Source organism: Grus americana, chromosome 2 (genome assembly GCF_028858705.1).
Source record: "Grus americana isolate bGruAme1 chromosome 2, bGruAme1.mat, whole genome shotgun sequence".
NCBI classification, from domain to species: Eukaryota; Metazoa; Chordata; class Aves; order Gruiformes; family Gruidae; genus Grus; species Grus americana.
The window spans coordinates 38,457,104-38,518,051 of NC_072853.1; the positions used below are offsets into that span (position 1 = coordinate 38,457,104).

The window sequence follows — 60,948 nt, forward strand, 5'->3', positions numbered from 1 at the left end:
CCTGGTTCAGCTATATACCAGCAGGGCAAGAAAAGCCTCACCTATGGCAAATGCTCCTGTCAGTGATGCTGGAAGTATCTCTGGTGTTCTTGCTGTCTTACTGCAGGCCCCTGATCTGAAATGTAGTGCGATTCACTACCACTGAAAGAGCTTCTGGTAATTCATCCCCAAAGCAGGACATTTGTCACTGGTGAAAGGCCTGCTGTTTGTTTTAAGCATGATTTGACTCACGCATATTTGGTAGTGTGTTGCTCTAGTGCTCAATTTAGGGACAATGAGATGAGATTAACTCATGAATATTTGAATCTGAGGTAGTTGTTCTCATTATATTGATAATGAGTGCTTCTGGATGTAGCCGAGGAGTGAACAGTTTCAAGAACTCTAGGAAGTGAGCAGGAAGAATGGAGGATGATTGCTTTCCAGAACAGCTAGCCCCTAAAACTACAAAGCAGGTTATACTCTTTCTAAAAGCAGAGACAGCTGAGAGCCACTATACAATGTAGGTTAGAAATATTATAAAGCATAGTGAGCACAGCCATCTTTTACATCTTTTCACCTGAAAACCAGATGGAATAGATGTTTGCTGGGTACAAGATAGCTGAGTTCTAGCACCACCTCTTGGCTCCCACCTGTAGGTATGGGATGATTGAAGCTGAATAAATGAATGATGGGGAATGGGGAATCTTAGCCCTTTTGGATAAAGACAATTCAATTCTTCTTCTCTTCTTGGAGAGATGTTGTTTCCTCAGCTAGAGGCACAAAGCAAGCAATCTACCAGCCTTACAAAGCACTGCTGGTATTTCTGGTATTTCCACTGAAAATCTGAGCTGTGGTTGATCATCTGCATTGTTTATATTGTGGAAGAATCAGGACTTCTACCATGAACTAGAAAAGCAATTTCTTCCTTTTCCAGTGTAATGGCAGCAATGTCAGATGCAAAGATATCTTTCCTAGGAAAAGAAGCATCTCACTGGTTTTACGGGTGGGTTGTACAACTGCAGTTCTCTTTTTCCTATCAGTCACGTTACGTGTTATGCTCTGTTATAGGGCTTGGTTTTTTTAATGCAGCTGTCATTCACAGACAGCACACTTCACAATCAACCTTTGTTCCGACAGATTCACAAAAGAAAATTCTACGTTATTCTATTAAAATTCTATTCTATTAAACACAAAGCCTGTTGCTAGATCACAAAGTCCCTAAGCTGCAGACCTCTTCCCATCAGAGCCCCTGCGCCCAGAGCTGCGTGATCGGTCCCTAGCACGTGGAGCAGGGCACAGAGAGGCAAAGGAACGACAGACCCCTGAAGTATTTGTGAAGTATGGTAAGCACTGTAATAGTTGGTACTTCTTCAGCACTCAGAAGGATAGTACAGTTGAAGGCACAGCCAGTTTATGGCTAGGAAGTGAGACATCTGTTAATTCCCGAGGGAAACTGAACTCGGGGTGAATGCACTTGGGACATACAGTCTGTGACTGGTGTCCTGGATGGTGGCATGATACTGATGCTGTGCCTAGCAAAATGGAGAAGGCCAGGTTATTTAGAATATAAAATCTGTATGTGCCCCATCTGAAACCATGCTATCAAAATACTAAAATATTACTTTATTTCTCCAAACCAACCAGGAGTTATACATGCCGTGAGTTCAAAACAACTCCGTTCATTCACAGTAGGGAGAGAGAAGTCACTGGAAGATTTAGTTCAGTTCAGATTCTTGAAAACATCTTAGTCTGTCTCAAGCTACAGCCTAGCCATAAGTGAATGCTGAAGGATAAGAAGACTATTTGGTTTTGGTAATGAACAGAGACAGGTTATCAGTAAGTGTCAACGAGCATGAAGAGATTCACCAGACTGTTGTCTGTGACTCCTCTGCGGTTGGCATCATTCATGTCCAATTCTTAGAAAACAGAAGTCAAGCTGAATAGGACCTCTGTGATGCTGTGGTAGAAATACACGCAGATGGAAAACTTATTCCTTGTGTCTCCAGTCATAATGACTGATAGCGTGTAAAGATGCTTAAGCTATGGCATTTGTTCTTTGGAGCATGAGATGGCTCTGTCTCAAGTTCCATGTAGTATCTCAAGCAGAATCAGGCAAGTCGGTGCTTCAGGATGGTGTTCAAGATTTGAAATCTGGCCTTGGTCCCAAACTGGAACTTTGTTATCATTCTCTACAAAGGAAGAGTCAAATAACGCCTTGTTTTCCATCAGCAGATTTTGACTCTGCTTGGTGTTGACTTTAATGGATTTTTTAAGGGATTACCACGTAGCTCATTTTTTGAAATGAAGATCTGTTGTGAGGGGGAAAAACTGGGATATTTACCTCTTAGCTAGGTATCTAGGACATGTTCTTTTTTTAGAAGTTTGTCCTCACACGTTGGTAAGCAGCTGAAGGAGGGAGGATAGTCCTGTGCCTGTGGCAAGAGACATAGATCCCAGCTACAACAACAACAACAAAAGTGCCATGATTCCTTCACTCTCAGAGTGTATTAATACCTCTTTTCCTTGCTCCCTGAAGGATCTACTTGAGTGTTTCCTGGGCCTAGATAGAGCTATTCTGGAAATGTTGGTTGGTTGTGAAATGCACAATATTCCTTCTTGCTCCTTTCTTTAATTTGACGTTTGTTTGTTAATAGAAATAGCAAAAACATACAGAGAGAAATTACACCTTTTAGGCACAGTCACTGTAGTAGTGAAATTGGAGGGTATCTTGAGGCACACGTGTGTACCTACTGTCATTGTTCTTGTGGACATGATAAAGACATGACGGTGCAGTTCAATCACCTATAGCCGTGTAGAAGCCACTGCCCTTCTTTTCCACTTCACCAGTTTCCTGTTCTTGGCATCTCCTTTCCATTCCTGTTCTGCAACAGTCAGCCAGCCTCCATCACACGGCTCTGCCAAAAGCTCTGCCAAGACAAATAGGAGGAGAGCGTGTGCTTTTCAGTTTGGGGCCAAAACAAGTTTAATTACAGTCAGTGTCAAACCCCTAGATTTCAGGATGCACAATTTCATCCCCTCTGAGTGGAAACCAGCACCTTTTCCCCCTCAGGATCATTAATACAGGCAGGAGAAGTGAGGGACTGAGATGTACCCCCCACATTACACTCAGGGACCCTCTTCCTTCTCCTACTAGCAGAAGGAGAGACCTTTCTTACTCTCAAGCCTAAGAGCAATTCTGAATAAGCTCTAAGTGCTTTTTTGTCAACCCTTTTACTAGATGTGTTTCCAAGTTTCTCTGAATCCGTCTCTCATGGTAGAGGTGTTGCTGAGCAGACTTCCTGGGGTGGCATCCCTTGGAGGTTCAGATGAGCTGTCTGGTTGAGCCAAGGATTTTTAAAATCCTCCCTGAGCACAAGATACTCGTAGAAAACTGAAGAGAGACAACCTCAGGGAGTTTATTATTATTCACGCTGCTGTCTTACAGCAACACCCAAAGGTCAATGGCACTCACTGTTAACACCTTAAATTTGGCTGCTCTAAAATTATTTTTCACACAGCCTTCACTAAGGGAACTGAAAAAGCCTTATAGGGACATTCCCAACCTTTGTATGCCCATATATGTGGCTGCCTCAAAAGAGACACTATCAAGCATTGCTTAAAATTAGACTTTATTTACTGATTACAGTTCCAATGTTATTTTTTAAGTTTAACAAAAGCTTTGGCCCCTCTGGTAGCAGCTGTCTTCTCCCATTTGAAAGCATCCTAGGAGGATCTGTGAACTTGTAGCTCCTAATGTCTTTGAGGCCACCCTATGGCTGTCTGCTTTAGTTATTCTCTCCTAAAATCTCATCCTTCCTCTGCCATTTAGTAAAAATTTCATCCGGATGAGCCAGGTTACATCAGAGATGGGTGCTGAAGAGCTCTTGGCATTTACCCAGAGGGTTTTAGCCAAGTTTCAGTTTAATTGTCGATCCAAGGGCATGTACAGCAGAGCACGAGTGAGTGCTGAGCTACTGCTGCTCCAAACCCATATGCCTCTCTTGCAAAGCGAGGAGCCACCAGCCCTGAGCAAGACTCTTACATGAGATGTGGCATTGCATTGCCGAAGCAGTATGATGCAAGCTTGGTTAGTCCCAGCATCTTTACGCCCATTACATGAGGTAGGCTTGTCTGTAACACCCCCATCCTGCAGCCTTGCTTGGATACAGTATTCATACACATGTCCTGGTGCTAGTTTTAGCCCAGTCTGTGGGCTTTGATTCTGGGTGGTGTTGGACTATCTCAGTACAGAATGCTTTTCAATGCTAAAAAAAATTAGTTATATATGGCTATTCATTAACTTCATTAACGTCAGTGGTAATATTTGCAAAGCAGTTCGAGATCTCCTTCTTATCAAGTGGCCTGATGTCAGGCCACTGGCACTGCTGTTTCCTGATGAAGGAGAAATCCAACACTTAATGCCTAAGAATACTTGTAGTCCATCTTACTTGATTTTCATATCCACTAGCATGGAATAGAGGGTTTATTAATAACATCCTCAAGCTGAAGATATACCTGTTTCTAAGTTTACTGGAAGCTCCTGGTTGTTCAGAACCAGCTACGATACCTTCATTGCTACTTGCCTTTGCTCTCTCAGCATCAGGAGTTAAGAATAAAGCCAGTTCTTCCAGACTAAAATCTTCCTCTTTTGCTAAAAGAATAATTTATGATGATATATGTGTGGCAGCGCTATCCGTAGCCCCTGTCATTACATCCGTAATGATGACAGAGCAGAAGAGAGATGAAGGAAACCATCCAGTGAGGAAATTCATTAAGTATATGCTTTGCAATAACAGTAACCCACAGTGAGAAAGGGAATGGTTGAAAAATCTGGAGATTTTGTCTGGTGGAGACCGATCATTTCTTCCATTTATTGGCTGTCATGATTTGTTTTTTTATTCTGTACTTTGATTCCTTCACCCAGTCTTTCATCTTGGCTATATCAAAACCTACTCCAGTGCTTCCTGACACTGCAGCCCTGAATTAGAGGAACCAGACAAAAAGTCCTGCCAAATTCCTGAGAGTAAACTGTAGTTTTGTATTAGCATTGTCTTCTCCTCATAAAAATGAAGTGTTTTCAAATAAAACTCCATTGGCCTCTGGCTTAGAGAAATGTTTGTTGATCCTGTACCTCAGAGATGCTGATGAAAACCACCTTCATGTTCCCAGCTAATTTAATACTACTATTTACTATAATGTACTGCTTGAATTGCAGTAGCACTTAGGATTCCTAGTCACAGACTAGGGCGCCGCTGTGCTAGACACCAGGCAGGCATGGAACAAAAAAGAAAGTCCCTTCCCTAAAGAATTTAGAGTCTTTGGCATGAGTATGGTCATTATAAAGACATCAATCTTTTTTTCCAAGAAACGCCTCATCTTGTTCATTATCCCTTGCAATTAGTCTCATGGGGCTCCACTTCCAGCAAGACGCACCTGTTGATAAGTGCAGCCTAGTCGGAGCTTAGAGAGACTTTGATTCTTCCATTTTTTAATGAACAACAAATGGTGCATTAGAGATGTTTGCTCCTTCAAATATGCAGACATCTGAATTTCTAATTGTTTAGCATTAGTCATAACTTAAGTAGGACAGAGCAGATTCTATATATAGCCCGTTGCCCAGCCATTCAAGACACTGTGTTTGTATTTCTTCCCATATTTCCTTACTTGAAAGGAGTGAGAAGGCAGTTATAACATCTCTGGTCTCAAGTATTCCAAAATTGTGCTGCCCCCATCTCCTTGTCCCCCTGATATTTAGATTGTTTTCAGAATGATGAGATTTTAAAAGAAGATTACATTCTCAGCTCTTCTGGTGTTTTTTGGGGGGTTCTCAGCCCTGACAGTATAGCTGGGTGATGTCTTTAAGCTTGAAGGCTAACTTTTTTTTTTTGTTGGGTTTTTTGGGTTTTTTTGTTTTTAAGCAACAGTTGAGGTCGTAACAGGAATCCAGGAGCAGGAGTTGCCCTTGGTATCACAAACCTCCTTTAAATTGCACTGATCATTTTCCCTCTCTACTCAGTTTTCATTTCTCAGTCTCATTCTCACGTCGTATGTGCTCTTACATGTGAGTGTATCATGTGCCTTACATTCCGAAGGAAATCCTGGTTCATAACAAACACACACGGTGGATCTTTTGCAACTGAGCGAGGGTTTCGTTTTCTGCAAATTCAAACTCCAGCATTTTTCCTGTTATCTCCTCCTCCAGTAGGAGAGCAGTGGGTTAGCCACAGAAGAAACATAGCCCCAGAAGTTTGCTCAAATTACTTCTGCCTGGATGCTGGAAAATGCCACACCAGCCCGGCTGAAATGTTTCTCTTGATTTTCATACTGACGCTCAGATCCATCACTCCAGCAGCGTGTTTTCCCCATGCTTGTGACGTGGCTACAACTTTAGAGCTGAATGAACTAAATATTGAAGTTAATGGCTGATGGCAGGCCTGGTGCTGCACGTGATGAGAGCAAGGCAGGGTCCCTGATGTCAGCAGGGTGTTTGATGGCTGAAGCCGTCACTGGCTCAGTGGCCCTTTCCATCGGGATGTCCTAGCTGGACAGACAGGCTCTCATCTGCTCCTGGCCTTTGGTGGACGGTTCCTCACAGAATCCCTGCAAGCAGCCATCCACAATACAGTCACAGCCTTGAGGGGTCCCCTCTGAGCCCCTCTCTCGGTGCTGAGTAAAGGGGCAGCTCTGGGCTCTAACCTCCCAGGGGCAGGGACGTGCCTGGGGGGATGCAATGTGAGTAGTCCACCCGTCCTTCCCTGCAGGCCCACCTTGGTCTCCCCTGCCTCCCCTTGGCTGGTGGCTTGGCCCCTGTGCCAACGCCTGTCCGCCTCTGGTTCAGCATCCCCCCTCCCGCTCACCGGAGCCTGTTCCCTGCTGCCTGGACAGGCTGTGTGTGTCCTCATCGGGGTGAACCTGGCGGTTTCAGCAGGTTGTTCCAGGTGTGTGTGGGATGCAAACCCAAACCCTTGTCCTTGCCCCACTCTGTGCCAAAGACAGACAGACAGATCAGACACTCAGCTAAGCAACAAAATTTCTCTCATGGCCAAATGTACCCAGACACCAAAACAACCAGGAATACCGTTTTCTCGGCGGTCTCAGGGAGCTTGTTTGATGGATTTCCTTGTTGCTACCAATAATTATGAGATTAATACCTGCAGCATTATCATTAACAGCACAGAAGGCTTGCACATGTACCCATCCAGCCTTCCCCAGCCCTTATTCAAGAGCAAGAATAGCAACTGATAAGTCTTGTGAGGTAAATATAAAGGTCAGCTGTTGCCTCCCTGGATGAGGGCTGTCAGGAGGAGAGAGCCACAGCCCTCGCCGCCTGCACGCTTCTCCCAGCCCATGTCTGCAACTTCCCTTGGCTGCGCAGAAGGAGAGAGCAAGGCTGTGAGGCCTCCAAAAGTGCTTTTTGGTGATGTCCAAGAGGATACGGGTGCAGGTCCTCTCCATGTTACATGCGCTGGTGGGAATACCCCCCCAGGCGTGCGGGGCTTTGGGCACAGGGAAGGCTCTTGCTGGGGCAGAAGGTCCATGCCTGAGATTCCTGAGCAGCGTGCACTGGCCTCTGCTCAGCTGGGGGCCAGGCTTTGGGAGGAAAACCATCCCTGCAAATCCACCCGTGTGTGAGCCGCTGTGAGCGGCTGCGTTCTTCCCAGACACAGTGGAACCGAGAGGATATTCCTGAGGAATTTTTCATTCTGCTGGGACCCCCAGCCCATAAAATTGTGTCTTGTGGGCAGCCGTCTGGGATCAAGAGTGCAAACATTAAGTTGTGAATGAAAATAGTACTCCGGTTGAGCTTATGAACTTGGTCTTGGAAAATGCAAGATTCACTCCTGCCTTGTACACAAAGCCTTGAGGGATACTGAATAAATCTCTTCACCATCTGATGTTGTTTCTCCCCACTGGAAAGTCTGGGAAATTAAGGTGCTTTCCTCTCTCTCTCACAGGACTGTAGGAAAACCTGTTATAAGTTACTGGTGGAGCTCTGCTATGACAGTGAGATGTACAACAGAAAATTCCTGTGACAGAAGCATGTGACTCCCTTCCTGGAGTGAGGTCATTGAAAAATTGAAAGAGAAATTAAAACTGAATGAGAGAATTTTGAAGGCTTCTGGAGTCAGAAGAAAAGGCAGATAGCTGAGCTCCTTATCAGCGTTGTTCTTCATCCTGACCTAGAACATACTCTTTTGTATTTCATTGATTTATTTTTATTGATTTTTATAACTCACTTTAATTGAGGTTCTCTATGACTATTCTAGCAAATTCAGTCTACAGAGGAGTAATAGGCAAATGTATTTTGTTCTTAAAATGACTTATCACCTTCAGGCATAGTAAGATACCCTGTATTTTTTTTTCTTTTTCTCTAGATTGCCCTAGAATCCATAACATTTATGACTGTCAGATTTAGATTTCTTAGTATGAGCAGTACCAGCAGGTGAAATGGAAATGTAATGTATGTATGTGTCAGTGTATGATTGCTGGCACCTCGGAGTGGGCGAGATGCACTGAGTTCACCTGAAATAGTTACAGAACAGATCACATGTTGGAGAGCTGATCACAAGGATCAAGTAATGACGGTGATCGCATGAAGTGGTTGTGCGAGATGATGTGGAAATGTCTGCTGAATGCAACAATATCAGAAATCCTTACCGCCTTCTGACAAAGGCTGGAGTGATAATGAAATATTGCACCGTGGCAGAAAGCTGATCTACATCTAGTGTGTTTTCTTCCATGTTTGTAGTTGGACACCTTCAAAAATATCTGAGGTAAGAGCCATGCCCTCAGTTTAACATCATCCCTTCTGTATAGCTATTTTTAGAACTGTGATCTCTCTGCTATGGTCAATCAGTGAGGAGGGGATTCTTCTCGCCTCACATTAGCTATCTAAAAATTCAGTGGCTAGGCTAAGGTAGTTGTCTGCATTCCCTTTATAGACAAGGGAACGAGGTGAGCTTCTCCAGAAGCCTGAAGGTACTATTTTGCGATGGGATGTATCATGCTCTGGGCATGCTTTTGCTTTCCATTAGCTACCTCAGTGTAGCTGTAATTGCCTTCCAGTAGGTGCCTGAGTTTGAGATCACTAAGGCTAAAGGGCAGGTGCACCCAGCCCAGGTCAGCAGAGAGGAGATGGACCTCGCCAGCACTTTTTATTTCTAGACAATGTTGTTTTGTGATTCACTGCAAAAATTCTGTTTGCCACTGATGTTTGCAGAGTGGGTCAAATATGAATACTTTTCTTATGAAGAGTATGTTAATCTCAAACTATAGCACTAAACATAAAACTCTAATGCAGATATACCTGATATCTGCCTTGTATCTCTCTTTCACCCCTCCGGTGACAACCCAGGATTTCTTCTGTTGTGATCTCCTTCAGGAGTAACATCTGAGATTTCACTCAGAAATTGGTGACTGGAGAAAGGACTCGTATGTTTGTAGTCAGTCAGTTCTGCATTTGAAGTGCTGAGGGAAGTACCTTTTGCTTTGTGTATCATCTGTGATATGTATATTCCTGGTTATCAAGGCATCCAAATGTCTCACAGTCTTCCCTGCATTTAAGTTGTTGCGAGCCCTTTTGCACATCACTCAGGATCTCTGGGGAAAGTGGGGTAATACGACCGTGTTGGATCACAAACAAGCATGTGTGAGACACTGCAGATCCTGCTCAGAGCCACAGGCCAGGAAAAAAGGGAGAAGAACCTGGCAGGTTGAACAGTTCTTGTGAAAATTGCGGGAGCTCTCATAGCCCACTCCTATGCTGCATTTGCTATCCCTGGATTTCTTCAAGGGACAAAACTATCTGCCTAAAAGGGATCTAAATAATATTGTAAATAATGAAAAACATAAAATAATCTGAGCCAATTCCCACTGGTATCAATCTTTTGGAAAGATGCACCTCTATGTCTTATTCAGCTCTCACCCACAGCACTAAAAAAATGTATTTGGATCAAAACGCTTCCTTCTTTACATTTATGATCACATTATTTTAAGAGGTTTTGTGTCTTTAAAAGATATATTAAACCTAAAAATGGAGACAGTGGGATAAAACGTACCACAGAACACATCTGGAGGGTTTGAGTTTAGTAAGTGCCACTTATGTTTCCTGTCAACTGATTGAACTTAGCTCCTGTTTCTTTGAACCTCTTGTTGTTCTCACTGAAAGCCGTGCTGACATGCTTTAAAAGCATACAAATAGCTTCTGCTGCAACTATCTACACAATATATTCTGTTCTGTTTTTGTTGTAATACGCATTTCAGTTCATGAATGCCTGAGCTAACAGAGATAATGCAGAGATAAATCTCTGGTATTACTACTTGTTTTTCCATTTGTTTCTTTATGATGCACAAGATCTGATTGTTTGGCACTTCACCAACAGCATCCGAAGCTGGAGGTAGGTATAACAAAAATTAAAGTGTATAGCATCCCTAAGGAGATGCTCAGAATCGGGCTGTGGCCAACCTCATATATTAAGTTGTTTGAACTTTGTTATGTTATTAAGGAAATGGATTTCAGATTAATCACTGATTTAGCATCAATAGCATACGACCACCATCACTATGATGGGAGATGTGCAAGTGCATGACCCCAAGCATTTACAGTCTATAAGGATAAACCCAGTAGCTTTTCTGTACAATTTTCCAATTTAAAGGGAAGGACATGATTGATGTTGCAACCGAGGCAGTGAAGAAGCAGGACTGAGATGCAGTGGCAAAGCTGACGGGATGCAAAAAACTGAAGAACGCACATTAAGCATGGAATGGGTGTTGGGCAGAAGTTATTTCTATAGGCAGTGCTACCTCCTGGAAGAGGAGATCGGAGGGTAAGCAACCCATCTGGAGACATTGGTGACACGTGGTCTGGAGCCTACAGGCATAACAGAGACAGGAGAGCACTTCAAAGGGAGCTCAGCGTGGTTTTAGGACACCCTGGAGGGTAGGGCCTTAGCTGAGGAGGGCAAACAGGGAAGCACATGGCCATGGGGTTGAAGAGCTGGGGAAGATCAGCTGGTGGAGTCGAGGCGGGGGTGGGTGGGAAAGGAACAGAAAAAAGAGTAGTTGCTCCCTCCACGCAAGAAGTGGGAACACAATGGAGAGAAGCAAAGGCCAGAACGCGGGAGTGGAAGCTGGCAGCGCGAAGGCAGGGCCGGGAGGAGCAGGCAGCGGTGCCGGAGGTGGCAGGGGAGGAGGAGCGGGCGGAGCGGTGTCCAGGCTGCGGTCCTTGCTCCGGCAGATGCTCCCGGGGCGGCCCCGGCGGCGGCACCCTCGGCCCTCTCCGCCTCCCCCGGGGGCTTTCCGCCCCTTCTCCCGTTGGCGGGGTCCCGGGCAGCTCGTGCGACGTGACGGTGTCAGCGGTGCCGTGGGTCCCTCCCGGCACCGGCACCTGCCCCGCGGGGCTCGGCTGCGCTCCTGCCCGCTTTGCGGGGGGAAGCGCTGCCCCGGCCGCCGAGCAAAGACGGGATCGATGCAGAGCCCGCGCCCCGCGGAGCCTCCCGGGCCGGCCGTCCGCAGCTGCCCCGTGCGGAAGGGTCCGGAGGCGGCGGGGGGCCGGGGAGCACCGGGGATGGGGGAAGGACACCGCCCCGGATAGCAGCCCTGGTCCCGGGCGGGTCGGGTCCCTCCCCGCGGGCCGGCCCGCGAGTGGAAAGTTTCCCCGGAGTGACCTCTCATAGTACGCGCTCGCTAGGAAATCTCATTCAAGTATTTTTGTCAATGGGGTGGGAGGGGGGGGCACCCTGCTCCCCGGCCCCCGGCCCGGCTGACGTCACCGCAGAGGCGATAAATATCTGTTGATATAATTGGACGTGAGATTTGGGGTTGCGATAGCGAAACTCGGCCCATCGCCGCTCCGACGGGCCCCCATGATTTATTCAGCAGTGGATCGGGGCACGCAATCGGGCTGTCAGGAGAGCGTCAGCTTATTAGGCAAGTTCTGCGTGATTCCAGGAGAGGGTCTAAGCTATAAAAATCCCGCGCCCCGGCTCTGATTAGGACCAAATCTGATCCCAAGTTCGCCAGGAGCCGGCTCCGAGGGAGAGCGAGAGGGAAGGGACGCCGGGCACCGCCGAACCCTGCCGCTGCCTGCCCTGCCCTGCCGCCGCCGCCGCCGCCCCAGGTAGGTGCGGGGCCGCGCCCGGGCGCGGAGCGGGCTGCGCTGCGCTGCGCTGCGGGGGGCTGAGCGCGGCGTCCCGCGGGAGGCGGGAGCTCCCCCGGCCGGGCAGGGAGCGGGGAGGCGCGGGGGAGCCGGGCGCTCGCACCCCGCAGCTCTTGGGGACAGCCGCTCCGCCGCAGGCACCCCACGCTCCCTCTCCCCCGCCCCGGGTGGGTGAAAAGGCGTGGGTCCGCGCACACCCGTGGACTTTCTCCGCTGGGTCTCAGCCTAGCCTGGTCCCCGGGACCCGCTGCCGGCGCAGCCCGGAGCCGCCCCGTGGGGCTGTTCCGCGGGGGGGCGGCCGCCTCGACGGCGGGGGCCGGCCGGGACTGAGCGCGGCCGGACCGCGGTGTGCGGGGCACGGAGGGGCGCGGAAGGGCGCGGAGCGGCGCGTTTCAGCACCGGGACAGCGGCGGCGGCGCCCCCTCCTCGGCCCCGCACTGCCTTCCCCGCCGCCGTGGCTCGGCTGTGTAACACTCCCCCCCCCCCCCCCCCCCGCCCCTCCTCTGCCCCCGCAGGTTTGGGCCCCGACCATGAAGGTCCCGCTGCTGGTCTCCACGGGAATCCTGCTGGTCGCCCTCCTGCCCTGCCAGGAGTGCAGAGCTCTCAGCAAGAGCCCGGTAGCCACCCACGGGGCTCTGCACCAGCCAGATTTCTTCCAGCAGCAGCAGCAGCAAACTCTGCCCGTCCTGCTCCGCATGGGAGAAGAGTATTTCCTGCGCCTGGGCAACCTCAACAAGAGACCCGTTGGCTCTTTCTCCGCCTCTTCCAGCAGCACCAGCCACCTACAGCCCGAAGCCTCCGCCAGCAACTTTTTCCGGGCGGCGGTGCAACAGCTGCAGCAGCTGCCCGAGCGCTCGCTGGGGAGCCCCGAGGAGGGCGAAGCCGAGGGTGAGGCCGTGGAGAGGGAGAAGCGATCCGAGGAGCCCCCTATTTCTCTGGATCTGACTTTCCACCTCCTGCGAGAAGTCTTGGAGATGGCCCGAGCCGAGCAGTTAGCGCAGCAAGCTCACAGCAACAGGAAACTGATGGAGATAATCGGGAAATGAAACGGCCCCTCCCCGCCTTGCCAAAGAGATTCCGCAGTTAGCACAAGAGTAATTACACCGTCCGATGTACCATAGTGCTGCTCTGATGTCATCTCTTTATTTTTATATAGCTTTAAACCTAGAAGGGTGTACTCCGAACAGCCTCTGTCCCTTGACTAGCATGCACAACCGTGTACCAAGTGCAGAAACACGAGTGTCGTTTGTAACCTCCCCTACCTTTATTTATTTCTCCATTTCCCAGTTATTCTAGTGCCATTGCTACGTAGGGATGTGTGAGCATTGGAAGAAATGGTGCCAAGAAGACAGATAACTTTTCTGCTGGGGGGCAGGGAGGTGGGAGGGGGAATCTCTGTAAGCTACTTTAAATCCACTTTTTTCCTGTAAACATTTTCACAATAAAACATCTTTTCAGCGCTCGGTCGATTTTGTTGTGTAAGAGAATGTTTAATATTTATATTTTTAATAAAAGCTGCAAAGTAAAGATGGCTTGATAGACTTTCTTGCCTGGACGCCTGAGGGCTGCTCCGCCTCCCTCAGCGCTTACCGGGGCGGGGGTGTGTGTGTGTGGGGGCACCTACGGCCGCGGATACCCAGAGCCTCAGGGAGCCCTAAATAACCCCCGGGGATGTTTTTCGCCTCCCCGTCCCTGCGGGCTCTCCCAGAGGCTCGCCCCGACGTGCCGCCGGCCCCGGGCGCTCCGCAGGAGCTGCCCCACGCCGCTGCCCTCGGCACAGGCTGCTCCCGGGGACGGTGGGGGGGTGTCGGGGGCCGGTCGGTCGCCCCCAGCCCTGCTGACTCCCACCTCAGCAGCACCCCGAGGGGGCTCCTCGGCTCCTGCCGCTGCGGCCGGGGCCGGGCAGCCTCCTCCTGCCAGAGCGCAGCGATGGGAAACGGGTGAGGCACTCCCGCATCTCTTTTGTGTTTTCTTTCTAGCTCTGCTTATCCTCCCCGCACCCCAAAAGGGCAAGTTCCTCCCTGCTTCGGCTCCCTCTGTCCCGGTGATGGTGCCCAAGCCGAGTCCCTTCCAGGGGCGCTGGGGAGGTGGCGGTGCATGTGGAGAAACTTCCTGGGAGGAACTGGAGGAAATCCTCTAGGACAACGGGGAGAAAATAGGAAATCCCTCACCCCGAACCACATCCCAGGGAAAACCTGCTCCAGCAGCTGCAGAGCAATGCGGTGGCGGTGGTGGTGCGGAGCGGTGGTCACTCTGGGCTGTGCGCACCTCAAAGCTTGGCACGGAGCTCGCCTATGCAGCCCTCCAAAACTTCTCTCACAGTAGCATTTTCCAGGGGAAACAGACACAAATGAGGATTAATGTGACTCAGCCCTGGAGCATGGGATTGCCGGGACTGGGGTTGACCCCTCACAGCCTGCTAACCAGGCGCTGCCTTCCGGCGCTGCCAGCTCACCAGTCCTGCTGGGGTGCAGTGCAGCCCTACGGCCCGACACTGTCCCCTGCCAAAACGGTGTGTTGAGGGCCTGCCTCTGGGCTCTGGAGAGATCCACACTTAAGCCTAGCACAGAGCATGACACCTGGTCCCTTAGGCACCAAGCACTCCCTGCAACCTGATAGCCTCTCTTAAACACTACTGAGTGCTGACACCCTGTCCCCAGTGACAAAACTTGCAGAGTGTCACCTTCAGTACAACTTGTAGAGCTTCTTTTAAGACACAAATTTGGTTTCATTAGATGGCTCAACATCTTCCATGCACATGGAACACGACATTCGACATTTGCCTTTTCTACAGTGCACCTTGGGGCCTCCAAATTAAACCTTTCAACGAATACCTGTGACCACCTCACCCCGTTCTGGTTTCATGCAAGAACATGCCCCTTTTCCTGCACACACAGATGACCGAGAAGACATAGACACAGATTACGGCTGGACAGACATCTGTCCTGGTTTCAGCTGAGAGGGTTGATTTTCTTCATAGTAGCTAGTGTGGGAATATGTTTTGGATTTGTGCTGGAGACAGCATTGATAATATAGAGATGTTTTTGTTCTATGGACCTGTTGTTGAGCAGTGCTTACACAGAGCCAAGGCCTTTTCTGCTTCTTGCACTGCCCTGCCAGCGGGATGGCTGGGGGTACACAAGAAGTTGGGAGGAGACACAGACAGGACAGGTGACCCAAACTGACCAAAGGGATATTCCATACCATATGATGTCATGCTCAGTTTATAAGGAGCTTGGGGGAAGGGGGGGGGGGGGCAGCGACATTCAGAGTGATGGCGTTTGTCTTCCCAAGTAACCGTTACGTGTGATGGAGCCCTGCTTTCCTGGAGATGGCTGAACTCCTGCCTGCCCATGGGAAGTGGTGAATGAATTCCTTGTTTTGCTTTGCTTGTGTGCGTGGCTTTTGCTTTACCTATTAAACTGTCTGTATCTCAACCCACGAGTTTTCTCACTTTAACTTTTCCAATTCTCTCCCCCATCCCGATGGGGGGGATTGAGCGAGCGGCTGCGTGGTCCTCAGCTGCTGGCTGGGGTAAAACCACAACAACATGGGCAGCACTCTAGCGTCTGCCCCACATGGTCAGAGCTGTGTTCCGCATCCATTCATGGGGGCTCGGACAGTGCTTTTGGCGTGTGCATCTTCCCGGGCACCTTCCCTACAAATAACCTGTTTATGTGAGCATCTTCTGTTGTGGCTTAGCAGGAAAAGCAAGTACAAAACAAGAAATGGTAGCTTCCCTCTCCCCTCCTGTGTTCAGCCTCTGCAGCTGGGGAGGCACTGGTACCCTGGGGACCATGAGTGACTGCAGGGAGGTGCTTAGATACAGCCCTGACTTGGGGGTGCCGAGGGCACAATAGTGTTACTGAAGTCACCAGCACCAATGAGCAGGGATGCAGGAGGGTACTGAGGAGAAACACTGTGTTGGCAAAGGATGCTACTAGTGAATATCTTACCAGCATTTTAGCTAACAACATTGGTGAAGCATTTACACCTACACGGGGACATGCCAAAAAGTGAATAACAAAACATTAGCGGTGCTCAGCCTACAGCTGTAGTGATGCTATTTTCCCCTTCAAAACAAGAAATTGTTGGAAAACACTCTAACTACAATACAGTATAGCAATTTTTCCCCATGTCCCATCCCTCTTAGGACTCTGTCATGTCAAAGGCCGGGTCCGATGTGGAGGTCAACTGAGTTTCTGGGAACGAAACCTGCTCGGATGACCCTTTCCAGGCCAGTTTCTTTGTTGACTGCAGCCAGGCTGCCTGCCCTCACGGTCCCTCAGAGGAGAAGCACACCAGAAGCCAGCCGGAGTGAGTCATCATTCATTCAGTGAGTTCAACCAGGAGAAGGAGAAGACATGACGAGCCGGCTCGTCACCTCTCTCATTGCTCACAGGAGTTTCCTCCACTCGTCCTTTAGGGGATGGTTCAGAACCAGTCTGTAAAGGAAGGAAAGGTTGACAAATGGAAGAGGAAAAGATGAATTGCATTAAAATCCTTAAGATTTCACAACAGGCAGAAAACCAGAATGAAGCGGCAAAGAGGGGAAAAGGCAGGGAGCATGAACAGTTGGGGGAGGCCAGCCAGACTTCTAACGCCAGAGAAGTTGGAGGGACTTTTGCCACAGACAACGGCAGAGGAAGGATTACGCTGGGTGAGCGTGTTGCACCTGTGCAAAGGGCTTAGTCCTGATTTGGGCCTCTGGAATATTATGGCATCGAAGGTGATAACTGCCTGTTTAGAAGTGATCCCGAGCCAGCTTGGCTTGTGTAGCTGGGCCTCCAGATTGATGTGGACCAAAGCCAAAAGTTATTGTCAGTGCATTGCCACTCAAAATGATACTTGTTCTGCTGTCACGAAATCTGCCTTGGATGTGTTGTTTGGTTTTTGTTGGGGGTTTTTTTGTGTTGGTTTTTTTTTTTCTTCTTTAAAGTCTTTTAATATTTATTTCATTTCAATTTCACTAAGCCCAAGAGCAGGAAACAAATAATACAGAGATATAAGCTTCTGCTTATATCCCAGACCAAATTCTGCTTTTGTTTGCACAGGTATCCTACGCTTATGGTAAAAAAAGGAATCTGGACATGATATGCTGTAGCTGCTAATCACAGAAATTATTATTATTTTTTAATTAGCTGAATATTTAACAGGCCAGTATGATACACAGAAATATTTTTACTAGTTCCAGTGTTTTCAGATCCCTTTGGCAGAGAATGAAGACCGATTTTGTGGTAGTATCAGAAATCCTATTAAAGATAAAATATACAAAAATGGGTGATGTGGTAGCTAAGGGATGCCTTGTGTCTTCATCATTAAAATCACAGTTTAAAGTGCAATATACAGGATTTTTTCCCCCGTCTATATTCCTAGATATGCACATACATTATTTTACATTCTTAAAATTAAAATAGCCAATACTGCCAGCCTTCCCTATGCAAGGTTTCACCTAACTTTGGGAACTTTAGCATGATCTCAGGAGAACTATTTGATGTCAAGATACTACTTGATAGAGGGAAAATGAGAGAGCAGTGTCCTCTGAATTTTAACACATCTCAATCATTTATAATACTATCCTAAACCGGAAAGTTACCAAAGCAGTGATGCTAACAGACATATCCAGGAACAAACAGTGAAGCAGGGATGCTTGTGAGGAACTGAAGCATGAGATGGATGATTTTCCTAAGCATTTTTGTAAGCACTTAAAGTGTACCACAGAAATTAGTAAGAACTAATAGTATGTTAAGTATAAATTGGTTACTGGGCTTCATTCCAGTTACTACCTATTTGAGTGCCGTGACACCAACAGACAAGACAGCATGGAGGTATGAAAAAAGTAGCTCCTTATTTCTTTATTTATATCTAATGAAGAGTTCATAGCTCCTTTTTTTAGGCCCCGTTGCTCTAGACTGGCATACCCCTACTTTTTCCAATGAAATACTATCTGAGAATCTGCTTTAATATTTGAAATGCGGACTAATCTTTGACTTAGATTCATATTTTCAAAGCAAGGCACTCACTGCTACTCACTGCAAAATACAGGGCTCAGAAAGGGTTTTTATGGACAAGGATCTTGCAGAAAAATATAGCTTTTCCTTGCTAACGTTATCAGGTGCTGTAATGAGAGCACGAGCATGATGAAAAATCTGGGAGAAGCAGCTGCTGGAATACAGAAGTCCATTTTCAGCAATGCTGGTGAGAAGGGTCGTCTCCCAGGCTTATGCAAAAGTATTGTAAAGAATTGGGCCCACGGCCCCAGATCTTCAGCTGAAAAGGCAGGTAGCTAATTGAGTCCCGATTATAGAACTGCCTCTCAGCCCTGGAAAGTGCTGAATGCAAACCTTTCAACCCGATTACAAAAGTCAGGTATCAGCAGTAAATATATGGCTAGACTTTCTGAGTCGTAAGGGATTCTGTGCTCTCTTGAGCTCGGTAGGTGCAGGAGCGTAGGTGGTTTATTAGTCCTCTGCGATGTTGAAAATTTTGCCTTTTATTTTTGGAAGGATAGCCGGAGTGCCTGGACTAGCCAAGAGTCATTTTGAAATTGGTTGGGCAATTTCATGTACCAAGCCCTTAGCAGTGTGTGTAAGCAAGCATGTGGCAGCCCTCCTCACTTCTCACCCTGCAAAGGAATAGAACTGGCAAGAGGTTTAAAAAATTATTTCTGCCATTTTTATTCTTTTTTACTTAAAACCACACTGGTACATTGTCATTTCTCTTCCTGTGCAAGATGGGCTTCCTTTAGCACTTCCACTTGCTATTCTAACCAGCCACTATCCAGAAATACACATGAAACTGTTAACTTTGAAGCAAAGAACTATCTATGAGCTTATAGTTAAGCAGCTTGTTTCATAGGATTTGGACCTTACATGCTAAAAGAAAAAAACCCACAATGTGATGACTTAGACTGGCAAGGTGACTGCATTACCATGTTAACCAACACTGCTGGTACTGCATTTCAAACAAAACAAGCTTTGTCTGCATCACTGCCAAAACTGTATTTCATAATGTGTTAACTCCTTCATATTCTGCTGTGATGACATCTTCCTGTGTCAGCAAAACAGTGTCAGAGCTCCAACATATTCCCACTGGGTTTGACTGGAGGAAGCATTTACTCCCTGCACCTCGCTGGACTCAGCAGGCTGCCAGTCTGCAATACCTCGATGTGCCTTTCCAAGAGCAATCATTTGCCATCACACCCAGCCAGAAGTGAAGCAAGCACAGAACTGACAATAGGGCCATTCCTCAGCTTTTAGACTTGTGTTTTCACACCTGTGACACTTTAGTATTTGTGCTTTGAGTTTTACAGTGACTGAGGTATGCTATCCTCATGTGAGGCCAGAGACCATCAAAAGGTGCCAGGGGCAGCTCTGTCCACCTTATGAAGTCCATCTCCCCCTTCCAATGGCACAAAGATTTCAGCTGTAGACTTTTATAGAAAACAACTTTTTTGAACGAGGAGGTGATTCTGAAAGGTAGAAAGCACAAGTAGGTCCCCTCAGTGTCAACGGGACTTGGGCATCCGGCCGTTCTGTAGGTCCTTGCAATCTCATGCTGCATCACCTCGCTCTCCCTGTTACCGCAGCCCTACTCTGCTGCCAGAGAAAAGCTTTCTGCTGAGCACGGCACAGGCCTTGCCACATGCCTTTCAGACGGTTCAGGTTCAACACTTCATTGTGTCTGTCCATGGCTATTAGGTAACTGTTGTCAAGCTTCTACCCGAGCTTTATCTTAGTCTTGGAGATCTCATGGGTAGGGCTTGTTTTTCACATTACCTAGAATAACAAGTCCCAACCCTTGGTCTGGGTCCCTAACAGTAATCAGGAATAACTAAAGTGTTTACCTCAGATATTACATTAATCACATTAGGCCAATGCTGAGAGAGTGCTGAATACTTACACTTTGATTTATATTTTCTCCTGGGGTGTCGAGTGACATCAGATGATGCTTTCAATAAGCACCAGGAATTTTCACCAGGCCAGCTCATGAAGCAGTGAGGGAAGCACACCCTGCATGACTGATGGTTGGATTTGTTTTTTTCAATAAGCAAAGTCCAGGCTGGAGTTTACGTGCCAATTCTTTGGAGGTGCTGAGCAACCACAACTCCCACTGAGCAGCCATTCAGCACTCCTCAGCATTTGGCACACTAGAATTTGCATGAATAAGCAGTATAGGGATCTCAGAGTTTAACCTGATGAGTCGTACCGAAGTTGCAGGTATTCAGCATCTTTCAGCATTTCCTTCCTTAAGCAGAGCATTACTTAAATCTGTATGAGGTTCTTGTGAAGGGTGTGGAGGGGAGCAAAGAGGTGAGTGGGATGGCTTTGCCATAATGTTTTCATTTATTAGGGCCCAGCAGTTATCCTATTTATGCTGGGGAAAAAAATAGGCATTCTAGGCCTTCTAGATATTTGAAACACAATAAAGTCTATGCACTGTTTTCTGCTTGACCACCACTAATCTTCATAGCCTTTAGGTACAAAGACTGGGATTCATGTTATCAAACTTCAGGCATCCAGAAGTGAGACATCCACTCAAGCAAATTGCATTCATCCCCTCTAATGGGAGTAATGAGAAAGAGGCACCACCAGAGGGTGATTTGTCCCATCCTAAAAGAAGGGTCTAAGGATGGATTGCTCTCTGGAGGTGCTTGTTTCTCCCTACTGAGACACTCTTGGTGACTGGGTTAGACTAGATCTGGCTTTCAAGTAATTACACAAGAAAGATTTCAGCCAAATACTTCAGAATATCAGAAAACTCTTTGATAGAAATTGGGAACTTAGACTGCACTATTACTTTTTACAAGATCAGTAACTCTTAACTTTAGAAAGTGGGGAGGAAAGGTGAAGTGTCTTCATAGTCTTCTTCCTTTTGGTTTTTGTTTTGGCAATTTTTTTATTATTTTTGATGACTTCTGATAAGGTAGGATCTGGAGAAACTGTTGTTATAATGGCCCTCTCAGAGGTTATATCACACCAGCTTGCAAGGAGATGTGAGGAGTAAGAGAAATGAGGGCTGAAATGGTTGTTTCCTCCAGGGCTGTAGATCACCTACCAGTATATTTTATCCAGATTGAGCATGACTAAATGGTCACAATTTTTTGTAATTAATCAGGAGAAAAAAAAGGAAAAAAAAAAAAGGTTGCTAGTTTTATGCTGGCTGCAGGAGAATAGCTTGTGCCTTTGCTGGCAAAACAAAAATGACCTACTCACATTTTTTTGAACAAATATGGTTCTGCCTAGTGAACTGGTAGTAGTTGAGCACTTCGTGTCACCGGAGTATGTTATTTCTGACCTGGAGATGAATTCTCCAAAACTGCATTTACCATCTTGTGGAATCGTGGGCTCAGTTTTGACTGAATTAATGAGAAACGTCTAGGTTTAAGATAAGTGAGAAAAGAATGCATGTGGCTTATTAGAAGTCAGTATGAGCTAGGAAAGGGGGTTATTTCTTTCAACGTGGATGCACTGACTGGTTACAAATAGCCCTCTTGTGCAGCTATATGAACGTTTTCTGGAGCAAAAATGCTAACCAAAGAGGTCCTGCCTCTTGGCACCCCATCCCCCTCTTCCCGCTTTGCCTCCATGGTTCACTGTCCATTTGCATTGCTGCAGCTGTTTGCAGAGCTGTGCTAAGAATGGGAATGTCACTGGAATGGCATAATGTTTTCTGGTTGTTTTTTGAGGTGAAGGAAGAGATTTTTAGACCTGGATCATCTGAATGATTTGATTCCAACACAGCCCAACAAACAGCTGTCTCAGCAGAAAGGCCACATGAGTGGTAGCATCTGGGCAGGAATAAGAAGCAGGGCCATTTGGCAAGAAACTCCTAAATCACCTTTGCTGCCAGAGACAAAAAATGGATCTACAGCCTTAGAGGCATGTGAAGTAACCCATGCCTTTGCTGCCTCCTCTCAATCCAGCAGGAAAGCAAGAGTGTGAATTTGTTAGAAAATGTGGATCTTGGAGAGAGAAGCAGGGAAAATACAAGCTTCTTGCTTCTACAGTTTCTGTAGCCTCAGAAAATGAGTGAGAAATTAAAGTTAATTCCCATATTTTAGCCAGCTTCTTTAGAAACAACCTCCAGTGTTGACAAGAACAGGCATGATTAAAAAATGCTAGCTGGTCGCAAAGCCATCACAGAATCTGTAGGCTATGTTTGTCTGCCTCAAATGTCAAGTGTTACACTTCTGGCGCTCAACACTTCCAGGCAGCGGAAACAAAGGGAGCACAACAGGTTATTTTTAAATAGTTTAAACTTTAGTTCAAGCATTTTGTTTTCATATTTTTATGCAGTCTCGCTCCTTCAGCATAACACCTGGCAGCTGTCACATATATCACAACAATATTGTTTCAAGCTAAGAGGCTGCTTATTCTGTACGGATCTTTTCTTTTTATTAGTGGGAACCAACAGAATATTCTCTGAAATAATTACGTGCCACAGAAATACTTATGGTGGCAGACAAAATAATATGCACAGATAAGCTCCATCGGTCACAGTACTAGATATGTCACTCTGATAATAGTGGTCAATAATGAATTTTAAAAGTCCATTGGGAGGAAATATCTTTTTTCAATAGATTTTCATTATATTAGAATTAACATTGTGTGGTTAATGTCTAATGCAATGTCTTACATAATGACCTTAAAGACACCAAATACAGTTCAGAGGAAAACAGTCCAGCTAGCTTATTTTGGTGTAGGATCTGCACATCTCCCATGGGATAGGAAGGTCCAAACACTTGAACCAGTGGTGGAAACAGTATTAGAGAATGGTGTGAAAGAGCAGCTTTCTTCTAACTGCCACTGGGGACAAAGGAAATACAGTTCCCTTATTTATGTCACCTATCTTTTTCATGACTCAAACAAAAAAGCCAGAAAGAAGATACTTGTTTAATACTTCACCCATTGCTGCCCCTCACTGGCATTACTTTCTGTTGAGAGTGATTAACTACAGACCTGCATAGAACCTAGTCCCACCACTGTCCAGAAAAATGAAGAAAACCCAGGAGGAGAGTCTTATAAACACATTAGTATTAAGGCTGCATGAGCAGAACAGTCTTTCCTGGATCTATCCACACATCATTCTTTATTCCTCTCATAGAGAAGTTTTTGAGGACCTCCTGAACAATCAACCGTCTATCATTTCTGCTCCCTTCCAGCCCTGCTGGAGAACTGCCTAGCAAAGGAAGGATCATCGTGAGAGGCTGTAGGAGTAAGTGGTACACACTGGTCACCAGTGCCAGAAAGCTACTCACGGCTACAGTTCTCCCCTCTTCCTCCTACTTCTTCTTCATCAGACAAGTAGATATGACTTCAGATCACCAAGTTAAACGTGAAGTAAAGACCTTCCAAGAACTTCTCTGTGGCAGTAACCCATCTAGTCCATGTCAGAGAAACTTCGCTATTAGCTTTCAGAGAGAAGTAGCAAACCTAGTAATGGTTTAACGTCATGTTTGTCTCTGTCATGTAGTCTTTCCTTTGAGTAATACGCAGTGTTGTAAATTAAAGCTTTTTCTTCCTCTGCAAATGGTATTTTTGTAAATCCAATGAATGAGACAGAGTGCCAGTTCAGACTGTGACTCACCCTGGAGCTCCATTCACAGGATCAGATAACGGAGCCAGCATAGCTGCGAGGTGTGTAGACACATACCATGCTTTGGAGGTTGGAGCACTGCTCACATTGTGAACGACTGACTTAGTTGGGCTGTTGTAAATATGTGGGGGGGTGGTATATGTGAGCAGTGGACACAGCACAACTTCTCTGAGAGATAAAAACACACTGATAGAGATGCAGGAGAAAAAGCTATAACGTCAGCTAAAGCAACAGATTTCCATTCTTTAAAGCCACTATGTGACAGAAAAAGAAAGTCTTGGCTAGAGTTAAACCATTTTTCCCTCATCACCTGTCACTGCTGCTCCTTTTCCTTAATATGATAATTTTTCCATGTCTTCATTTGCCTGAATCTTCTCTTTACTATGACCACAGAAACTGAAGCTGGTAGCCAAGACATGACTCTACTCCAACAACACATTGCTCAGCAAGCAGCACTGTGACTTCTGGGACAGATGTCTGTCGTATCACCTCTCACATTGTAATCTCTGCTCACCCATTAGCAATGCTGCCTTGCTTGCACAGCATTCAGCCAACTGATGAGCAAGATATTAAATCAAGCTTTCTTCTGCCCGTCTCACACTGTTCCCAGGTGAAGTCCAAGGAAGCTGTGATAAATACTGCTCTTAAAGCCTCAGATTCAATCACACTTATTGACTAGATTATTATGGAGTATAGAACACAGATCACAGGCAACTGTCACCAGAGACAAGCTTGGAGCTGACCTGCATCTGGGCAGGCACCAGTTCCATTTAAAAAAAAAAAAAAAAAAAAAAGAAATTGTGCATAAATATAAAAATTAATGTATTTACAAAAATAAATCTAGTGCCAGATGTGGAAAAGGCTCACCATCACTGATGGGGGAAAAAACAACTACCTTTCCTCAGTAAGGCATTTTGTAATAGAGGGAGTCAAACAGCAAGTGTTTCATCATGAAAAACAGCCTCTTCTTCTGTGTGCAGAAGTGCTGAGCCAGGAGTGCTCTGGGAGACTGGGCCTGTATTTTGATCACCAGTAGTTGAGATAGACAGATTTTATAGGGTGCTCTCTAAATTAAAAACAACAATGAGAAATTCAGATCACTTAGTCTCCAGGACTGTGAGATCCTCATTCTCTGCTCAGTCAAAGGTGTGACGCCTGTGTCGGACATCTGCAGCATGGTTTGAACATTGCAGCACCTGTCTATCTCTGTTGGCCAGTAGCCTGGGATAACAGGTTTTCTGAATTAGTCACTGGTCTCTTACTTAATCAGAGAATCACAGAATCATAGAATGGTTTGGGTTGGAAGGGACTTTAAAGATCATCTAGTTCCAACCCCCCCTTGCTGCGGGCAGGGACACCCTCCACTAGACCACGTTGCCCAAAGCCTCATCCTTTAATGACCTGAAGATTATTGTAAAGATGTCAGGAATATATATCACCTGAGAAGGAATCTAAGACTGAATCAATGCTGTTTGATATATCTCCTTTTTTTGTTTTTTTTAACTGTTTCATTTTGGCTGCACGGGTAGCCACCCAACCTGTAATTCCATTTTAAACACCAGGTAGGTGGGCACCCAGTCCTGCCAGGTGCTGTGGTCCAGCCCCTCACCCGCTCACAAGTCAGAAAAGCTTAGAAATGCCGTGATACAATATCCAAACACAAGGACTCAGTTTACTATTTACTACCAGTGGGATTTTCAGTCAGATGATCCATCTCTAATGGTAACAGGATTACAACCATTGCTTTCCATAGATGAGCATACGGCTGCAATGAAAGCCTGAACTGTCTCAAGGCAGTAGGATGACAAGTAACCAAATATTTTACAAACAGATGGCTTGTGTTGTTGTGACATAAATCTACCATAACCTGATGTAAACCAGCAACAGTTCATTCATGATTAAGAAATATTTTTTGTTTAGACTTTATATTTCTTTCCAAAAGCCTTAACAATGAGCTGAACGAGCGACGCTTGGACAAGGAGGTCGAGTGGAGGTAGATTTCGGTATTTAAATGAGCTAGTCGCAGAAAGACAATGCCTAGGTGAACCTGGCTTTGTATTAATTTGAACAGGAGAAATAATTTTGTCCACGCTGTCATTGTGGAGGTCCTTTTGTTAGTAATGGACTGAAAAAAATGAAATATACATAAATCAGATGGTATCTATGACTCACCAGACAAATCACAGAGCAGACTATTTGAGGTAAAACTTCAGGTGAAGTATTTGCCACTCATATTAATTATGAGAAACTGTTGTCTGAAAGCTGGTCTTAATGCATTGCCCTCACGACTCATCACTGCTGCCTCTGAATCACTCAGATAATTCTCAGAAACAAGGGAGACAGAGGTGTTAAAAGCAGAGCAATCAAGACTTTCCTGATTTTCTCTGCATGTATTTGCTAAACTGAGGAAAAAAAAAATCTCACCTGAAGCACAAAGTCAAGATGCAAAAAGGAAATTTATGGCAGAATTTGCCACCAACTAAACATCAGCCTGAGTGGCCTCAGACCTGGCCGCTATAACCAAGTCCCAGCTCACTAAGTCAAATTACAGAGAAGCAAAGTAGAATTTTTGTACCACTAGCTGAAATTCTTGCATCTACCATTTGCCCTGTATTTCAGGCTGAACACTTTTTTTTTTCCAAGTGAAATTTAAGAGATGTTTAGGAAGAAGCTTCAAACAGAATTTAATTTGAGCTTGAATATTAGCTGATTCATGGGTCTCCTTCAAAAGGCTCAACTTCATGGAGGATAGATGACCCATTTTTCATTCAGTCAAACCTGGTATTTTAACTGTACATAAATAAACCCATGCAGTTTTCTGCCTAAGAAAAGATAGAGTACAAGTATATCCAGACCTAGATGATAAATATCAAGTTGACTTTTGCTCTCTGCATTCCCAGATCTTTCATTAGCACTAAACACGGGTGTTGCAGGGAGCAGAGAGCTTTCTGAGCAGCAGCTGGCTTCCTGGGAGAGAACTGCCTGGGCTGTGTCTGCTGCTGCTGCTAGCAAATATCTTGTCTCGCTCTGGGGGCAAACTGTGGGAAGGCTGTGTCAGGTGGGCCAGAGGGGAGGAAGACCCTCGCTTAGCATCAGTCCCACAAGATCCAGCCTTGCGAGACTGCCTTCTCTTGAGCAAGCAATGTCCTCTCTTGGAGCAGTTGGCTTGAAAAGGGTGACTTAGCTTCCTTACCTGAGCAGATTGGCAAGACTGAGTTTCCAGGTCGGAGAAGAGAAATGAAATTATTATATGCGTATCACCACCACACTAGTGCAATCATTGCAAAGCAGCACTGTGCTAAAACGTGGGACTGTACCTTTTATAGAGTGGTGGAAAATCAGAGCTACATGGGCAACAAGCACAGCATGATCTCTCTCGCGCTTATTTTGGTTTTAAATGATCTTATTTTGTCCGTGTTGTCTGTGTATTGACATGACAACCAATCGGCTAAAACTTAGCTAAGTACTGACCTCTCTGACATGTGATTTAAAGCCGTCTCATGGAAAAATATTTGAAAGATCACCAGCTGAAATTGAAGTATTCAGCAGCAGTGCAAAGAGAACTACAGTACATGAATACAGAGAGGACTGTCCCTATGGTAATTCTGGCAGATGGCATAAGGTTGCGAGCAAGTAATAGAAAATTTTAAAACTAATGAAACAAGATTAACAAAGGCCACTCCATTAGTATTTCTCCTCCCAAACAGCTCAGTCCTGATTATAGCCTCATGGAATTAAAGCACTGTACTTACTGGCAGTAAAGGGAAATTAGATCAGAATACTGTTTGTGGATGATTAACTTGCATTTCCTTTCAAACTTGAGTACTTCGGAGCCACAGCTAGCCACTTCTCTGTCAGGGAACTTGAGCAACAGAATATAGGGTCCAGTACTTGATCTTGGGTGAAATAAACTGGATAATCAGAGACCCAGGTGAATACAAGACTTTCATAAACTCTTATAAATTTATATGGTGTCACCGCATGAGAGATATTGCCTACAAAAATCTGATTAGGGAAAAAAACAAACAAACCTTTCCTTATGCATCCATTGCCCTCTATATTTTAAACAGACTGAAATAATTTGAGCAGATATAGGGTATTTTGGGATCTGCCTTCTTCTAGTGACAACACAACTAAGTTTTGTCACAAAATACCTGTCTCTGCTGATTTTTGGGATTCCTCTCTCACAAGCCAAAGGATAGAGTGGTTCCACATGTGAAGACATTTTTAAGGACTACACATTCCCAAAAAGTGGTTTTACTGTTCTTCATGTGCATGGCTTTCTCTAGCTACCAGAGATCTGCATAAGGGAATTGAAGGGCAGAACTTAGGGCCAGCTTTTCATGTGTGGTTGCTTAAAGCTGGGCAGCAAGAGGGGCTTACGTACCCGGCTTGTTAGCTGGGAGTATTGAGCTTTTGCACTGTTAGAAGTGATAGATGTTCAGCACTCCTGCAAACTAATCTTATTACTAAAGAGGACTCAATGCATATTTAGAAGTTAGATTTCCAAGAGCCTCAAGGGCCATATGCCCCTTCAGGTGCACCAGTCCAACAGTTAGGTGCCACGAGCATTTACAAAACACACACATCATTCTTCATACACCTAAAGCTCCACACCTAGATATCATTGGTAGCATCCTTCAGGTAGAAAGAGCACAAAAACACATGCCCGAGTCCTGAAATGCCAAACAGGTGAATGAGTTTCCGAAGTCTAACACACAAAATATGTATTCTTCTTCCTAGCTCACTTTTTGTCTGTCTTCTGAGACCTAACACAAGAAGACAACTTAAGACCCGGTGAAGGCTTGCTTCACCTCCTTCTGTAACCCATCACACACACTGTCTCTAAGCTCTCTGAGTTTTTGGTTTGGACTCCAAGATCTGTTTCTCCCATGTGCTGGAAAGGGCTGTTTGTTAATGTTTATGTCACCCTCCACTAATACATTATTCACCATGGTGGCAAGGCAGCTAATTGATGCTATTCCTGCTCACTGTGTTTTAATCATTTGCTCTCAGTTGTCACCCACAGAAGCTCAGATTCACTTCAGAAAGCCCACCCCCACCAACTTTAGACATTGAACAGAGGCACCCGGGTTACAAGTGATGTCACCTTACTCACAGCAGGCAGATGTGAAGATGTGCCAAGTGAGAACCAGCAGCAGCTGGTGAACTGTCTCTCACTGAAGATGCCTCTCGTCCTCCGTCAGATGCAGAAGCAGCCTGCAGCGACTATACTTCTGACTTAGGCACTCCCTGAAGCGCGATGCGGCTGTCTACTGCGGAGTTATCTCTTTTGTTCATGCTGAATCATCTCCTTCCATCCCTTCTTAGACCAAGAAATCTGTACACTTATGGGCTGCATCTCCTGTTGCTGTACCCCTGCCGATACACTCTCCTGCACTCTGGAGGAAACTTCTTGATGCATCAATATAATTTCTTAGAGGGCAGCAGCCCTTAAATAAAATAAATTTGGGCAATTAATAGGTGGAACTGACCTCTTTCTGCTGGTGAAAAACAAGGAAATCCCTATCAGTGCATTCTATTAAAATAGCCTGAAAATAAATTATATGCTGCTTTTATGATGACAATCATGCAGATTTATATTATGATTATAAATTATTATTAGAGTTATTTCAAGTAATTTTGTTATTTGGCTTTCAGGGGCTTATCACACAAAAAGAAAAAAGGGCAGTGACCTGATATCTCACATGAAAGATAAAGACACATAAACTGTCTAAAGAGACACCTCAGTACACATGGAGAAGAAAATAATTTTTATGCAAATAGAGCCTGAGACCAAAATGCCTTTCTCTCTCACCTACTTTCTATTTCATGATTAAATAAATCATAAAGCTGTCACTAGAGACCACATAGAAAGAGGTCTCAAATGGTAGAAATGAGAGCTTTCTGCATTTGTCTATTTTTAATTTCAAAAGGTATTTTGAATTAAAAAAGAAAGAGAGGGAAAAAAGAGCATAATGCTATTCGCATGTCTGATTTCCCAGGAGTATAACCAAGCTCTATGTCCTCTTGTAATAATACAACGAATTTTCAAAACCAAACACAAATAAATGAAAATTAAACTATGATCCATAAATTTGAGATTCACAGTGTCCGATGCTTTTCAAATTCAAATTACCACCAGACAGTGCATCTTTTTGCATAACTTATGCAGCTTAAGCATAGGTGATAGCTTCTCCCCTCTCCCTTTTTTAATGGAGAGATATACTTCAGTCATAGTGCTGGAATTTTTGCACATAAAAGCTGAATAATAATCTGTCATTTTTTATAGAGGCACCATATTGTGTTGTACAGTGCTTAGAGTGTAATACAGAAAGTGAGCAGGGAATACCAAGCATTTTTGTCTTGAATAGGCCAAAATTGAATTCTTCTGTTATTAGACCAAAACCCAAAAGTAACTATGGTTGTTTAGCGTCAGAGGTCTTTGGTCTTCAGTAAATAAGATTAAACATCCCAGTGGTAACACAGAATTCTTTGCAGATCAGCCATATTGCTTTGGAAATTGAATATACATGTCTTACCTAAAAGGGGTGTGAATTTGGAGCTGGAAGAACTAAATCATGGACAGTGTCTACCAAAAAGGAACTACTCCAGAAGAGATGTTATGGAATAGTTAAGTTTTAATTGACAGTATCTGCATTCAGGACAACTTCACTGGGTAATGAAGTTCTTAGTCCTTGATCTTGTAGATATTTCAATTTTTAATTAGTGTGGCCTAAGGAAAAAAACCCTTTGCCTATGAGTATTTAAAAGCACACACACAGTCTTGGTGTCTAAAAGGTTGGGATTCCCCCCAGCTACCTGGGGATGCATTTCAGGGTCGTGTTTGGTACTCCACACTCACTGGAATGTGGGAGAGATGGCTTTGGATGCCTTTTGGTGTAAAAAGGACCTGAAGAGGAGTCTCCAACATGTGGGGTGTGCTGCATGGGCTGATGTGTGAGGAGACTCTCCATGGTGGTGCTCCCTTGGGGAGATGGCTGGGGCCCTGCTCCTTGGAGGGCCCCAAGGGACACCCCCAAGGGAGCACCAGTGGTTTGCTTGTGATGGGAGTACCGGCAACAGGATTATTCAGTGGATTTTTCTTCCTGATGTTTACCCCTCTGATGACAACCATTACTCTCCAGATCTTCCTCCCCCATTTGTTGGACTGAACAAGCTTGGGGTTCTTCACATTTCCTGCCAATCCACAGGTTCTCCATCCTGCTGGTTATCTGAACAGCAACTGAAATATAAGCCCATGTATTTGAGGGAGTAGATGTCTCTTCACATTTTGAACCAGGGAGATGCAATTTTTAACCATGCAGGAGTAAGCTCAAGGGTAGCGTTTCGAAGGTGCAAGGAAGAAATGTTTTAGGCAGCTTGTATTGTGAACTAGCATGATGGTTTTGGATGGGAGGAAAGGGAAAAAATCCTTTAAAACCATGTAGGAACATCACTAGAGACACTATTTGAACTGTTAGTTAATGGTAAAATGAAATATTTCCTACCCATGAAAGTACAAATCATGTATTGAATCAGATTCCAAAGATGGTGTAGTATGATAAGAAATGCCAAAAGTGATATGCAGAATGCTAACTCCTGTCAGAAAATAAGAAGACTGCTTCACCAGTGTTGTCATGACATGAACTCATCAATATCACTACATTCAGTGAAAAAGTTCTGTTTTCACAGCACTTTTCCATGATATACTTTAATTGGAGGAAGGGAGCAAAACCAGTGGTGCGAGGAACATCAGCCAGGGTTTTAAAAAATAAACAAATATGGCATTTCAGAGTGGGTCATGTAAAAATCACATGCAGGAAAAAAACCAAAGTTGAAGTTCACATATTTAAAAATGATCACTGCCACATGACAGAGGCCATTTTGCTTGTGACATAGACACATTTCAGCTCAGATCCGTAAAACTGACCACAGCATCATCTCGCGGCATCACCCTTCCTAGCTTAGTCACTCTGGTTTTACTGTTCTTCAGCACACTCTGCACCTTTCTGCTTCCCAAGCTTTCCTATCCCTTCCTCTGTCTCCAGCTCAGGGGCAACCCCATCCTCAGCTGCATCCCCTGTTTCGTCCTCCCCGCATAGAACCATAGAATGGTTTGGGTCAGAAGGGACACTAAAGATCATTTAGTTCCAATGCCCCTGCCATGGGCAGGGACACCCTTCACTAGAACAGGTTGCCATCCCCAGAACCACGTGCTACTCTTCTCAACATCCTCTTCCCAAAATGTCAGTGTCACTTGTGATCCGGGAAAATATCAAAACCCAGCACCCTCAAATTGACATGCCAACTGGAGTTGACATTTTTCCCACACATCTGTCTTTATTCCCAGTACCTGATGCTGAAGAGAGCTGGGTACTAGATTGCTGCTTCAGTGTGACTGAAAACCACTGCCACTGTTTTTTCAGACAGTTGGCCACATCAAACCTTAGTTTTGCTCCTTTGCTTTCTGCTGGTAAATTAGGACTCAGGGAAGCAAACCACAGTCAGGCAAGCTCCCAGGGAATTAGCACAGCAAGGATTTTACCTGCCTATGGTGAGGTTTGGCTGTCCAGTCATTAGTGGAACTCATACAAAGAAAGAGCAGCAATTAATTTCACTTTTTCCAGCTTGTTTGGAATATACTTAAGAAAACAAGGTCATAGCAGATTTGGTAATTTAATTATTTTTTTTTAATGTCACTCAAATATTCTCAAATCAAACCTTGACTTGAAAAATAGCTACTGAAATTTGACGGTCAAATGTTGCTTTTGTTAAGACTGAAGTCAGCGAGAATCCTTCCACCACAAAATTCAAGTGTCCCTGACTAAAGCCTCCAGCTAAAAGTGCTCCTTTTATCATATCTGTATGAACTCCTAACTTTTTGCCCACCACGTAATGGTTTATCATGGTAGGACTGCTTATGTATGCTAAATGGTCGACTCCAACTTTAAAGGAAACAGCATGAAATACTACCCACTTGTGCTTTTTCACACACACACATAATGTCTTCTATCTCACACATTCAGGCAATGGCTTTGTTAAAGCATACGGCTTAAGCCTGTAAATCAGGATGGTTTGATTTAGAGAGTGCTGCTCATGGGCTGGTAGCCAGGCACTAGAGCAGGAGCTGGTGTAGTGTACAAATCCTTCACACACAGCTCCCTCAGCTCTGCTCCTTGGATCTTTGACCCATGTGGAGTTTGTACGCATATGCAGAAGAAGGAATATTAAAATTCAGGTTATACCAACTCTAACATTGTTATTTTAAGGAGAACACCCTCCCATACCCAACACATCAGTCTTGTTACCTCATCATGCTGCTGGTAGTCTAAAACACAACTGGAATATATTATGTTCATGGTCTCCTTTAATCAAATCCCCCAAATATCCTTGGAGGAAACCCTCTGCAACAGATCCAAACCCAGGAAATCACACTGCTTACTGAGAGGCAATCAAACACACAAGAAGGCTCCGGGTATTTCCATACCTCTGTGTTCACATGGGGAAGCCATACACTCCAGGTGCAGCCATAGAGCTGCAGAAGGCAAAGCCAAGCCATAGCTGCTTTACCAGCGGTAGTAGGACAGCATGTGATGTATGCAGGCTTTCAATAAGTGATGAGAATAACCTCATGCACAGGATTTGTCTGCTACTAACACATGCAAATATCTGATTGCGCAGAGACATCGCCAGCCTCTCCAACAGCTCCTGAGCGTCTGCGTGAGCAACTCGGATAACAGCTCGCACAAGTGAGGTGTGCTGGCAGTTAAGCACAAGCAACCATCAGCATGCTACTCTGAAGCTGAAAAGTCAGCCTGTCACGTATTGAAACCATCTGTAAATCCAGTGGATTTGCTGAAAAGATAATTTATGCTGTTTCCATATTTCTGAAATTATTCTTATTCTTTAGCATGCAGAGGAAAATTAAGTCACATTTTCCTTAACAATTGCCGTTCCCGCCTTGCTGTGCGTCACAGCCCTCTGGGGTGACTTCGGTAGCACTGACCTTGGATGTCGCTGCAGTGGCATTACTTTCCTTACCACTCCCTGGTGCACTCTCCTCAATCGCTGCCGCTGCTGGAGCTTCTGCCTTCTTTGCACTTGTTTCCAGAGAAACAGGAGGCCCTACTTTCCCCAACCCACTCACTGGGGTTGAGCTCGGACTGCTTGATTGCCGCGACTGAGCCTTATACCAGCTAGGGTAAAACAAGGGATCGATGGTTTCTGCTGTGGTCGGCACTTGAGTGTCAGACTCTGGGGTCTGTTGAGAACCACTTGGTGTCACAACCTCATCCTTAATCAGGACAGATAAAGAGAAGAACAAGCAGAGTGCACCATGTTACCTTCCTGCCATAGCCACGTTGCTCTGCATGCTGTGTTTGTTATATCTCACTGCGAGGAATAGATTTGTCCTAATATACGGTTCGAAAGAATTACAATCAAAACATGAAGCAAAAGCAACTATTGTTTGAGTAACGAAGATATGGGATAGAAAATAAGTTACCCAAAAAATAGAATAGGAGGGCAGAATTAGCTGGGAAGGGGATGCAGAGAAAGGAGTGAGCAAGCAGTTCCTTAATTCAGATAAACACACAATTTAATCCTAAAAATATGAGAAATTCTGCATAACAGCTGCTTGAACTCATACCAGTCATGAATGACAGGTATAGGTACCTTTGAATGGCTTGTAGGGTTTTGGGTTAAGAACAACATGTTTTCCAGTGAGTCTGTTGATATGAGCAGTCAGAATAAGGGGAATACAAAGACACTGGAGAGAAACATTTGCCCACCAGCTTTGCTATCAATGCTATAAGCCAAGCACAGTTGCCCTTTGCCAGGAAGAGGAGCAGCTGACTGAACTGCACCTCTCTACTTGCATCAAGGTCTTGGGGCTCACCCACATGATACCTGCTATCACCACATCTTTTCTGCTTTGCTTTTCTTACACCAGAAGGCAAAAGCTGAAATACAGGTATCCCACACAGTGCAATGCCCACATGCCATGTCTGACTCCACATCTGACCAACTCCTAATGGCATTTTACAATTGCTAGGGCAGCATGCCCTACCTTTCCCATTTTAACCTTAGAAGTGAGTGACAATATTAGCATGCAGAATTGCTTATGTCTAGTTCTTGTTTGCATTAAAACCTACTTCAGTTAGGCTACATAAATTTAATTGTCAGTGCAAATCCTCAAAAGACAAACTGGTTAAATCAATAAAGCCTGATTTAAGAGCATCTTCACACAACTGGTGCAAACTCACATATGTTTTTAAATCAAAGCAAGAATGAATCTATAGTATTTATTTTCCTTTGTTTTATGTGGGGAGATTGCTATAATCAAAGATTCTTTTTGTACTCACTTGTTTTCACACTCACCTCCTCAAATATCATCACAGCAGCCTTTACCTGCTCATCAGTTTCACTGGGTAAATTGTACAAGAGGAGAATTAGCTAAGCTAATTGTATCTAAAGGCAGTGTATTGGGTTTGCATGGCAAGGTTTTGGTAGCGGGGGGTGGGGGGCTACAGGGGTGGCTTCTGTGAGAAGCTGCTAGAAGCTTCCCCTTTGATAGAGCCAATGCCAGCCGGCTCTAAGACGGACCCGCTGCTGGCCAAGGCCAAGCCAATCAGCACCTCTGTGATCACACATTTAAGAAGGGATAAAAACAAGTTATGGGGAGCTTTTGCAGCCAGAGAGAGGAGTGAGAAGATGTAAGAAACTCTGCAGACACCAAGGTCAGTGCAGGAGAAGGGGGAGGAGGTGCTCCAGGTGCCGGAGCAAAGATTCTCCTGCAGCCCGTGGTGAAGACCGTGGTGAAGACCATGGTGAAGCAGGCTGTCCCCCTGCAGCCCATGGAGGAAGGATGATGGGGTGTAGAGATTCCACCTGCAGCCCGTGGAGGACCCCACACTGGAGCAGGTGGAGGCACCTGAAGGAGGCTGTGGCCCCATGGGAAGCCCATGCTGGAGCAAGCTCCTGGCAGGACCCATGGAGAGAGGAGCCCACGCCAGAGCAGGTTTGCTGGCAGGACTTGTGACCTCGTGGGGGACCCACACTGAAGCAGTCTGCTCCTGAAGGTCTGCACCCCATGGGAGAGACCCACACCGGAGCAGTTCATGAAGGACTGTAGCCCGTGGGAAGGACTCACATTGGAGAAGTTCATGAAGGACTGTCTCCCATGAGAGGGACCCCACGCTGGAGCAGGGGAGTCCTCCCCCGAGGATGAAGAAGCGGCAGAAACAATGTGTGATGAACTGACCGTAACCCCCATTCCCCGTTCCCCTTTGCCGCTGAAAGGGGAGGAGGTTGAAGCCGGGAGTGAAGTTGAGCCTGGGAAGATGGGAGGGGTGGAGGGAGGTGTTTTAAGAGTTGATATTATTTCTCATCCTCTACTCTGTTTTGCTTGGTAATAAATTAGATTAATTTCTTCTCTAAGTTCAGTCTGTTTTGCTTGTGATGACAATTAGTGAGTGATCTCTCCCTGTCCTTATCTCAACCCACAAGCGTTTCATTATACCTTTTCTCCTCTGTCTAGTGAAGGAGGGCAGTGATAGAGCGGCTCTGGTGGGCACCTGGCCTCCAGCCAGGGTCAATCCACCACAGGCAGCTAAAGTAGCATATGAAGTATAAGTTTTTATGTAGGTCTTTTAGAATATGTGACAGTTATAGTTATATATAACATTCCTTAAGAAAAAGTGCTGGCCTAAATTATTCACACCCTGAATCTGTTTGCTGGTAGGTTATAAGGTTCCTCTTCTGTTTGGTGTCTGATATCCCTGCATCTGCCTAGATGATAATACTAGGATGACTAGAGCAGAAGGCAGCAAGAGCCATTCGCAGAAAACAGATTAGAAGTAGGATCTAAAAATTGGTGGTGGAAAGCTCACTAAATCCAGAGGGAATGCCAAATTCTCTTAGTATAAATATTTTAACAACCATTTCATTTATAACAGTTAGTCTGTGTTAAATCACAGCAAGCAGAACATCCATTGTAATGTGCTTAACTCCCAAACTGAATCTCTTTTATTTATATCTTATGTATCCCATATATGTCTCAATTTATCTAGCAGTGTAATTTTTTGCCTATTAAGCAATATATACGCAGGTCATGAGGACAGGATACAGTTGCATATATGTGTACAAGGGCAATAAACAATTTTGCTCTCCAGTGCATCGACTCCCTTAGCTGTGCTCCTGACATATGGTGCCTATAGGCCACAGGGGAGCGTGTTCTTGCTCTGCTGGGGTGCACTCAGCATAGTTGGTAGGGCAGTGGGACACGGGGGCACTCACCTGACCAGCTGGGGCGGCGGGCAGTGGCGCCGCGGGGGGTTCAGCCGGGGGCTCTCCTGCTGTGCTCTGTGGTTCAGGGTCCTGCTGAGGTGGTTGTGATGCTCTCTCAGCCCCTTCCTCCTCCACATGTTCCTCCTCCTCCTCTCCTGATGACTCTGTGTGGACTTCATCCAGATCTTCACCATCCACCATCTCCTCCTCTTCTTCTTCCCCCTCCTCCTCTAATAGGACACGTGAAAGGATAGGGCTGAGAACCAAATGAAGATGGCTACAAACTTTATGTAATTAGAAAGCCATTTACAGTTGCACAGAAAAGCTACTGATACTGGCAGAGGACACAGGCTAGGGAGAGCACACCAGTGAGGAGCACGCTCCCACCAGCCTGCACTGGGCACTGCCATGGAGCTGCCAGCAGGTACTTTGCAGCAGGGAGGACATGGAACACACATGCTTTTTAAAATCTTCAGCTGGCCCTTTCCATGGGAAGGAGGACAGAACGTCCTGTCAATGCAGTTGTCCTCATGAGGGCTGTGCAGCATGGCCATGCACTTTTTGGGGAGAGGATACCTGGTCTGGCACAATCTGCCAGGAAGAAAGTCCCTCTTGCACTTTTATGTATATGTTTGGTGTAAACACCACTGAAGTCATCATAACAAATCGGTGCCAGGTCAGTGCTTTGCAATACATGACTGGAGGTTTGGGACGCCAACCTCCCTAAAACCAGACTGCAAACTTGGTCAAGCCGTTGCTTTTGCGTCATCTGACACATCCTGTTGTTAGCATTTGTGGCTCGGCCCATTTCCAGAGGGAGCCCTCTAACAATGCATTTTCTTTTACATAATGACACTATTCATCCTCACAAATGTCGGATGTTGTTCAGAGCCATCCTAGCACGTCAGAGAAATCAACCTAGATGGATGCATTAACCCAAGCTCCAAACTGGCTGCACATTTTGCACAAGTTATGGTTCTGTCTGAGTATGTAGATGGAATGTAAATCTGCAAATGAAGTAATGCCCTTATAACGGAGAAATGTTTCTGCAGACGAATACACTCCTACAAGCAGAGTGCTGAATCTCTGCTTCCACGTCCCCTGACTGCATAGGACCTCATTGACTGTAGTAGGAGTTTCAAATACAGGACTGAACTCCTGACTGTCAAAGCCCTTACTAATGCCTTGTCCCCAAGAGGTGGGTGTCACATTCCCCATCACATAGTGGGGGTGTGTGCCTGGAGCACGAGGTCACGATCTTGGCAGATGCACGTGTGTGGCAGGGATGTGGCAGCTGTAGCTGATCACAGGGAGGAACCAAGCACGAGGCTGTCCCTCCCAGGACAAATCCCTGGAGGTTCATGGCCCTGCAATATAACACCTGCTCCTCTGCTGCTGACTGGTGCCACAGCTGCTGTCCCGCTACATGGGCCCCTGTGCCAAGTACAGCTAGTCCAAGGATCCCAACCTACGGACCAAGATCTGCGCAGTAGGCATACAGGGTCCTTCACGGGGAGCAGCCACGCACTCTGAAGTTGGTATAAGGAGTGGCAGGGGAGTAAGCATCTGCATGAGGCTTAACTGGGCTGATAAAGGTAAATGTAAATGTACAAGCAGAATCCAGTGCTAGCAAGAAAACTAGAGATATCCAAATGAGTATTACTGCTGCTTTTTAAGAGGAGACATCTGCTTATTTGAAACATTTATCTCCATTAACTTCTTGTGGCTTACGCTGTAAGGTAAAGCATAGATAAACCTAGATTTCAGGCTACTTTGGTAAATGTAGAATTACAACTTTGTGTTATTATATAGACATTAAACATGTTTAGTCATGATACCACAGCAAATGACATGACACAAGATGTTAAATGCATGAAAGATAATGAGAATTTTTGCTTCCCTCTATAACTCTGTGATCTTGAATTTCGATTGTACATCTATTACATGTCTAGATTATTATTTTAAAAGTTTAAACAAGTATCTTTCATAAGTACTTCTTTTAGTAGTAAACATTCTATTTCTTTAATGACTTTCCAGAGTAGACAGGCTCTACAATAATGGCATCTTTTAGGGAAAAAAGGACTTTACAGACTGAGATAAAAGCTTAATTTTGTGGTCCCTTCATATGAGGAGTCAGTAAAGATCATGAGCTTAGGAAAATGTTGAGGCCACCTAAAAGGTAAGATTAATGGTTGCAACAGGTTATGTGATTTTTTTAACTGTGATGGATTTTTGCTTTTGATAATTGATACAAAATGGTCTAGTTACACTTTGGGATGGAGAGAAATATCTTGTTCAAGTTTTCCTACTTGGTGTCATCATGTAAATTACACACAGTTGCAATTTTAAAAAGCAATTTAGGTGAAATAAATGACATACCTCTGTCAAAATCAATTTCTCGTATTATTTTTTCTTCTCTACTGAGGTTCACTGTGAATTGGTTCATATTTTCATACCCATCCTCTATTTTTTCCATTTGAAATCCTTTAGATGCTTCAGTAATTCTAAACCAGAGATATTGGTTATTGGCATTTAGATTTGCAGATAAAATTTGTAATTCGTAATTCATTACAAAGATCAAGAGTCTCAAATTTAAATACTTACTTTTGTAGCAATGTTTTGGCATTCTGTGAAAACAAAAAGGAAATAACTGACTTCTTAAATGGTTCCGTTTTTTCAGAGATTTTATGCATTGAGATCTAATTCTTACACTGGCTACTTCTAAACGCACTAATATGGATCTCATGAATGACCACCATGAGATCTCTAATGAGATCAAATTTGGATGGTAAGTAGTATACAGCTGAGTAAACCTTTTAGTTCATTGAAGACTTTTAAATTACAATCTGAATATGATGGGAAATATGTGCAATTTCTACAAAAATTAAATAGAAATATTTTTGTTCTTGTTTTGTGTGTGTTTGTGGAGAAAAGTAATTGTTCTATCACACTCTTTAGTCACAGTAACTATACCTTTAACTATCCGTAAGGGCATACTTCTGGAGCCACAAAATTTTATTTGTCTGGAAAGAATATTATACTCTTCAAAAATAATTCTTTGATGAAAATAAGTGCGGGTTTTTTTCATAGAAAACAACCTTTCAGTCTTTAATATAGAGTAATTGTAAACTTGCAGGACAGAAAATGTACACCAGTGAATTCAGTGGACAGGCTGCTAATGGTTTCCTACTCAGCTCTCCTAAGTTTATAATAAGAAAATAGAAGAAAAAAAAATGAACTAAATGCATAAAAATGTGACTTAGAACATGAATATTTAATTCTTGGAAAGTTTATCAGTCTGCCAATATGCAAATGAAAGCTATAACTCACAGAAGTTCATATACACATATAGTGTGGGACAATAAAGATATTGGGGGTTGGAACTAGATGATCTTTGAGGTCCCTTCCAACTCAAACCATTCTATAATATGTTGGAAAATGTTGAAATTCCTGTTTCTTCTTCGGTGGCCAGAAATTCATACACAGAGTAGTATATTTTGGTGCAAATAGCAAATACTCACATTCTTGGTTTGGATACTATTCACAAGAAGACTATTCATTTGTCTGTGCTGATGCAAGAGTTTAAAAAATGAGTTTGTATAAATGTTCACTCAAAGATGACCAAACTCTGAATGTGCCTAAAATTGAGAAATGCTTAAATAGTATTTCAATAAACCCATCGCTCTTTTTCTTGCTCTATTTATAGACTTTATACCTGCAAAAACACGGCCATTTCTGGTTCTTCCATGAACTGGATTCCTGATTCAACCAGCTTTGACACAGCTTCCAAATGATCCGCATACTTCTTCATCAGGGAGCGGACATGTTCCAGTTTTTCCTCTTGGGTTCTAGTGATTATTTGTGTCATCTCATTTTTTCTTTCTTCCAGTACAGAATAGAGATAATCAAATTTTTCACACAGTTGCTCTTTCTGTCGTCTGCAAGATTCCTGTGAATAATTTGGTTTATGTTAAACATGTTATGTTCTTAAAAGCATTTCTATTTTTGCAGTTACTTGGAAGCATTTTCATCAAAGAAATTCCTCTTTCTGAACAGTGCAAAGGATTCTGAATGACCCCAGAGACTTTTATAATTTTCAAAGTCCAAGCTATTGGAACAAAAGTTTAAAAACTGTTCTCAAACTCTGGGTTTCAAACCACTGAAAGCCCCCAAACAGGTGATTGTATAACTTGTCAGTCTGCTAAAAAATTGTGAACGGTATTTATGATGTCTGTAGTAATACATCAAAGTCTGCAGAAAAAGTAAACAACCTCACCATATTAGCAGCTGGGTTCATTTGCACGAACAGAATGTTTTTTAAAGGAGACATCATATCAAATCAGCTCTGGAGAATTTTCTTTTTTCTACCAGAGAACTTGGAACTATCCTGGCTGGGCTTGATTTTCACATACGCCCTCTTAGATTCTATTTTGACAATAGGTGTCCATTACATTCCATTTACTGTGCGCTGAATGAGGTAGAGGTACCACAAAGAAAATGGTGTGTGATAAAAGCACAAAGACAAGAAGGAAGAATCAGGTTCCAACCCTGCCTTCAGGCACCGATTTTCATATCATTTTTTAAGACACTTTTATTGTCCTTCCAACCAGACCACATAGCATATTTCACTAAGGAGGATGGGTTTGATGACTGCTTCACTGACCACTCTTTAACAAGAACACACTGCACTTGCAAGGGAGGATTTATGAGAAGGAAATCAGAGACAGCTTATTTATAATGTCTGAGGTCTACCAAATAGAAGTACTTGAGTCATCTGTGTGCCCTGGGGCACACAGATGGGCATAACCTTATTGTGGTTATATCTGGTTGCGGATGGTGGTGATTATTTAAATCTCTTTCCTAGGAACTGAGGCTGAATCAATTCCTCATCTTCGTCCCTTGAGGCATAATGCTGAGATCCTGGCAGTGCAGGATTATTAACAGTCCTACAGTACTTTTGGAAGTGATAAGACTGATTATTCATAGCACTTGGCCAGAGAGAATCCCACTTTTTCTTGACTTTCAGCCAGAGCTTTTTCCTATGGGTAGTGACAGTCTGCTCTGTATTGTTCAAAGGAGAAAGTCTTTTGAAGACAGATGTGTGGCCAAAAATCATTGTCTGTGTTGAGGGGTGGGGTGCGAATACAGATCTTGTTGCATTGACCAAAGTATCCACCTATGCTTTCCAATAAGGAAGACTATGCTAAACAGGCACTCCTAATTTAAAACTCCTCATGGGGAGGGGGCAGGCTTGTTCTGCCCTTCTGGAGGTCCTTGCCACTTCCCAGAAATTCCTAATTAGTGAATTATAGGGTGGGGATAAGGAAGCTTTCAAACAAAATGAGTCATGGTTCCTGGGTGTCATTCTATTGTTCAGACCTCAAATAATCTACCTCTCCTCTTTCACTCCTCTCCTAGCTCTCCTAGCCTAGTGTTTCCTGCACTTCTGCTTGCTCCAGACTCCTCTTCGGTTTAGTCTACAATGACCTCCTCTGAAATGTCATTCAGATCACTTGTAAAACAACCTTAATTTCAAGACAGGTGTGTGCTATCTTTGCCATTTGACACAGGACAAGTGTTAGGGGAAGAAGAGCAAGAGAGTGATAGCAGGGTGCTGAGAGATCCTTCCTTATCTCTAAGATCTAATATATAATATTTCCTGCCAGCAGATAGAGTTGTGAACCTCAAGAGTAAGAGTGCAAAACATGTTCCTAACTGCAAATGCTGAAATATTTCTGAAATATTCTCTTTCTGTATAAAATGTTCCCATATGAAGTCTCTGCCTGATGGAATTACCCTAATCAGATTCTGAGTAATGAAAAAGGTTAACAAATACATGACTTTCCATTCTAAAAAGTTCTCAGCCTTTTTGTTTTTTTTTTAAAGCATGGCTACAGCAAATAGAAAAAAGTCCTTGCCACTGGGCATGAGTTGCACTGCTTGTTCTGAAGTATCTGTATTGACTGGCCTATGTTATTAGCATTTGAAAGAAACATTGTAATTTTTCCTGCATTATTTGACTCATATTGTTTACAGGGCTAAACAGTACTTAATTACTTATTATTGTTTTCCAGTATTTAGCATTTTATATACCCTTTTTCATTTTCAGTATAATATGTGAATTTGGTCTACCTTTCAATCAGTTAAAACCTGTACAAGTATTAATCAATTTTTTTGTTTGTTTTTCTGGGTTTTAGGCTTGGAAAGGGGCAATAGTTAAATATAAAACTGTAGGCTATTGCTTACTCCAACTAAAAAGAAAACGATCATGTATTTTCCACTAAAGCAGATATTTATTGTTCTCTGCAAAATGTTAAGGAGAGGGAAGAGACAATCCTGGATTATAAGCATTATTTTCATGTGTGCACATTTCTCAGCTCCAGCTGTAGCTTTTCATCTTCAAGGACAAATTGATGTCAATTCAGACAAAGCTCTTGTATGGTAGGAAATGTGATTTGCTTGAAATGTAACATGGAAGTGCCAAGGTAAGCTCTAAGATCTGTTTTCTGCAATCTTTGACTTTAAAGGTGAAAAGCCTGTTAAAACATCTAAAGGTAAAATGGCTGCACTTTCTCTGGGCTTCGATTTCAAAGGTTAGACTTTAAACTGAGTGGATGACTCTGAAGAAGCTAGTTTCAGAAACTGTTGTATTTAGGAAGGTATTTTTAGCACAGTGTTTTCTCCATACTTCAGACTAGATGTTTGAAGTTTTGTTTCTGGTTCAGCTAGTTCAACTTAAATGAGTATAAGCTTTTGCTTTTGTATCATTCAAATTTCTGCAGTTAACCTACTTGAAAGGCTTGTTTCTGTCTGCAAAGTCCTGATAGCAGCCAATTTTGTCCTTGCAATGTGAAGGCTTCCTGACTACAAAGTTCTGACTGCTCCTAACATGCTCTCTCATTTACTTGGGCTAATGATTTTATGTTCTTTGAACCAAACTTGGACATTTTCTGTTCTTCCTTGCTCTGAGGAAATAGGAGTCTTGGGCAATTGTGTACGTAGATTGCAGAATCAATTTTTCTTACTAATTAGAAGCTATTCATCTTGGATTAACTTCTTTTTCTCTGCACTTTCTCTTTTCTGGTTAAGTTTGGAAGGGTCAATATAATTCTAATTGGGCTGAGAGGGATGCAACTCCTTCACTAGATGCTTCATCAAACTCTGATCATAAAATCAATTCATATGAGCTCCTTCAGCCTATTGCTCTGTGTTGCTGAAATTGGTCAGAGCTGATATTTGTATTTGCTTTGCTGGTGCAAACCTCTTGGAGGAAATGAAAGCCACTGCTGATATTGAATGAAACAAAACTAATTCCAGCTCTGTCAGAATAAGACCTTTACTCGAAAATCCAGAGTAAGAACCCAAACTCTTCCCTTGCACGAGCAACAAAATAAGACTCCTTAAAGGGCAACATATGTATATCAATTAACTACTTCTGCACAAGAGGCAAAGCAACCAAATACAGAGCTCACTGACATACTTGGGGTCTATGTTGTGGGTACCCTGTGGCTAAGACGATGTATGTTCACAGGACCAGTCAGGCCTTAGACTAGTACTGGTCTTTTACAGCTTTAGAACCTGATCTTAGATATTAAATGAACTGGGAGTTGATAACATTTTGTTGGATGTGCTTTTAACCTCAGTGATATCCTATGCAACTAAAAATGCTGAACAAGATGTGCTGATACGGATTATCGTTACTCTTCGTCCTCAACCACATGGCCAATGTCAGAGGCAGGGTGCTGAGCAGGATGTACCCTTTGTTTGAGGCAGTACAGCTGATACTGTACAAAGCCACAGGTAACAGTTTATTGAAACAATGTGGCAATGCATTTGGATAAAGTGATGTCTGTTAAAGAATGATCACTACCAGCAGTTTAAAAGATGCGAGTTCACACTGAAATAACTGCATTTAAAGGGGTGGTACCTACCTCAACTGTCTTGCAGGTCTCCTCCAGCTGTGTGACTATCCCTTGCACTCTGTCGTTGCTCCCCACCAGGACTGCAATGCCGTCACTTAGCTCGGACTAGGCAGCAAGGGGAGAGCAAGCGGGAGGAGGTTAGACATTGTCCCACTTCAGAGTGGCACATCTTACAGTGGGGAGCAGGAGAAGAATGAGCCATACCAGGGTAGTAGCTCTTCTTCCACCAGAACCGAGGAAAATTGGGTCTTTACTGGCCCACAGGTTACCCACTAGTACTTTGACATCTGTTTCCTCTCCCAAAACACTATGAAGACACTGACATTTTGAAGAAGCTGCGGTTTGGAAAGGAGGAAGCACTTTGTTCTAGAAGGCTCTTCTAAATGCGTTTTTCCGAAGCGCTATGTTTCAACAGCCCCCAAATATTCCCTTTGGGTTTGTTGAGAGAAAAGACATTTTCTTGTGAGGACTTGGTTTTTTTAGTGTCTAGGTCTAGCCATGTCACTGTCGTATTTCCCTGAGGACTGTAGCTCTTGGCCCTGAAGAGGAGAAGAGGTAGCCCACAGACCTGGAGGAACTAGGGCTCTGCAGAGCCCCTGGCAGGAGGGCAGTGGGGCTGTGGGGAGAGGGGAAGGGAGAAAAGGGGGATGAGAAGGCAGAGGGTGAGCCACTGGCACAAGGGAAACGAGTGGAAAAAGGAAATAGCCTGAGCATGGGGAGGGGGGTGACTGTGATGTATCCTTAGAAGAGGAAAGACAGAGAAGCTAGTCCCTAGGGAACTTGGTGATGGTGCTGGGGAAGGCGAGGTGCCCTTGGCACACCGCTGTAGTGACAGAGACAACCATGTCCATGACCTCCACAGCTTTGTAAAGGATCCTTTGAAGCACACATCCTGCAGTCTCCAGGTTACACCTCCAGTCTTGGGCATGACAGTCCCTTTCTGCAGGCATGCTGGGGAGGAAACCACTGCTTGCAAATCTCCATGCAGAGGGAGTGATCAGGGGCATGGATTCGGTCCAAGAAACTTCTTCCCCTTCTCCCTCCTTTTTTGATTGAAATGGATGTTTGTAACTACTTTCCTAAAGGGACTTCTCATTTGTAGTTTCCACACACAAGCATCTGTGTGACAAAGTTGGAGGCTGGGATTGCAAACTTGGCCTGTCTGATTGCTTGCCCCACTGAGACCCTCCAGAAAAATGAGCTGTTTATCTCAGGAGGATCACCCAGTGAGTCAGGTTTTAAATTAATACTGTATTAAAAATAAACAAGTCTTTTACTGGTGACAGCAAGGGCAGAGGATATTAGGTACATCCTGTGCTGCCAACTATTGAATATTCCTGCATTCACTTGCAGGAGGAGGTTTTCACTTAACTTTTCTTACAAATGGGATGCTTAAAGGCAAAAATGCCTGATAGATAACTATTTGATTTGTAATGGTCTGTTCTCCTTCCAGTTCATGTGTTGGAAATCCCACTTGTTTTTCTGATCTAAAAGCACTGGAAAAAAGAGCCTAGGAACCTCGAAAGAGAGGTCCTCAGCTTCACATCAAATCACTGTCTAAAATGTTTACTCACTATACTAACAAAAATTGGGTCACTGTAATATCTTTCTGTCTGATTTCTCATAAATTTATTTTCCTGTGTTTCTAAACAGTTCCTACAGATCTGTGTGAGCCTTTCACTCACACACAGGAACAGCAGAGGTACCCACAGGCCCCTTTGGAAGCTCGCAGGAAGCTCATGAGCATACTTTTCTGTCGATGCTCCTGCCAGTTGCTGGGAGGACTATGAGATACAACAATATATTTACCTTCTGTTGCTGGTAAACGTTTGTGAGAGGAGCAACTTGACAGTCTTTGTGGGCACCAAAGACTTTGCACAAGGAGCAGGTGGGCATTTCACAGTTCAAACAATAGATATTAATTCTCTCGTCTTCATGCTCTTCGCACATTGGCTGGTCACACTTCTTTTCGGGTCTGCAAAAGAAAACAAGTTTAAAAAAACCTTGGTGCTCATCAGTTTCTGATGACAACACTAGGGTATCCGCATTAAATAATGTACATTTGTATAGCAGTGTCCAAGGCTGACCTGAATATGCAGAGTAGACTTAAACCTGCCACACAGGATGACTAAATAGACAGCAGTACAGCTTAATGTCCTGACAGAACGGAATGTGATGACAATATAGCAACATGACTTCATATGGGGATTCCAAATGGGAGTGTGACTGAACCCTCACTCACATTTAAAAATGTAAATAACCTCACTAAGACTGATCTCAGACTACTAATGTACTTTAATTAGCATGTTATCCAACATCTGCCTAAAATATGAAACATATGTAATTCCTTTAGTGGTCATCATGCAAAATGTTGGGCACTTGGCCTCAATGCAGCAAAACTCTTATTCTGGGGGCTAATTTGAAGTGGGAGTTGTAGGTGTTGGTGGACCTTCATGCCCTTAACTCTTTATCTCTGCTTATGGGCTTTGTGAGGCCCAGGTCAGGACTGTCAGTATCAAGGAGAGCTGGGTCCTTATGGCCTTTACACCAGGCCAGCAACCAAAATAAAATTTAACACAAATTAATTTCAGCTAGGTGGCATGTGTCTAGCTTGTACAGTGTTGAACTTTTTAACAGTAGCTACTCAGTTGTGCCAGCCACTGAGGGCATGGGTTACACAAGAAGTATTCCTCTCCCATGCTAAGCCAGGAGCTGTCACCAGGCTATAGCTCAGTCCTGATCTTCACCAAAATGATTTAGCCATATACACATAAGTCCATCCCTGCTATTTTAGGAACTAGCTTAGTTGTAGCTTCCTTTAAATGAACCACTTAACTGACATTCTCAGTGTAAGTAAGTGAAAGCTCTGGTCCAGCCTGCGTGGGCAGGCTGATGCTTTTCTGAGCCCACGCTTCAGGCTTAGCACCTTGAGCACGTCTGCAGCAGGCATGTGAGTGTGTGCAAATGTAGTACCAGAGCACAGAGGGAGTGTGTCTCGGGGTTCAAGCCTCCAAAGGTTGCCACTCCTACTGTGGCCACATGAAATCTTTCCAGTATAAACCATTATCCCCTTCTGCTACCATTTGGAAGAAGAACTATAGAATCATAGAATCGTTTAGGTTGGAAAAGACCTTTAAGATCACTGGGTCCAACCATTAATGTAGCACTGACAAGTCTACCACTAAACCATGTCCCTAAGCACCACATCTACATGTCTTTTCAACACCTCCAGGGATGGTGACTCAACCACTTCTCTGGGCAGCCTGTTCCAATGATTGACAACTCTTTTGGTGAAGAAATTTTTCCTAATACCCAATCTAAACCTCCCCTGGCACAACTTGAGGCCATTTCCTCTTGTACTATCACTTGTTACTTGGGAGAAGAGACCAGCACCCACCTGGCTACAACCTCCTTTCAGGTAGTTGTAGAGAGCGAGAAGGTCTCCCCTCAGTATCCTTTTCTCCAGGCTAAACAACCCCAGTTCCCTCAGCTGCTCCTCATAAGACCTGTTCTCTAGACCTTTCACCAGCTTTGTTGTCTTTCTTTGGACACGGTCCAGCACCTCAATGTCTTTCTTGTAGTGAGAGGCCCAAAACTGAGCACAGCACTCAAGGCCTCACCAGTGCCACGTACAGGGGGACAATCACTTCCCTAGTCCTGCTAGCCACACTTTTTCTGCCAGGATGCCGTTGGCCTTCTTGGCCACCTGGACACACTGCTGGCTCATATACAGCTGGCTGTCAACCAACACCCCCAGGTCCTTTTCAGCAGGCAGCTTTCCAGCCACTCTTCCCCAAGCCTGTAGGTTTGCATGGGGTTGTTGTGACCCAAGTGCAGGACCCAGCTCTGAGCCTTGTTGAACCTCACACAGTTGGCCTTGGCCCATCAATCCAGCCTGTCCAGATCCCTCCATAGAGCCTTCCTACCCTCATGCAGATCAACAGTCCCACACAACTTGGTCCCATCTGCAAACTTACTGAGAGTGCACTTGATCCCCTTGTCCAGATCATTGATAAAGACGTTAAAGAGAACTGGCCCCAGTATTGAGCCCTGAGGAACACTGCTTGTGAGGCCACCAACTGGAGTTAACTGCATTCACCACAACTCTTTGGGCCTGGCCATCCAGCCAGTTTTTTTACCCAGCAAAGGCCTGTCCAAGCCATGAGCAGCCAGTTTCTCCAGGGAATGCTGTGGGAAACAGTGTCAAAGGCTTTACTAAAATCCAGGTAGACAACATCCACAGCCTTTCCCTCATCCACTAAGCAGGTCACCTTGTCATAGAAGGAGATCAAGTTAGTCAAGCAGGACCTGCCTTTGATAAACCCATGCTGACTGGGCCTGATCACCTGGTTGTCCTGTACGTGCCCTGTGATTGCACTCAAGATAATCTACTCCATAACCTTCCCTGGCACTGAGATCAGACTGACAGGCCTGTAGTTCCCTGGATCCTCCTTCCAACCCTTCTTGTAGATGGGCATCACATTTGCTAGCCTCCAGTCAACTGGGACCTCCCCAGTCAGCCAGGACTGCTGATAAATGGTGGAGAGTGGCTTAGTGAGCATTTCTGCCAGCTCCATCAGTACCCCTGGGTGGATCTCATCTGGCCCCACAGACTTGTGGGTGTCTTAGTGGTACAACAGGTCACTAACCATTTCCCCTTGGATTATGGGGGCTTCATTCTGCTCCCCATCCCTGTCTTCCAGCTCAGGGGCTGGGTACCCCAAGAACAACTGGTCTTACTATTAAAGACTGAGGCAAAGAAGGCATTAAGTACCTCAGCCTTTTTCTCATCCTTTGTCACTATATGTTTCCTCCTGCATCTAATAAAGGATCACTATGACCAGTAGCAAGTAGAGCAATGGCATCACAGAAATATATCTTTTCATTTAACAGAATTAAATGGCAACAATTTTTAAAAAGTCATTCTACAGAGCTCTGTAGCAAAGAGGCAACCAGTCACTCTATTACATGTTTAAAAATTTATGGAAAGATCATTGGTTTAGATTATATAACCATAGAGTTTTTCCATACAGTTTGGTAGAGTAGACATGGCATTTATTTTTTAATGACAAAATACAGGTTTTCTCTTCTGAAGGGAATGGAATATGATCAATTAGATGCATTTAAAAAAAGATCAAGCAACAAAGAAAATGTCTCATGCATTCATATTTTTAAATGTTAGGAGGGCACTGGAATTTAAAGGGTTCATAAGGAAAATCTGCAATCTGCAATACAACACGATGCACCGGAATAAACCAAGATGGACACTTCTGAAGGAAGCCTGCATTATTTGGGCCAAATTTCCAGCATACACTTACATAAGGCACTCAGTGTGTCAAATCCAGCATCATTTCAATGCTTGTCAAAAGAGGTGTGTCTCCACTATAACAAATTCTTTACATTGTTTACAGGTGGCTGTAAACAGGCCCTAATATATTCATGCTATAGTGCACCAGTGGGAGGGCCTGCATGTGAGGGCAATAACAGACAATGAATTTCAAAGTGATTAATTAAGCCTGAAATAGCTGCTCTTCCTGCAAATATTTACAAGACCAGAACCAGAAACTACTAGAATGTTGTTTGACACTGGAATGGTGCCACTAGCATGAAAGACACATCGCACAGGGCAAAAAGGTGATGGTGTCAAGCAAGTTCAGCCAGAAGCAGCCAACTTTCAAAGGTGCCGCAAAGAGCTGGAAGAAACCTGGCAGAACTCCCTGAACTAGTGAGGCCCTGAAGACAGTGACAGAAGACTAGAAGTAAACAGATCTACAGTCTCCTCCCTAGGCTTTCCAAAAGGAGAGATTTTTAGCAGAACATTCCCTGACTTCAGAGGAGATCCTCTAGGTCTATGTAAGTGTAGCAAAGGCCAAAACACAACCCCTAAGTTTAAAAGGGCGGCTGCTCCAGAAACAGAAGATTGAAGAGTAGCCAGTAGGAAAATGACAGCATGGCTTTAGTAGAAAAAATTCATCATAAATGTGCTTGTGACCAAAGAAGTGGCAGGTAGCTGAAATGGCCTAATAGCTGTGTGCTCTCATTCTCTGACTCTGCTCTTTGAGACGCTAAGCCTGCATTTGACTGCTATAGGCTTATTCTTTTCTATTAAAATTCTGTTTGGACCTTAATGTGTTGAGTGTTGTGCATGTCTGATGGAGAGGAGGATTCTCAACACTGGTGAGGTCATACCTGGAGTATTGTGTCCAGTTCTGGGCTCCCCAGTACAAAAGAGACATGGATATACCAGAGAGAGTACAAAAAAATGGCCCTGAAGATGATGAAAGGACTGGACCATCTCTCCTATGAGGAAAGGCTGAGAGAGCTGGGACTTTCAGCCTCGAGAAGAGAAGGCTCAGGAGGATCTTATCAATGATGTTGATCTTATCAATACCACATTGATCTTATCAATACCTTCAGATATATAAATACCTGAAGGGAGGGTGTACAGATGGAACCAGGCTCTTTTCAGTGGTGCCCAATGACAGGACCAGAGGCAACGGGCACACACTGAAACACCATCTTTTCAGTGGTGCCCAATGACAGGACCAGAGGCAACGGGCACACACTGAAACACAGGAGGTTCCCCGTGAATGTCAGGAAACACTTTTTTTCCTATGAGGGTGATCAAGCACTGGCACAGGCTGCCCAGAGAGGTTGTAGAGTCTCCTTCCTTGGAGATACTCAAAAGCCACCTGGACACTGTCCTGGGCAGCCAACTCTAGGTGGCCCTGCTTGAGCAGAGTGTCAGACCAGATGACCTCCAGAGGTCCTGTCCAACCTCAGCCATTCTGTCATTCTTTGATTTTGTGAGGAAATGCGAAGTTTCTGGGCACATAAAGGAACACACTTTAATTAAGAACATAGTAAGACCTTAGCAAAACTGTTGTTTAATTAGAAGGCATGTTTTCCTTAGGATTTATACAAATCCAAAAAGGTCTCTACTGAAATCCTGAATCCAATTTTGATAGTGTTTTTACTGAGGACCCTAAGATAGCTGTAACCCTTCCTGTACTATCACATTACCCAGTGCCTTCACCTGGTCCAAGGATGGAGAGAATCTGCATGACTGTATGCGGCACAGTCAGGTTGTTAATGAAAATATTAAATTGTATTGGACCCAGTATCAATATTGGGCATAAACCACTAATGACTGGCCTCCACCTGACTTCATTCTGCTCACCATAACCCTTTGAGTCTGGCAGTTCAGCCAGTTTTCAGTCCACCTCACTGTTCACTGTCCACTTTAGACCTTATTTTATCAGTTTGTCAAGAAGGATGTTATGAGTGACAGTGTCAAAAGTCTAGATTAACAACATCCACTGCTCTCCTGTCATTCACTGAGTTAGTCATCTCATTATAAAAGACTATCAGGTGGTTCAGGCATGATTTCCCCTTCATGAATCCATGCTGACTCTTTCTGATCACCTTGTCTTTTATATGGTTGAAAATGGTTTCCAGAAGGGTTTGTTCCAACAGCTTTCCAGGGATCAGTGTGAGGCTGACCAGCCTATAGTTCCCTGAATTTCTCTCCTTGCATTTCTCGAAGATTGGAGTAACATTTGCTTTCTTCCAGTCCAGTCCTCAGGAACTTATCCTGATTATCACGACCTTTCAAAGATTGAGAGTGGCCTTGCAATGACATCAGCCAGCTACCTCACCATGCACGGGTGCCTCCCATCGGGATATCTTTTTTTTTTTTTAATGTTCCCTAACCTAATCCACCTCCACCAAGGGTAAGTCTTCCTTGCTCTAGACTTTCCCATTGGTCTCAGGGACCTGGGATTCCTGAAGGCCGCTCTTACCAGTAAAGACCAAGGTGAAGAAGGCATTGAGTACCTTGGCCTTTTCCACGTCCTTTGTCACAGGACTCCCTGCCCCATTTAGCAGTGGACTCACACTTTCCCTAATCTTCCTTTTGCTGCTGATGTACCTGTCGAAGCTCTTCTTTTTAGCCTTCATATCCCTTGCCAGATTTAGTTCCAGGTGGGCTTTGGCTTTCTTAACTCCATCTGTACATACTTGGACAGTGTCTCAAAATATTCCTGAGTCAGCTGTCCACCTTTTTTTTTTTTTTTTGCTTCTTTTCTAATGTTTTATTTTTATCAGGAGCTCCTTCTTAATCAATGCAAGTATCCTGCCACCATTGCTTGAGTTCCTGTGCATAGGGATGGACCATTGTTGAGCTTGGAAGTGGTGGTCCTTGAACACCAACCACAGCGATGGACTCCCCCAAAAGCAGTGAAAAGCCCATCAATACCCAGGGTAGAAATGGGGCTTGAAAAATGAGAAGACCAAAAAAGTTCATATGGATGTAGAGATTCCTGCAGCTCCATTTCACTAGTACTATCATGATTGTCTGGCCCAAGAAAACTATTGGTGCAGGTAAGCTTGGGTCTTTATCTCTGTGGGGAGTTGGAGAAGATCTCCAAGAGGTGATCTCTCTCCTCATCTCTTTCACTACACAGTATGTGGGGTTCTCCTGCAGCTCCCTTGCTTGGTGACCTGTGGGCAGGGAGCCCATCTCCCTAGACCAGCTTATCTGAGATTCCTAGGTATCCCTGCAGCCCATCCTGGAGAGCCACATCCTCCCCAGGGAGCTCTGGCTGAGGCCTCTGAGGTGTCAGAGATAGCTGCTCCTGGTGGTGCTGGCTACCCCATCTTGCAGCATGTCACCACCACTGCAGAGCCCCCCCCCCCACTGCTCTCAGCACAGCGCCTGATCCCTGCTGTGCACCCTGCTGAACATACTGCTCCATGCTCGGGGTGCTCGGGGCTGCAGGGACAGCCTGTACCTAGGGCTGTCCCTGGTAGGTGCAAGGCAGAAAGAGCACTTGACCTTCCCTGATCAGGATTCAGCTGGAAACAAAGCCCAAAGCATCTTTTGATTAGGAATAGCTGGCCAAGCTCATCAGAGGCTGCCAGAGCTTGTGAGAAGTTGCAGCCTCCTGTAACTACTCTTTCTTGGTGGCAGCAGGCACCCTGATGTTCATCAGATAGTTCAGGTAATCAGTAGCCTACAGACTTTCAAACATTGGTTTAGTATTTTAGCCAACTCTATTTCCACTCAATTTAGTCCTTTGCCCTCCTATAAAGCTTTATAAGAGCCACATTCTGCTTGAATATTTCTTTCCTGGGGTTGCTAATAGATTTTAAACTGTGCAACAGGCTATGCTGCTGTCAGATTAAATTTGATGAGCAATGGGAGAAGAGACCATATGATGTGATTTTTAGCAATAGGAGGGGCTGCATGTGAGGGCTTAGGCAGAGACTCCCAACTCCATAGACCAGGTCCTACCCCAGCTTTTATTTTAAAAAACAAAACAGTTCCTTAATTCAAATACAAACTCAAATTTTAAAAAAATATTTTTTAAACAAATAATTTTGCCTAAACAGGAGACAAAGCTTGCTCCCTAGTTGAATTTTCCTCACTCTCCTAAGTTCAAGTGAAATGCAGCTGGGAGCCGGTATCATTCTGGCATGCACAATTACTGTGAATTATATGCACAGGCGGACTTGAGGGCACAAGGGTCCTGTCTGGAGGCCACAGGTGCTGCCAGTTTGAAGGGCTGTCTTGGGAAGAAAGAAGGAGGCAAAGGTCAGATCTCACCCTTCTTCTTACGTACATCTGCCAGACCCCAGCTTTCAGTCTGGAAGAGACCAAAAAGAATCATGGAATCATAGAATGGTATGGGTTGGAAGGGACCTCAAAGATCATCTAGTTCCAACCCTTCCTGCTGTGGGCAGGGACACCCTCCACTAGACTACATTGCCCAAAGCCTCATCCAACCTGGTATTAAACACTTCCAGAGAGGGGGTTTCCACAACCTCTCTGGGCAACCTGTTCCAGTGCCTCACCACCCTCACAGTAAAGAATTTCTTCCTTATATCTAATCTAAATCGACTCTTCTTCAGCTTAAAGCCATTCCCCCTTGTCCTATCACTACACTCCCTGATAAACAGTCCCTCTCCAGCTTTCCTGTAGGCCCCTTCAGGTACTGGAAGGCTGCTATAAGGTCTCCCCGGAGCCTTCTTTTCTCCAGGCTGAACAACCCCAACTCTCTCAGCCTGTCCTCATAGGAGAGGTGCTCCAGCCCTCTTGTCATTTTTGTGGCCCTCCTCTGGCCTTGCTCCAACAGCTTCATGTCTTTCTTGTACTGGAGATCCCAGAACTGGACGCAGTGCTCTAGGTGGGGGTCTCACAAGAGTGGAGTAGAGGGGCAGGATCACGTCTCTCAACCTGCTGGTCACACCTCTTTTGATGCAGCCCAGGACACGGTTGGCTTTCTGGGCTGCAGGCACACACTGCCAGCTCATGTCGAGCTTCTCATCAATCAATACCCCCAAGTCCTTCTCCTCAGGGCTGCTTTCAATCCATTCCTCGCCCAGCCTATAGTCGTGCTTGGGATTGCGCCGACCCACGTGCAGGACCTTGCACTTGGCCTTGTTGAACTTCATGTGGTTCGCACGGGCCCACCTCTCCAGCCTGTCAAGGTCCCTCTGGATGGCATCCCTTCCCTCCAGTGTGTCGACCACAGCACACAGCTTGGTGTTGTAGGCAAACTTGCTGAGGGCACACTCGATCCCATTGTCCATGTCACCAACAAAGATGTTAAACAGTGCCAGTCCCAGTACCGACCCCTGAGGAACGCCACTTGTTACTGTTCTCTACTTGGACATTGAGCCGTTGGAAGAAGTGGAGAAGACTGGATTTCCCTTGGCTTTTTTGTTTCAGTGGGACAGCACAGGGTAAAGCCATGGCAGATCTTGCTCATACTCTCATGGGAGCCTGAGGAACGTTAGGCGGAGGGAGATAAGCAGCTGAGGCCTACAAAGTGCCAAATAGTTTAGATAACACTGCAATGGATTGCCGCTGCTACGTAACCCTGATGATAACTTTCATTCTAAGGACATACATGAAGGTTAAATAAGCACCTTAACAGACTAAATAAATGAACCTTTCGGACTAATATCTAAGCAAACATATATTCGTATTTATTTTTTTTTCTATTCTCCCCTCTTATTCATCATGTTGTGTTTTGCTTTCATGGAATTTACAAAACCCCTAAATCTCTTACATTTCTGTTTAACTGAATTTTGTTCCAATTGCCCGTGAACTACACAGAGCTGCATTTTGGTTTTTTTTTTAAGTGAAATACAACTGTGAGCTGAAAATAAACCAAACCCAAGAAAGACATGAGGCCACACATATCCAGCTTATTTGGTCAAAAGCAAAGTCCACCACCATAGCTTTGCTGATTCATTTCCTCTGAGATTTTCCTGACTAAAATAATATTTGGGTATCAATGACACACACAAGGGTAGGTGACCTTCCCTTGGCACTGAGTGCCAAGGGCAGCAGAAAGGACAGTTTTAAGCCAGCTTCGTGCTCTCTGATGCTTTGGAGCTCCAACTTATGCCCAGCTACAACAGTCCTTGAAGGGATTCAAACATCTGAAAATAGCCAAAGCCACCGTTGGGCTCTGAAACGTCCTCTCTGCTGGTGACTGCCCTAAGCCACCCGAGGCACCAGGCTCCAATGGCGGTGTCCACCGACTCCAGTGATACTGCCTCATTGTCCCTGAGAAATCCAGCTCCTTGTTGGGGTCAGATGGGAAGACTGCCAGGGAGCACGGCCAGGATTACACCTTCCTTCAGGTGTACGAAAGACCTTGCCACACAAAACTGACCCTATGGATGCATGCTGGTAACAACAGGTGGCTTCCCTGGGTGAAAGCTGCTTGACTGGCAGCCTGGGACCAGGCTTAGCTTCCTCGCTACTAAGTTCCCCAAGGTGGTACTATGCATCCAACCCATCCCATGGCAAGAGAGAAGAGAACACAACGTTTTTTATTGCCCGTGCAGGCCATTAACATTCAGGAGTAATCTTACTTTTTAGGCTTAACCCATTCCTCTGTCCTGGGGTCCTGATTCTTGTTCACAGCCACACAGCACCGATATGTATTATTTCTGGCTATTCCTTCTGTTTTATGGAGTCCTAAATAAGACTTGATTCACATCCCCAGCTGACAGGAATTGAGATTTTTTTATTGAGTTTTGATTTGGCACTATGATGCAGGGTATCTTCTTTGTGAAATTCAGTTTTCTTCTTGCTTGTGCTGTCTATCCCTCAGGACTTTCTAACAAGATTTGAATTTTTTTTTCCCTTCTTTAGCACAAGAACACACAGGTTAAAACCAAATAGGAATCATTGGAACAGCTTTTAAAATAAATGATGTGAACCTAGTAACTTTTCCCCCTATTCATGTGAGTAGCCATGCTGACTTCAAGGGCTTTGCTTGCACAAGTATTGTTCATGTGAATAAGCGTGGCACAATTCTCTGCTATAAATGGAAATGGAGAAATTCATCATCTAGTTGGATATGGTTTTCTGCGCTCCGTGAGAGCTGACTTCATTGCACAGCAAACAGACAGGAATGCATGGCAGCATGATCCCTTTCTGCACTTCCAAGAAAGAAAACAACTAAATCAACCTCACGTGCAATGAATGGAAAGACCAAAGGCCACCAGTCTCCTAAGCCATGCCTGCTTTTGTGGCAAACCTCCTCTGAACGGCACACATTCACTTGTTACCTTGTGGACTCCTGCTTGTAGATGTCGATGATGTTCTCCACCAGCAGGTTCCTCTGCAGCCCATAGACGCCGTGCCGGTCGAGGACCACTTCATGCCTACAGGAGGGACAGCGAAAGCGGCCTCCCGACGCCATGGTTGTGCCTCCCCTGGTCGGCAGGTAGGGGTTGGAGGCCTGCTCTTGCCAAGCAGCACAAGGAGAGGTGAGTAAGGCCATGCAAAACCGTCAAAACCTCTTTTAAAAGCAGCGGGGCAAAAACATGCTTGTAGCAAAACATTTGTCAATATGCCCAAGGAGAGGGTAGGTCCAACAAGCTGCCCCCAGGAAAGTGCCTGGTAACTGCAGGGTGAGGGACCGGTTCCTCAGCTCACACATGCGGCCATGTCTCCACAGCTAACAGGTGACATTTCAGTCTGCTGTGAGCTCAGCCCCGGCCCCTGGGGACACTCAACTTCTGCTTTAAATCACTCCCTGTCCTAGTCTTACTGACTTCTAAAAGCAATTCACTGAAACTTGTAAAAATCTGCTTTTCCATTCATTTCAGCCAGTGCTGTTTGGGAAACAGCGCGGGAAGAAACCTACCTGGAAAATATCACTGGCGCATTTCCGACAGAGGTTGTGCTGACAGGGCAGGATGACCACAGGCTTGGTGAACATCTCCAGGCAGATGGGACAAATCAGCTGTTTCTCCAGGTTATCCATGGTTTGCTGCTCTTTGGAGAAGGACTTGTAGTTCAGGGAGGTGCTCATCCCTAGCTTTTCCAGAGGCATACGCTCAGGATCACGGCCTCGCGGAGGGGTTTCCGGCTTAATTTCCCTTGAAATAAGTCCAAGGCTGTGCTGCGATCAGAGGCTCTCTGGGTTGCTCTGGCCGGAGGACATTGTTTAAACGAGGGGCCGAAGGGAGCCGGGGCTGTTTTTAGCAGCGTGGCGTCACAAGATGCCATCCTGCCGTGCCCATATAAGCGTGTGAGAGGAGGACAGGCTGGGACAGGTGATGGCTGGCGGGGGGACGGGGGGGCAGCCGGCGAGGCCCTGGCTCTCCTCACTCGCACATGGTGGCCTTCACCCCTCGAGGAGGAGGAGAGCGAGCGATAAGCAAATGCAATCCACACCCCCCCTTATCTCTGCACAGCGGCGGAGAGTGCAGGGCTACCCCAGTCTGCCCAGACACATGCTGCAGCCTAATAAATATTCCGTTTTGAGCAAGCAGCCATGGCCGTGAGATGCAGGACATAATTTTGCGGGTATTTTTCAGCAGGCTCCAGAATCTTGCCTTTCCAAGCTGTGAAGCACATGCGGTTGCTGGAGAAGACAACAGGAGCGATGGCTGCGCCAGAGCTCAGCCACTTCAGAGCGTAATCATGTCACCACCTTGAAAAAGAGTTTAAAAAAAATTGCCTGCTTTAACTTTCTTCTGGTATGATTTTCTTTTTTAGGAGCTGTAACATAAGAATCTAACATGACTATTCCAGCCATTAACTCCACAGCGGCTTAAATATGCACCAAAAACGTTATTTGAATTTCCTGATAAGAAAGAGACAGAAGAAATACAGTATGAAAAGCTTTCATTGGTACTGCTAGAGAATAGGTGCTAATTGTATATGCTCTCTCCGCATAGTTTAATTCAAATATATTTTAGTTTTGAGCACTGCTGTGTTTATATCTGTTTATTAGACACTGATATCCCTCTCAGCTTGGCACTTGTTCCAGAGTTATTTTTAAAATGACAATTTCCCAGATAATTTGTGGCATGTGATGCCTGATCTTAAGGGAAAGCCATCTGTGCTTCTACTTGCCAATAATTTATCACACAACTGTACAAGCAATAAATATCTCATCCTCAAATTTAAGCCAAAGTCCCAGCATGTACTGTAGAAATCACTTTGCCACTGTACTGTACATGTAATCAGAATATCGTCTTCTTTTTTAATCAGTAACTACAATACTTTCTCTGTTAAGTGTAGAAAGCTCACATGCTTATATTACCTCATGACCGCATAGGGTTTGCATCTGAAACGCGTTATAGAGCCACTGAGTAAGTCCCCTACGTTTCCAGGGGCAGACCCCGACTCCAAAACAGGACCCTTTATCTACATGCAACACCAGTCTGGAAACTGCACTTCAGGGAAATACAAACCTGAAGGTGTTTAAGTGAAAAAAGTGAAGGGCTTTAAACTCAAGTTGCTGGGGGAGGGGAACCTCAATCCATCCCACTCCTGCCAGTTTGATGCCAGTGCCAGCAACAGATGCCCAGAACCTGGAGAAGGATCACAGGTCAGCAGGAGAGCACCTGAAGTGCAGCACAAAGGAATTCCAGCCACTCCAGCCAGTCAGTCAGCTTCTTTGGGGGCCCAACTTAAATGCCTCTCTGCAAATGCACATAGCACGGGGAATAAACAAGAGTGCAGGGCTGTGATCTTATTGGCAGCATGTAGACATGGTGGGATGGCTCCTATGACTGGAGTGTTGGAATAGAAGGATACAGGCTCTGTAGGAAGGACAGGCAGGGGAGATGAGGAGGGGGTGTCACTCTCTATGGCAATGACCAGCTGGAGGGCATGGAGCTCTGCCTGGGGATGGATGAAGAGCTGACTGAGAGCCTATGGTCAGGATTAAAGGGAAGACAAGGACAAGTGACATTATAGTGGGGGTCTGCTACAGGCCACCCAACCAGGAAGACTGAGCAGATGAGGCCCTCTATAGACAGATAGGAGCAGCCTCAAGTTCATAAGCCCTGGTCCTCATGGGGAACTTCGATCACCCCGATATCTGTTGGAGGGGCAACACAGCAGGGTATAAATGGTTCCTGGAATGCATTGATGATAACTTCCTTCTCCAAGTGATAGAGGAGCCAATGTGGAGAGGTGCCATGCTGTTCCTTGTTCTCACCAACAAGGAGGGGCTGGTGGGGAATGTAAAGCTCAAGGGCAGCCTTGGCTGCACTGACCATGAAATGGTGGAATTCAAGATTCTCAGGGCAGCAAGGAGGGCGTGCAGCAAGCTCACTACCCTGGACTTCAGGAGAGCAGACTTCAGCCTTTTCAGGGATCTGCTTGGTAGAGTACCATGGGACAAAGCCCTGGAGGAAAGAGGGGCCCAAGAAAGCTAGTTAGTATTCAAGGATCACCTCCTCCAAGCTCAGGACCAATGCATCACAGCAAAGAGGAAGTCAGGCAAAAACTCCCAGAGGCCCCCATGGATGAACAAGGAGCTCCTGGACAAACTCAAACACAAAAAGGAAGCCTACAGAGGGTGGAAGCAAGAGCAGGTAGCCTGGGAGGAATACAGAGAAACTGTCCAAGCAGCCAGGGATCAGGTTAGGAAAGCCAAAGCCCTGATAGAATTTAATCTGGCCAGGGATGTCAAGGGCAAGAAGAAAAGCTTCTATAGGTATGTCAGTGGTAAAAGG

At 44.9% G+C, this 60,948-nt stretch overlaps 2 protein-coding genes and 1 long non-coding RNA gene across 7 annotated transcripts; 2 read left to right on the top strand and 1 right to left on the bottom strand.

The window, feature by feature from the left end:
* Positions 1-11,744: 11,744 nt before the first annotated feature.
* Positions 11,745-13,465, top strand: CRH (corticotropin releasing hormone). Its single transcript, XM_054817161.1, has 2 exons — positions 11,745-12,097; positions 12,652-13,465. The coding sequence occupies exon 2, from the start codon at positions 12,667-12,669 to the stop codon at positions 13,180-13,182; it is 516 nt and encodes a 171-aa protein (XP_054673136.1). The 5' UTR covers positions 11,745-12,097; positions 12,652-12,666; the 3' UTR covers positions 13,183-13,465.
* Positions 13,466-13,605: 140 nt separating this feature from the next.
* TRIM55 (tripartite motif containing 55) lies at positions 13,606-58,775 on the bottom strand. 4 transcript variants are annotated; one of them, XM_054817159.1, is made up of 11 exons: positions 58,119-58,775; positions 57,538-57,710; positions 46,756-46,921; positions 44,956-45,051; positions 40,740-40,973; positions 39,629-39,651; positions 39,404-39,528; positions 37,034-37,254; positions 33,744-34,031; positions 31,246-31,336; positions 13,606-16,581 (listed from the first exon to the last, which is right to left on the bottom strand). In XM_054817159.1, the coding sequence occupies exons 1-11, from the start codon at positions 58,305-58,307 to the stop codon at positions 16,571-16,573; spliced, it is 1,617 nt and encodes a 538-aa protein (XP_054673134.1). In that variant the 5' UTR covers positions 58,308-58,775; the 3' UTR covers positions 13,606-16,570. The 4 variants fall into 4 exon arrangements, 3 of the variants coding, with proteins under 3 accessions (XP_054673134.1, XP_054673133.1, XP_054673135.1); XR_008575921.1 differs by lacking the exon at positions 31,246-31,336 and adding an exon at positions 17,322-17,388 and having other exon boundaries at positions 16,557-16,581; XM_054817158.1 differs by lacking the exon at positions 31,246-31,336.
* Positions 57,601-59,077, top strand: LOC129203137 (uncharacterized). Of its 2 annotated transcripts, none has more exons than XR_008575923.1 (3): positions 57,601-57,738; positions 58,081-58,229; positions 58,976-59,077. It is a non-coding gene; the product is annotated as an uncharacterized LOC129203137 (long non-coding RNA). The 2 variants fall into 2 exon arrangements; XR_008575922.1 differs by lacking the exon at positions 58,976-59,077 and adding an exon at positions 58,795-58,942.
* The last annotated feature ends 1,871 nt before the right edge of the window (positions 59,078-60,948 follow it).

Bases quoted from the DNA above. Each gene is read 5' to 3' on its own strand.
- CRH (XM_054817161.1), top strand. From the start codon at position 12,667: ATGAAGGTCCCGCTGCTGGTCTCCACGGGAATCCTGCTGGTCGCCCTC.
- TRIM55 (XM_054817158.1), bottom strand. From the start codon at position 58,307: ATGCCTCTGGAAAAGCTAGGGATGAGCACCTCCCTGAACTACAAGTCC. The intron at 39,652-40,739 runs GTATAAAGTCTA...TTGTTTTCACAG, and splicing joins AAATGGCCGTGTTTTTGCAG to AATGCCAAAACATTGCTACA. The intron at 39,529-39,628 runs GTAAGTATTTAA...TCTCTGGTTTAG, and splicing joins GCCAAAACATTGCTACAAAA to AATTACTGAAGCATCTAAAG.